The sequence below is a fragment of the Rattus norvegicus genome, chromosome 1, assembly GCF_021556685.1.
Source record: "Rattus norvegicus strain SHRSP/BbbUtx chromosome 1, alternate assembly SHRSP_T2T, whole genome shotgun sequence".
Classification (NCBI taxonomy): Eukaryota; Metazoa; Chordata; class Mammalia; order Rodentia; family Muridae; genus Rattus; species Rattus norvegicus.
The window spans coordinates 108,396,011-108,465,710 of record NC_141534.1 but is presented as its reverse complement, the minus strand read 5'-3'; the positions used below and the strand labels follow the sequence as shown (position 1 = coordinate 108,465,710).

The following is a 69,700-nucleotide window of genomic DNA, read 5'->3' as shown; positions in this document are numbered from 1 at the left end:
AAGATAATTTCATGGCTTCAATTCATGCACCACACAATATAGACAAACAGAACTACTTGTTTCATTTCGTTTTGTTTGAGACAGAGTGTTTCTGTGTAGCCATGGCTATTCTGGTACCTGCTCTATAGCTTAGGCTCAAACGCAGAGATCCTTCTGCCTCTGCCTCCTCAGCCTAAGTGTGGGGTTAGATTTGCACACCGCCTTACTTGGCTGCTCTTTGTCATTTTAAGCATTTGCTGTATGAGGAAATCTTGTAAACATTCAGTCATGCCGTCCTTCCAGATGTTGAACTGGCAAATGTTTAATACAGACTTACTGTGAACTGGTTGTGCTAGTTAGTTTTATTTTATTTTAATTTTTAAAAATTTTATTTTTCTTGGATATTTTATGTAATTTACATTTCAAATGTTATCCCCTTTCTCCCCTCTCTCATCCCCCCTCCCCCTCCCCCTGCCTCTATGAGGATGCTCCCACTCCCACCCACCCACTCCAACCTCAACGCCCTGGCAGTCCCCTACACTGGGGAAACAAGCCTTCACAGGACCAAGGGCTTTTCCTCCTATTGATGCCAGACAATGTCATCCTCTGCTACATATGCGGCTGGAGCCATGGGTCCCTCCATGTGTATTCTTTGGTTGGTGGTTTAGTCCCTGGGAGCTCTGGTGGGGTTTGATTGGTTGATATTGTTGTTCTTCTTATGGGGTTGCAAATCCCTTCAGCTCCTTCAGTCTTTTCTCTAACTCCTCATTGGGGTCCCCTTGTTCAGTCCAATGGTTAGCTGCAACCATCCTCATCTGTATTTGTAAGGCTCTGGCAGAGCCTCTCAGGAAATATCCATATCAGGCTCTTATCAGCAAACACTTCTTGACATGAGCAATGGTGACTGCATATGGGATGGATCCCCAGGTGCTGGTTAGTTTTAAGTGTCAATTTGTCATAAGCGAGATTTACCTGAGACAGGAATCACAATGGAAGAATTGACAAGATCAGAGTGGCTTGTGGGCTTGTCTGTGGGGGGTCGTCTGGATTGTTAGTTGAGGTGGGAAGACCCAGCCTGAGTATGAGTGGTACAATTTCATGGACTGGGCTGCTAACTGTGGGAGGTTAAAGGGAAGCCAGCCGAGAGCTGCAGCAGGCAGGCAGCCCTGGTGCACTCATTCCTCGGTGCTCTTGACCGGATGTGGTGTGATTGGCTGTCCACACTCCTGCTGTTGTGACTTCCCAGCAACCGTGAACTGCGACCTGGAATTGAGAGCCAAATAAACCTCTTTCTCCTTGGAGTCGCTCTTCATCAGGGCGTCTCATCATGGAGACAGAAACGAGACTAGAGCCCTGGGCGTTGTTTCGAGTATCCGTGATTCCATGTAAGCAAAAGAGCAAACGAGACCTTGGTCTTTAGGAGTGTGGACTTTCAGAACTGTGTCCGTGTCTTAGGGTTTCTACTGCTGTGATAAAACATCATGGCGGCGTGGTGGCACACGCCGTTAGTCCCAGCACTCTGGAGGCAGAGGCAGGAGAACCTCTGTGATTTCGAGGCCAGCCTGGTCTATGCAGTGAGTTCCAGGACAGCCAGAGCTACCTAGTAAGATCCTATCTCAAAAACAACAGCAAAAAAACATCACAACCAAAAACAAGTTGGCGAAGTTTGTAATGTGTGTTATTCAGGGAAGTTGGGGACCGGGGTAAGAATTAGAAAAACTTGCCAAAACACAAAAATTTTGGGTAATCTAGGGGAAAAAAACCTATTATGGATGAGGAAATGCTTTATTCAATCTGCTAGCTTTTTCTTTCTTTCTTCCTGGCACTGGCTCTTGGAGTTAGGGTCTCACACTAGGCAGGCGCTCTGCCACTGACCTACAGTCCTAACCTGTAACTGTTTATTTACCAGGAAGGATTGAGCAAGAGGGACTCCGACAAGGCTTGTTGGATTCAAAAGCGCTCTCCTCATTAATATTAAAGCCAGGAGAGAGAGAGAGAGAGAGAGAGAGAGAGAGAGAGAGAGAGAGAGAGAGAGAGAGAGAGAAGCAGCAGATGCTCCATGGAGAGAAGGTTCCAGAAGCCCAAATCCCTCTGAAACTTCAGGCAGAGAAAGGGTCATTGCTGTCGAATTTTTCCAGGGAGGTCTTGCTCATGGTTTACTTCTGAGATCCATTGTATATAAAGTTGGTAAGTAATAATCGGGAAAATTATGTTTCCTGATCGTTTTTTTTTTTTCCTCCCTAGAGATAGGGTCTCAGCTGACCTGGAAAAAGCTTTGTAGCCACGGAGGACCTTAAACTTCTGGTCCCTCTGCTTCTACCTCCTAGTGATAAGATTACAGGCATGTGCCACTAGGCTTGGTTTTGTGTGGTGGTGCTGGGGGAGTGAAACCCTGGGCCTCAAAATCATTAAAAAGGCATACCACCAATTGAATGACTTCTGGCCCCAGAATTTTCCAAATCTTTGGGGGTCTGAGCTCAGTGGGACAGAGCACTCAGGAAAGGCTTGTAGATCAGTTTTAGTCAGCTTCTCTAGGTGTGAATGGGCTGTGAGACAGTAACACCTTGGAAGTCTTCCTTATCTAGTGATCTGGCTAAGACTCCCAAAGACCATTTCAGTTGTCCTCACAGCAATAACTCAGGGATGAACAAATGGTTAGCGCAGGACTAAATTGTCTTTACAAGTCAAAGTGTGAGTCTGTCTTTGAGACAGGGCCTCTCTATGGAGCCTCAGCTAGTCTGGAACTTGCCACTTAGACCAGGCTGGCCTTAGAATGAGAGATCCACCTGTCTCTGCCTTGAGAGTTCTGGGAATGGAGGTGTGGGACACCACTTCCCAGCCTATTTTGACTGCCCTTTCTGTTCCAGCAGCGCCATGAGGTTTGTCACCGTCATTATCCTCTGCTCTTTGTTCCTGGGAGTCAGTGGTGATGGCTTGTTTTCATTCTTCAAGGAAGCCATACAAGGTAAGAAGTCAGGAGGCAGGCAGGCTGTTTAACTGACTCCCTCTGAGAAGGCACCACATGCCTGTCTGGCACAGAGACCCCTTTAAAAAGCAGTCAGGGCAGGAATTTGGCTTTCTGCAGTTTCCCCCCTTACCTGGCGCCCTCTGAGGGATCTTCAGACATGGTTCTCAAGGTCCAGCCTGTGTTTCTGATGCTGACACAGAGGGATCAGGATTTCCAGAGACAGCAAATTCCCCAGTCTTAGAGTGTAAGTGGGCTCTCAGTATGTCTCCATGTGTACGTGCCTACAGATTGTATCTTCTTGGAGGAATCCCTTCCTATTCCAGACAAAGAGCCAAGGGGAAGGACTCCTAGAAATTCAACGTAGCACCTTGTTATGTATTTTGATACCAGAGTTTACTTGTTCATGCTACCCTTGTCCAATATTTTCTTTTGGGGCCATCTCAGGGAACTCTAAAATGAACATCACAACATGTGTTTTAGTGATTATTCATGTCTGTTGGTTGGGAATAAACACTCATTTCTTCTGGGGACACGCATACAGGAGTAGAATCCCAGGGTTGGGAGACGTGTATCGTTTAAGGGCCAGTAGACTCCAGCAAGCAGTGTTCCCATGTCCTTCTGTGTTGCCACTCCATAATATGTAGTTATAAAGTTCCAGCTTCTTCATGCTTTGTCTGCACGGATGTCAGCTGTCGCCTGACTTGTTACAACACGTCTGTGTTGCCACCGCCCCTCAGTAGTGAGGGAGGGGTGCGACTTCTGCAGCTCTCTACTAGGCATTCCACGCACAGCACCTCATCCTGTCTTCTCTCTCATCCACTAGGAGGTGTGCACGGCTCCCCAGCTGAAGGGGCCGAGGCCCAGCAGCCCGTGTGGTTAATCATCTTTGCCAACTTGGTTGGATTTAGAGTCATTTAGGGGACAAGCCTCTGGATGTGTCTGTGAGGATGTAACTAAAGAAGGGAGAAAGACTCGTCCTATAAACACACTTGGCACCATTCCATGGGCCGCAGTGCCTAGGCTGGGGGGAAAGGATCACATTGTGACCAGACCCCTCATGCTGCCGCTGCCACCACCACCACCACGTGTTCCCCTCAAACTAAGCCAAAATACAGCCCTCCTCACTAAGTTGCTTGTCAGGGATTTTGTCCCAATGAAGTAGTTAATACACTCTCTGTGGTGCTTTCTCAGGGACCTGTGATCACTGCACAGCTGTCCCTGGATCTTACCCCTGGGATGTTATTGCCTGTGGTTATCTCTCTTACAGGACAGTCCCATCTCATCTTGGTGCATAGCACACACAGATCCATATAAGACACAGCCCAGGACACCGCATCTGTCAGTCAATCCAATCGAAGCCAATCCATGGAGCAGCGCCCTACTTATGGTCACTAGGGAACCTATCCCCAGCAGGGAACACTCACTTTCATGAACCATTCCCAAGGATTTTCCTGTCAAGGGCCGAAAGGTGGAAATCCACAGAAAGCTTTCGTCCCTCAGTCTCTCCAGTGAACCACCAGGTTCCCTTTTTTAACTTTCCTTCTTTTGCAGGGACTTGGGACTTGTGCAGAGCCTATCGGGACAACCTAAGAGCTAACCACCAAAACTCAGACCAATACTTCTATGCTCGTGGGAACTTCGAGGCCCAACAAAGGGGATCTGGGGGCGTCTGGGCTGCTAAAATAATCAGGTAATTGTCCTGATGCTTCATGCCTGTGACCTCTCCTATGCTTCCAGAGCAAGAGAGGGAGGGTAAGGATGGAGGGGGGAAGATGGAATCCCCCCCACAAAGAAAAAGTGAAAACCAAAACAGGGGTCTTAAAACCATCCTGTAACAGGGTATGGAAAGGACCGGCCTGTGGGAAGTCCTTGCCAAAGAAACTAATATTTTCTCTCTTCTGTGCCTTAGCGTTTGCTGATATTTTCTGGGTCATTCTTTGGTAGGAGAGGAGGAGGGACTTTGAGGTCAGCTGTCTCAGTGTGGGATTCATTTTCTGTCTCTCTTCCTTGGATTTCAGCACTGGCAGGAAGTACTTCCAGGGCCTCATGAACCGGTATTATTTTGGAATCAGGGACCATGGGTTGGAAAGCCTGCAGTCTACTCAGAAAGCCGAGGAATGGGGCCGCAGCGGCAAAGACCCCAACCACTTCAGACCCGAGGGCCTTCCTGAGAAGTACTGAGCCCGCCACTCAGGTTGCACTCAGAGGGCTGGGCTGTGAGCCACATACCTCTCTCCTTGATGTCACTCAGGTTGGTGTCCACAAGAACCACCGAGAAGCTAGAGATACCCCAAACAACGGCCCGGAAGCACGCAGGCCCCTCACACAACCCCACCAGATCTGCTTTAGCCTTTAGCCACACCAACTTCTGCTAAGCAGGCCCGAGCCAGCAAAGTATTGTCCACCATGCCAGGCTTCTCTGCAAAGTGGAGTTTGATTGGAGATGAGCCCTGGGCACCCGTCCATCAATTTCCTCCTACCTCATCATCTTCTGGTCACAACCCGGTCTCTGTTTATTGTACTGTCACTCCCATGCTTTTCTGAGTACTGACGCAACTCTGCCTTATCAGTCACGTCCTATCCACTGTCTGACTGCAGGCCTTGTCCCCTGTGACCTCTTTTCAGATAGGGAGCTCTATGTTGAGGATGCCTCATCCTAACCTTAGGAACCCTAACTTAGAAACTGCACTGGGGACCAGGGATATAGCTCAGCTGGCAGGGTGCTTGCTTAGCATGCACAGATCCCTAGGTGGATTCCCAGAGCTGCATCAGCCTGGTGATGGTAAATACTTAACTGCGGGGCACGTGTGTGAACGCGCACGCACACGCACGCACGCATACACACACACACACACACACACACACACACACACACACACACACACACACACCAGTGCCTATCTCAGCTCAAGTTCTAACTACTCTTGGCCCATGTTACCTAAGAAGTGGCTATCATATCACCATTTCTTGGCTTTATTCTAAAGGAAAGTCTTTTGATCTAAACGAAAGTCTACTTCGTGCTCCAGAAGGGGAGCAAGACACAACATCACTGAGCAGGAATAAATGTATTAATTTACTCACAAAGCAAACACATTCTTTTAGGGGAGGTCATCTGGTTTGTAGGACCAGAAGGTACTGATGAAGAGGGAGAGTCCAGTCCAGAGGGAATAACTGCCATGCCAAAGCCAGGTCCCTAGGTGGAAGACCAACCCCAAAGGAGTAGAAACATTGCTTCCTCAAAGAAACAGAAGTGGGGAGGAGGAAGGAGCCCATGGGATCGAGGATGAGGAACTTGGGGATTCAACCTGCTCTTGTCACGTGTTGCTACTTTTAGAGTTTGGCATACTTTGCTATCTTGGCCTACCTGCCTATCTGTCTATAGGGAAAATATACTAAAAAACAATGCCATAAACGCTTGTCTTGTCGTACATCATCTTTGTGCCCACAGTGCCTGTTATAACGTCTGCCCTGAGTAGGTGCTCTACAAACATGAGCTGAAAAGAGAATGAAGTTGCCTGTGTTCCCCAGAAGTCAGCATTCCTGGAGAGGTACCCAGACGCTGTACAGAGCATGAATGTTCTACTCAAGTGTCAGTTTGCAGAATGTGGTGGTGAGCCACTTTGAGTTGATTGTAAATCGATCCCCAAACCGATGCTCAAACATCAGCTGCACCATGAAGTCTTTCTGTGGCATAGGAAATATTTAATTTCCTCAGTAACGCTTGGCAACTCTCACAGAAATGGAAAAGTATGGAGTATAAATAGACTATAAAGCCTTGGGAGGAATGAATGCATATTTCCATTCCAAGTGTGTGGTGGCACACGCCTGCAACTTCAGCACTCAGGAGGTAGAGACAGGGGGATCTCTGCAAGTTTGAGGCCAGCCAGGGCTACCTAGTTGTATAGCAGACCTTGTATCTGTCTATTTATCTCTGTCTCTCTGTCTGTCTCTTTCTGCGTCTGTCTGTCTGTCTGTCTGTCTGTCTCTATCTGTGTCTGTTTCTCTGTCTCTGTCTGTCTGTCCCCTACCCATCCACCCCCATACTAAAGTGCTCCTTTCTCACAGGGCAGGAAACACACCATGTGATGACACACTGTACTTCTTCTTCTTTTTTTTTTTTTAAAGATTTATTTATTTATGTACAGCATTCTACCTGCATATGTGACTGCAGTCCAGAAGAGGGCACCAGATCTCATTACAGATGGTTGTGAGCTACCCTGTGGTTGCTGGGAATTGAACTCATGACCTCTGGAAGAGCAGTCAGTGCTCTTAACCACTGAGCCATCTCTCCAGCCCCACACTGTACTTCTTTAAAGTGTGAAACGTGGTAGCTTGAAAGATGCACAATTATGTACACACTTCCAAGAAAAGCGCGGTTCCGCTTAACCGGAAGTGGCAGCTTCTTATCACATAGATCCTGTATAATGGCCTCAGCGAGACATATAGATTTTTTAAGAGGCGAGATTTTGTCTCAATCATCTTTGTGTCTGTCCAGAAGGAAAGCAGATACATTCATATCTACGGGAGTGGCAAGTTTCAGCAACAGTGTCTGCTTATTAGTAAATTTAACGCATATTCTAATTTAGGAGTTTATGGTAAGTAAATGTGTGCTTGAGATGTGACAAAGCATGAAATTTAAACTTAGCTCTAAACTTTCAGTTATGGTGATGGTTAATTATGACTCCACTTGGCTCAGCACAGATATGCCCTAGGGGGCGGGGCGGGAAAGACCGCTCAGCCTGTAAAGTGCCTTCTGCACAAGTATACGGACCTGATGGTTGGACCCATAGCAACCACACAAACGCTGAGCATGTGGCAGCTTCTATAACCCAGAGGTGCTGAGGAGGGGAGATGGAGACGGGTAGGCAGACTATACACACACACACACACACACACACACACAGAGAGAGAGAGAGAGAGAGAGAGAGAGAGAGAGAGAGAGAGAGAGAGAGCACATACACGCTCCAGTAGTGCTAACTGGAAATGCTATAGGCTTTTGCAACCTCAAAGTCCATCCCCAGAGACACATCTTATCCAACAAGGCCACACCTACTAATTCTTCCCAAACAGTTCTACCAACTGTGGACCAAGTATTCAAGTATATGAGACTATGGGGCCATTTTCACTTAAGCCACCCCAGTCATTGTGATTATTACAGCAATAGCAACCAAGATAATGCCTTCTTCTCCGACTCTTTCCAGATCCACCCTGCCTTCTCTACCAACCCAACTTTGTGTGCTCTTGGATTTTTTTTTAAATGCACCAAGCCTTATTTGCTCTGCTTATATACCCTTGAATGTGTGGCCTTTTGCCACAGCATAGCTGACTGAGTAGGGCTGAATCATAAAGAAAACCCACCCTCCTTCTCCCAGCAGCTGTCAATTGAAGCTCCTGGGCTAGGGTTGAGACTTGGTGCCCACCTCCCCTCTCCATGTCGGGATTTTGTCTGGCTTAAGCCTGTACAGGTATTGTGCATGCTGCCACAATTGTTACACTCGAAATGAGTCTGTATGTGCAAGCAGGGGCTGCATGCATGCTGTCAAAGTTGCTATTCTTGCTGTATGTCTAAACATGCAAGCAATGTGTGTCTGGAAAATAGTTTCTGTGTGGTCTTCTACTGTGCCTGGCTCTTGCAGTCTTCCTCTCTCCTCTTTTACAATGATCTCTGAACCTTTCTGGGAGAGGGTGTGATACAGATATCTGAGGTACAAAGGAATTTTGTCCTAAAACATGACACACGCTAACTAAGCACAGCCAGTTTTGACTTAAGAGGCTTAACACACCAAGTGCCTTTGTTTTCCCCAACCCTGGCTTGACAATGAGGGTAAGGTCCCAACCTCTACGTTTCTCACTTTAGTCACTGTTGACTGGTGAAAGCCCCCTCCGTCCTGTTTCAACTCCAGTGACTGGTCTGCTTTAAGGCATCCTTCCCACATCACGGGCTAGCTGGCTGTTGGGACCCGTGGAGGAGTGAGGGATCTGGTCCTCTCATGCAAGTGACTTGGAGGAGTCTTTCCACCAGGCCTCCCAGCCTCAGGACTGGGGACATTGAGTGCTGTTGGAAGGGAGTATCACAGGGCCCCAGGGTGTCTGAGGTATTCCTAATCACACCAGCATTCTCCGTTGGTGGGGGTGGGGTGGGGTGGGGTGGGAGGGGTGGGGTGGGGTGGGAGGGGTGGGGTGGGGTGGGAGGGGTGGGGTGGGGTGGGAGGGGTGGGGCGGGTCTCTGCAGGGATGGTGTCTGTGGCTGCTCCTGAGAGGAACGTCACCTTCCTGTTAGCCTCTGCAGCAATGGAGGCTATCCCTGGAAAAAAGAACAGCCTCCCGGGTAGGGTATTAACCTTCCTTTGCCTAGCCAATGCCTTCACTTGAAACTCAAGTGGCCATGTGTCAGAGATAAGAAAGACATCATCCCATCTGTCTGGCACACTCTGCCAACGTCCTTCAAACTGATGGCACGGGCTATTCCGTCCTTCCAAAATACCAAGATGGGGAGCAAGCAGCAAGGCATCCAGGGGCTTCCCTAAGAACCCCCTTACCACATTCCTGTCTGCAGGCAGGATATGGGGTCACCTGTCAGGTCGTGCAACCTGCTATGAGACCTGCTGAGGGCTGAGGAGGCTGGCCCTTTTCCTCTGGGCCCTTGAAGAGGTTTAGCTCCACAACTACTCTTTTCTTCACAGAAGAACAGCTTTGTTCCTGTTGGCTACTGAAAGCCCCTGCAGTCCTGTTTCGACTTTAATGGCTCAGGCATGGTGGGCTAGCGGTCACACCTAGTTTCACATGTGGAAAGCAGGAGTGAGGTTAAGGAAGTGGTGGGAACTCCTGCCTCCCCTAGACCTCGGCGGGGGGGAGGGGGGGAGCTCTGAGGTCTGGCTTAACTCAATACATTAATTCTCTAGGATATGGGGCAATTAGGGGCTCGTCACCTTCTCAGCTGTAGGCAACAGGGAAAAGGAATTAGTCAGCAGAACCCCAAATCCCGGGTGCTAAAGAGGCGTTGCGCAATTCCCGAGTTTCCAGGTTCACATTTTGACATTTCTAGTTATGAGGAAGATAATTCAGGCTCACGCTCAGAGAACATGCTGTGCCGTGTTTAGACCTATGGGTTGGTTATTTGTGGAGTCCTTCCACACTTGCAGGCAATAGTCCAAGGCTGTGAAGTAATCTGTGGAAATAAAGGTTGGGCCCATTTACTGAAAGTCCAGGTCCGGTCTGCTTGCTGCTTGTTCCTGGATGCCCCGGAGCGCAGCAACGCCCTGTGGTCAGTCTGTGTTTACTCTACGTGACTACCATCCAAATGGGTAGGCTGTTCTCAGATATTCAGAGTCCTTTAGAATACTCCTCCAGCTCGGCCAGCCAGCAAGAGAGTTCCTTCTATTTGCTCACCACCTGCTTAAGGAGCCAAGAGAATAATCCGTGTGGCAGTGAGACAGACAGCACCTCCCCTCACGAGATCCCAACCCACAGAGGCACATTGCCAATGCACAAAGGGCGACCTTGTCCGATAATAAATATCAACCATGAGGAAAAATATCCTTGGTCACACCTATCACACCCCATCCCCAAGGTTCAAGGGTCCTTTTGGAATAGGGGACAGAAAGAACGTAAGTGGTAGGTGAAAGACCCCCAGAGAGGACCTTTCCCTCAGGAGGAGTCCCAAGCGCCCAATGACCGAGCCGAGTCCACTCGGATGCAATCAGCAAGAGGGTTTATTGGAAAACACAGGTACCTGCGGGCACACAATCTCTTCGGAGGACTTGCGCGCCCAGCAGCTCCAGCATGGGGCTTTTATAGGGATTGGGGAAGCAGAAGCGGGTGTACAGAAGCAGATGCATAGTTACAGGGATTGGTGGATTCAAATGAGGCACATAGACATGTTCACATATGATTGGCTATTTCACATGATGAGGTAATAAGGTATAGCTACACACATTGGCAGGTTTGGGGCGTCCTGGATGTCGGGGGCTGGGGGCTTATCTCTTCCTGCCAGGTGGCCTGTGAGTGGTACTCCTGGTCTGTTCTGCATTCCTTTCCTTTTATGGTCTGTTAGTTTTCACGGTGACTCGGCCCTAGGTATCTGGGCGTGCCTGGGCTCGTTCAAGCCTGTTGCAACTCTGAGTTAAGACTCATGGGGTGGGTCTTTCATTTTCCCCCATTTTCTTTTAGACTTGAGTAAAATCCTTTACTCAAATCGAATTCTAAGGAATCTCTTCCTGTTGTCTTACCCTCTGGTATTGTTGGGTGAGAACAAGCGTCTGAATGACTGAGAGTCTGTTCTTTATGAACTGCATCAATCTGTTTAGAATGCAGGGGCCAAAGAGGAAGATTAGGAGGAGGATGATTAAGGGTCCCATCAAGGTGGACACCAGGGTAGCAAACCAAGGGGATCGGTTAAACCACCCCTCGAACCAGCCTTGTTGGGAATCAAACAGCTTCTGTCTCTGGGCCAAGCGTTCTCGGAGCTTAGCCATGTTATCTCTCACTAATCCTGTATGGTCTGCATAGAAACAACATTCTTTCAGTGTAGCACACAGGTTCCTTCTTTAAGGAATATCAGGTCTAATCTTCTCCTATTCTGAAGGACTACCTCTGAGAGGGAGGTTAGGTATTCTTGGAGGTCAGCTAAAAAGTCTTTCACTCTTTTTATATCTGAGTCAATGGCAGTTCTGAATTCTCTATAAACCTTGCATTGCAGGGCAATGGCAGATGTCCTTGTGCTGCCCTTGCAGCACCTAGATAGCCTTAAGTAATTCTCAACTCTTTTTTTTTTTTTTTCTTACTAAGTCTCTAGCATCAGGATTCCAATCTGGACACTATCTGAATCTATACACCAAGGTCATGACTGTCTTTCAGAACTTCTAAACTCATACAGGTTGTGATCCCTGAGGCACAGTCCCAAGAAGTGTTAGGAGTACTAACATATGCAATGTTACATCATTAGCAATAGAAATCAAGCCTATTTCCACACCTATCCCGATGGAACGAGGGCAAACATGAAATTCTTGTTTCTAAAGCACACTCCTCAAGTGAGCATTATAGCAACCTCCCAGTCAGTTTCTGATGTATCCACTTATCTGATGTGTAAGTCTAGGGAGCTTTTTGAAGATCTGAGTGTCCCTCTAGGTCTCAGCTCTCAGCCCCAACAGCTAGTATGTGGCTGGTGAGGGCTGAGAATTGACGGCTGTCAGGGTGGTCAGTAGCACCAGGTACAGTCCTTTCCAGCGATGCTCGAGTGTCTGGGCTCAGTGTAGCTGCTTCCGACCTGGAACTGATGAGATGTCTCAGGGGTCCCCAGGGCATAGGTTGCTGCCAGCTCTGAGCAGATTTCTTTCTGTATCACCTGTAGGTCTTTTAGCCTAGCACACAAATCATTATTACTATGGCACTATGACATGTTGGTTCAGTAACATCATCTAATACAGTCAGGGGGACTGAGGCCCCATTTAAGATCTCAAAGTGGGTAAGGCTGAATCTGGGAGGGTATTTCTTGCTCTGAAGAGAGCAAGAGGGAAGGAGTGTCACCCAGTCTGTGCCAGTCTCCATGGTTAATTTGGTCAGGGTCTCTTTTAGAGTTCTATTTATTTACCCTACCTGTCCTGAACTTTGAGGTCTGTAAATACAATGTAATTTCCAATCGACCTCTAAATACTTGGCCACACCCTGGCTTACCTTGGCAACGAAAGTAGGGCCGTTGTCTGACCAGATTACCTTGGGCATTCCAAATCGGAGGAAGATTTCTTCCAGTATCTTCTTGATGATTGCAGAGGCCGTCTCTTGTTTGGTGAGGAAAGCTTCTATCTATTCCTGAAAAAGTATCTACAAGCACTAGGAGATACTTGTGATTATATTTTTCTGGTTTTATCTCAGTGAAGTTCACTTCGACTTTTCACCAAACTCTCTAGGTCTCTTTGCCCTGTTTGCTTGCTAAGCATTCACTTATTGACATACCTTATACTTTCTACTGCCTCTCTGGCTAAAATCTTAAAGTCTATTACATACACTTAACTACTTGGACAAACTTTTTATCTCCTAAATGAGTCCATTTCTGTATTTGGCAAAGTGAGTCTTTTCTTTGTTCTCTGGGGGAGTATAGCTTCCCCCACAAGTGTGCCATTGTCCTTTATCTTTTAAGCAATTTGGGCCTTTTCTAAGTGAGGCCATCCCTTAGTCCGATCCTAGTTCTCAGTGGCTGTCTCTTGCAGGCCTGCAACCAGGATAGGCTCCTGCATAGCCATTTCCCGAGCCACTTTATCTGCTTTGTTACTGCCCAATGCCACTGAATCTCTTCCCTCCTGATATCCTGAGCAATGAATAGTACTCACAGTTGTTGGCTTCACCAGGGCATCCAAGAGATGGCAAAGGCATCTGCGGCACTGATGTACTGGGGGGGTAGAGGTTCAGCCATCCCAGATGACATTGTGTTGTCCACCATGGCAGCACCCACCTATCTCTGACCTTCATGAAGAGAACTGTTCCCGTCTGTGGACAAGGTAGCCTCGGCTTTCAGCAGGGGTCAATCAGCCAGTCGCAGAGGTCTTTCCTCCACCCATGGGCTTCTGCCAGTGCTTGACACTCGTGCTGTGGTGGCTCCAGGTCAGGATTGGGCAGCAAGGTGACCAGATTGCCCCCAACAGGTGGAGAATCTAGTCCATGGCAGCTGACCAGTGGTCCCATCTTTTGGGACACTCTATTCAAAGGCAAACATCAGCCACTCTATCACAGTTTAAGTCCTGGATTGGGTGATAATTGTTAGTGCCCGGCTGGCAGGAGTGATATGTTCCAAGTAGAACAGCGCTAAGCCATTCATCTCCCAGCATCAGGTACTGGTGCACTGAGACAGGTCTTAAGCTCCGCATACACAGTCTGTAGATATGCATACACATGGCCTCACCCAGCCATTTCAGCCCACGCAAGCCATTTTGGGGAGCAATTTTCTCATGAGCAAGGGATGGGGGCAGTCAGGGATGACTATGAACTAGTGGGTTACCCAGCCCACACCAAGGTCCACTGTTCTTCAGGCAGTCCATAAGTATTGTTTGTTGCCAGTAGGCCCCTGTACCCAAGGTCTTTGGATACTGGCCCACTGGAGCATAGGAGCACAGAGCATTGGGTCCCTGTATCCATAAAACAACTGGGCAGGCTTCCCTCCTATCTCTGCACATAGGCAGCACTCCAGGACCGAGAGGCTCTCCAGTGTCCCCTCTTGTTCTTTCTGGGGCAGTCCCTAACCCAGTGTCTTTTTTTTCCTTTGCATTAGGCACACTGATCTTTAGCCAGGAATTCTCTTCTGTTGCCAGGTACTGTCTTCTTAGGTTCTCTAACTACTGTGGCCAGTATATGTTCCTCTCTTGTCTTTTATCTCTCTTTAGCTCTCTAGCTTCCTCTTCTTTTTGTCTCTTTTCTTCCCTAGCTTTCTGCTCTTTTTACCTTCTTTTCTCTTTCTCTTTGTTTAACGTTACTTTCTCTGTAACTTATACTAACTCTCAGCAACTTAGCTTAACCCTTCAAATTTCTGTAACTTTCTCTTCATACCCTTTCCTTATCTTAGCCAGATTGGTGGGGCATTTTCCAGCCCCTAGGAGACCCACCCTTGGAGCCTGGGGGCAGACCTGGCACTCCCTACCTTCAGGCGTCTGAAGAGAGCAGGCACAAGTGAGGGCCTTCTAGCCATGTCTGGAACATTCTTTCAGGCCTCTAGTAGGATTCTGTCTTTCCTCGGTGGTAAAGAAGACCTGTAACAGTTACTAACAAGCATCTCACGTGGGATGGTGAGAAAACAAGAAGGGAATCTAGAGGAGAGAGGTCCACTGAAGAGGACAAATAGCATTTAGTCACACAGCTAAACCAGGAGGCCTTTTTTTTGGACAAAAAGGCCACTGTAAATATAAGCACAAGCTTTGTCTATGAAACAGAAAGGCGAGCAGAGAGGCAGCCTAGCTGTTACCGGCTGTCTCTCTGGGCTTAGATTTTCCCTTAATGAGTACCTACCTCCCTTCAGTGTCAGCTTGGTGGCTTTGCCTCTCAAGAGAACCAGCCTCCAAATGACACTAGGCTTCTAGTAACAACTAATAACAAAAGGATGGAGAGATGGTTAGAACCTGGGTGCTAAATACTAAGCAGCTGACAAAAGAATTGTAACCAGGTTCACCTGGGGCTTTCAGGACTTTAGTAACAGCCCTTTACCAAACTGTCTCAGTGGGCTATAGGCCCATGGAAAAGAAAACATTAATCCTGACTGGCAAAACAAAGTTCTTCACAGTTGTAGATTCTTTGAAACTATTTTAGGGGCTCTTTTTGTCCCCCAACCTGGGGCATTTTAACCATAGGGGCAGGAACTGGCTGCTGTGGGGATAGGACCAAAGGCACTCTCCATGTTAATGATGATCAGCGAGAAAAGTAATTTAATGTTGGAGACTGACTCCTCCCTTGGAATAAGGACAGCAGATAAGGCAGGCTTCCTTAAAGAACTTCTCTAAATGAGCGCTCTCCTACTGTGAGCAAATGTCAGAAATTCCTTTCCTGTTCTTGTTTTCCTTATAGTCCTCTCCCACCTCGCTCTCAGCCTTTTTAGATAGTTCTCCCCGTAGCATTTCTAACACCGCCTGTCCCTTTTTTTATAGCCTGTTGACAGCATTTCTGATCTTTTAGGCAGCTACGCACTAAGAGCCATACCGGCTGAAACTCCGCCTTTAAGATTCCTTACTCCCAAGGAAAATTTAAATCTTTCCCAGTTCATCACAGCTGGCTGCGAGCATAAGCACAGATAAAACACTATATGTTTTTGTTTTGTTTTTCTTTCCTTTTTTCAGAGCTGGGGACCGAACCCAGGGCCTTGCGCTTGCTAGGCAAGAGCTCTACCACTGAGCTAAATCCCCAACCCCCAAAACACTATGTTTTAAAAATTAACTTTGGCTATCAACCAACACACTGCCACTAGAGCGGGGTCCACAAAATTAAGTTTCTTACTCACTAAGCGTTAAGGGGACCAAGTAAAACGAACAAAGCAAACAGTTTCATGATTTCAAACACAGTCGTCGGTCCAAGATTTTAAACACAGTCGTCAGTCCAAATTCAAACACGAAACAAAAGTCAAAAAGACACTAACAGACACAACACGTCCAGAAAACCACAGTCAGGTCACAAAGAAGACAAACAATTCCAACAGTCAAACAAGTAACAAGCAGACGCGCCGCGCGGCTTCGGTACCAAACTGAAACCAAAAATTCAGATGGAGTCAGCGAGGGTCTTGGATCCTCTACTCCAATAAAATTCAGACGGAGTCATCAAGGGTGCGGATCCCTCCGAAAACGGACGGAGGTGCCACGGATCCGGATCTCCCTCTCCTCCAACCACCCTTGGAACGTCTTCCAGGGCTGCGGGGGAGAAGTCCGAGCTCGTCAGCTCCTTCTCTGGCCCGCCCAGATAGTCCCCAGATCTGAGCCTATTGATCGATCGTTCACAGGACAAGACACAACAGAAAAGACAAACGCCGGCCGGCTTACCTCCCGGTGGGTGGTCGGTGGTCTCTGGGCAGAGGGTCTCCAAATCCCGGACGAGCCCCCATAATGAAAGACCCCCAGAGAGGACCTTTCCCTCAGGAGGAGTCCCAAGCGCCCAATGACCGAGCCGAGTCCACTCGGATGCAATCAGCAAGAGGGTTTATTGGAAAACACAGGTACCTGCGGGCACACAATCTCTTCGGAGGACTTGCGCGCCCAGCAGCTCCAGCATGGGGCTTTTATAGGGATTGGGGAAGCAGAAGCGGGTGTACAGAAGCAGATGCATAGTTACAGGGATTGGTGGATTCAAATGAGGCACATAGACATGTTCACATATGATTGGCTATTTCACATGATGAGGTAATAAGGTATAGCTACACACATTGGCAGGTTTGGGGCGTCCTGGATGTCGGGGGCTGGGGGCTTATCTCTTCCTGCCAGGTGGCCTGTGAGTGGTACTCCTGGTCTGTTCTGCATTCCTTTCCTTTTATGGTCTGTTAGTTTTCACGGTGACTCGGCCCTAGGTATCTGGGCGTGCCTGGGCTCGTTCAAGCCTGTTGCAACTCTGAGTTAAGACTCATGGGGTGGGTCTTTCAGTAGGGGTGCTGGGGGACATAAGGGAAATCCAAGACACCTCAGGGTGGTTTGCATAGGACTCACAAGGACTGTGATGGTGAGCATAAGACCCGTGTGAGCTCAAAGCAGACAAGATCTTAGCATGGAGGGTCTGGGGTGAGAAGCTATTAGCATTTGACAGTTGCCAGGAGAGGAAGAGTCAGTTTTCTTTAATGATTGTGAAAGATCCCACGCAGAGAGGCCCTTACACCAGTCTTGGGAAATCTCGGACCCCAGACACAGAGAGACCATTTTGGATGTAATAAGCAAAGGCGAGGTTTATTACAGAGATCTCCGGGCTGACACATATCCCACGCAGGAGACAGAGGTGTTGGCCCCAAGAGGCTGGGAGAAAGAGTATTTAAAGGCAGAGGCTGTGAGCACCAGGGGATGGGGGGGGGCGTGTCAAAGGGGGAATGTACCACAAGTTACAGGATTGTTTTATGGCTCCAGGAGATAAGGGGAGGCCAAAAGGTTTTATGGCCTCCTGGTTCCTGGAACAGAGCTACTAAATCAGGAGAACGGTTGGGTCTTTAGGTCATCATTATTTTTAAAAGTTTGTCAAAATTGATGAAGCATCTGTATTTGAAACACCTCTGGTTAGGCTTGGGCTGCCCGGTTTCCTGGAATGCTCTCTGTAGGACACAATGGCTGAAAAGCACAAGTAGGGGCTTATCAGGGTCTGGAGGACATCTGGTTAAAGTATGACTCTGAGTAAGCTGGGGGGATGTCTGTGGATGGTTTATGGGTCAGTCCTCGATAGCCTGAGCTGGTTTTTGCATTCCTTTTCTTTATCTTTATGGCCTGCTATTCCTGGCGGCAGGGCTTAGCCCTGAGTTTGTGGCTTTTGGGGCTTACTCTTTTAATTTTATATTTTTAAACCTTAAATTCGTATAATTTTCCTTTCACTTGACCCCTTGTTGACCACACTCCCGGGCAGGCTCCATTCCTAAGAGCAGTTGACTCATAAGTGTCGGTGCCAGCACCGACACGGTACCGAGAATCGGGCGAAAGCCTGCGGGATGAAAGAAGCACACACACACACACAGGTTATTCGTGTCAAGCCAGAAGAGGAAGAGAGCTTCTGGTTTCTTTATTGACCAAACTATATATCCAAAGAACACCACTTAGCAGGTATCTGCCAAGCACAGTGGGGAATCCTGGCTGAGACTTCGGTAACAAAGGACCGACTATGTGGCCTGAATAAATTAGGAAAATAGCCAGGAAGGCCAACCTAATTCTTTGACTCAGGTGAGAAGTACCTGGCCAGACTGCTCCCAGTTGGGGACAAAAGGCTTTCACATGCAAAGACAGGGCTCAGCAGGGGTCAAACCTTGCTGGAGACCCAGAAGGGTCTTGTTCCGGCTGAAAACATTCCGTGAATGCAAAGTTCTTGTGCCGTAAATAACAGGGAGAGGCTTTTGATCCTACAATCAAAGACTAAGGCCAGACAGTGACAAGGTAACCAGGCCCAAATCCAATATGGCTCCCACACATAAGAACTGTGCTCGATGGAGCGGAAGAGAGAAGAAAGCATCAGGTTGGATGGCTGGGAGGAGGGTGCCGTTGGTGATGCGAAGTGAATGGGTTCAAAGGATAAAGTTCTCCACGTCCCCCTGGCAATGGGCAGAAACCTTGTGGGTGATCCTGCTCTACCGTCAGCCAGGGCAGGGCGGATGGCAGTTCCTCTGTTCATCCTAGCTTGATGCCTGGCTTGGTGGCTGGAGATGTTTTATGCCCAGGACTCATAAAAAAAATCAAATTAAATCAAATCCATCCCTGGCTGCTCAGGGCTGGAGGAGGAAGATAGGGACCCGCAGGCCACCATGCTATAAAGCACAGATGGAGGACGTCACCCAGGGGTTCACCAGCCTCACGGTAGTGGCTCCGCCACAGGGTGCGAGTCTGTGGTGGTCAGATGGCAGAGAAAAAGTGGGGACGCGCGAGCACGGTGAAGAGGTGGGATTGGAGACTCAAGGGTGGAGAGGAGCAGCCCTTTGTGAGTGGCCAGTATGGCCACCTGGGACCATGGTGAAGTCCCAGACTGAGCTGCTGCTGAGGGTCATGTCTGGGTGCTCGGCGATGTTGCTGTAGTGGGTCGGCGTTGATGTCTGTGACTTATGTTACCGCTAGGGAGCATGGAGATGTCCCTGGTCAGGGCAGCCTCCGGGGACCATGTGGATGTGCAGGGGCTGTGCAGATCTGTCCCTGCCCCTCACCGGTTGCAGCACTCTGGAGAGCCCGTCCCATCTCTCACTAGCAGCAGCAGCAGCAGTAGGGGGAGCAGATCCTGTGCATAGGGGAGCTGGCTCTGGTGGCTGGGGTGTGGGAGCTGTCTGCTGTTGGGTGGTGCTGGCACAGAGGTGTTGTGTCCCCCCCTTCCCCTCCCACCTCTAGAAACCAGTAAAGCTGTCTATGAGGGGGGCAGTGTGAGCTCAGGAGAACTAATCCTGCACCCCACCTGGGCAGCACAGTCGAGCTGGTCCTAGTGGAGGGGGCATGTATGAGCCCGCAATTGAAGGTATGAACTTGGGAGAGCTGGTCCCTGCCAGTCCTCTGTTGTGAGGTGGTGCAGGCAGAGGGGTGATGCCCTTCTATTTCTCCCATCTCCACTTGAGGTAGTCAGGGAGTTGGCCCCTCAGTAGCTGTAGCACTCTGTAGAGCAGGTCCTTGGCGGGGCAACACAAGTGGAGCTGGCCCTGCTGGCGAAGGCTGAAGGCACAGATGAGCCAGCCCTAAGGGCATCAGGACAGGTGCGCTGGCCCAGGCCCTTGCAGGCTGCAGCCCTTGGGAGAGTGGGTCCCACGCCTTGACTGGGTAGCTCAGTGAAGCAGGCTCTGCAGGCATGGGTGCGGGTGAGCTGACTGCCTCCCGAGGATGGTGGCATTGGGTGGCCGAGGTGCAGCAGTCCTGGGGAGCTCGCTCTGGTGGTACAAATAAAAGAGAGCTGGGGGCTTGACCAGTTCAGCTATCACCCAGGCCCAGATCCGGGACTCTGAGTTGGCCAAGCCCACAATCTGTATCATGTGCGAGTGGCTGGGGTTTATGACAGGGATAGTTATGTTGATCACAGCTGTAGAATCTCCATGGCACAGGGCAACAGCAGGGGAAAGTCCCCAAAAGGATCCAGTGTCGGCCACATCTCAAAAGCCAGAGGTCTGGAAGCAAACCAATGGACTTGTTACAAGGAAATTTTCAAGGAAGGTGTGTGGACAGAGGAATATGTAGTAAGACCGCTCAGTGACACACTACAGCTTCTATGATGTGATTCTATGCTTTGGTGTGTGCGTGTGCGTGTGTGTGTCTGTGTGTGGTGTGTGTGAGTGTGTGGTGTGTGTGTGTGTGGGGTGTGTGTGTGTGTGGTGTGTGTGTGTCTGTGTGTGTGTGGTATGTGTGTGTGTGTCTGTGTGTGTGTCTGTGTGTGTGTCTGTGTGTGTGTGTGTGGTATGTGTGTGTGTGTCTGTGTGTGTGTCTGTGTGTGTGTGTGTGGTATGTGTGTGTGTCTGTGTGTGTGTCTGTGTGTGTGGTGTGTGTGTGTCTGTGTGTGTGTGGTATGTGTGTGTGTGTGTGTTTTTTTGAGGGAGGCTGCAAGGGTAAAGGGTGGATATGAGGGGTTGGGGAGATGAGCAGGACTGGGGTGCGTGATTGGACTTTCACAAAGAATCAATAAAAAGCTTAAAAGAATTCTCAACAGATTAGCTAAACCATTATTAGTAAAGAAAAAGTCCATATGAAGAGTTTTTCTTAGTGTCTAGGAAGAATACCCACTTGTCTTCTAATATTTCTACCAGAGAAGGGGCTTGGGGCTGGAGAGATGGGTCAGCAGTTAAAAAAGCACTGCCTGGTCTTCCAGAGGACCTGGGTTCAATTCCCAGCACTCGTATAGTGGCTCACAACCATTCCTAACTCCAGTTCCAGGGGAGCTGACACCATTTTCTGACCTTACAGGCACCAGGCAGTCATGTGGTTCACATCCATCCATCTAGGCAAGATACACAGAAAATAAAGGCAAGTTATAAAGGGGGGGAGAATGAGGAAGGAGGGGAAGGGGAGGGAGGGGGAGGGAGGGAGTAAGGGGAGAGAGAGGGAGGAAGTAGGGGGAGGAAGGAAAGGAGGGGAATGAGAAGGAGGAAGGAGAGGAAGGAGGGAAAGAGAGGGAGGAGAAAGAAGGAGGGGAGGGAGGGAGAGAGAGGAAGGAAGGGGGAGGGGAGGAGAAGGGGGAGAGGAGGAGAAGGGGAGGGGAGGAGAGGAGGGGAAGGGGAAGGTGTGGAGGGCCGTCCTCACATTCTCCATTGTAAGATGGCGCTGATATCCGGCAGGATGTACCTAATAAAAGGGCAATACGCAAGCGCCTGGTAAATTCCTCACTCAGGGGGACACGTATGTTGTGGTACGTCATCTGGCACATCTGGCAGCGACCAGCCAGAGAGTGACACGTCCGAGGCGAGGATAGTTTCCTATATAAGGGATGGTCTTTCCCTCACTCGGGGTCTCCGTATTGTAAGCTTGTGCTCTCGCTCTCAAGATGCATTAAAGCTATTTCTGCAGAAGGATCCTTTGTGTCCTGCGTCATTCTTGCTGGCGAGATGTAGCGTGGGACATTTGGTGCTGAAACCCGGGAAAAAGACCTCATCAGCACCTCCGGAGACCCCTTGGTGACAAGGAGGATTCAGAACTACAGGTTAAAAAAAAAATACGTTCAGAGAGACATGCCTTTCTTGGATTTTGGTCTGGGGTTGTCGCCGCCTTGGGAAGGATTTGTTGAGGCTATGGTATTTGTTCTCGGAGCCACTCTACTCTTTCTTATTATTATGTACTGTTTTCACCGTTTCTGCTGCTAAAAGGACAGCAGCTAGAGGCGCGTCTCAGTCTCTCGTAAATAAGTGAGCTTTGCACAGCTCCCCTTTACTGTTGGGGAGCAGGGACGTGATAGCACCACCCGGGAAGTGCGCGTAAGACTCCCGTATATAAGAGAGCGGCGTGTCTGTTTCTACTCATGCCTTGTCAGACGGACGTAGATAAGCCGCTGGGCGTTCTTGGTCCCTCATGGGATCCTCACAGTCTGTGATCACGGCTCTGGAAACGGTGCTAAAGCAGAGGGACATTAAAATTGGAGGAAGAAAAAAAAATTGGAGGAAGAACACTTAAAAACTTTGTGAAAGAAGTGGACAGGGTGGCTCCGTGGTTTGCCTGCTCAGGCTCGTTTACAATTGCCTCATGGGACAAACTTGGAAGGGACCTAGACAGAAAATTGGCGGAGAAAGATCTGCGTCTAGGAACTAAAGCCATATGGAAACTAGTCAAAAATTGCTTAACAGATGAAGTGTGCAAGGCAACAGTTGTAGGAGGGTAGACCACACTTGAAATATTTCGAGAAAGTATGTCAGAAACTGAACGTAGTGAGAGATTAGACGTGCGTAAGAAAAAGGACGTCCTGAGAAAGAAAAAGAGCCCTCCCATTAAGTCTGCGGATAAGAGAGTGTTAAAGCTTTCAGATTCCGGCACTTCCCTCTCTACACAGCAACCGGGAGGGGGAGCCAGCATATACCCTGTGAAAGAGCTAGAAGCGCTGAACCTCGACAGTTCTGATAGCTCTGAGAATGGAATCTTAGATTCAGAAGAGGAGGCCGAGTTAGATGAGGAAACAGCTAGATATGAGGAAGAGAAATATCACCCCGAGGAACAAAAGAAAGGTAATAAAAAGCTTCTGCCGCGGCAGTCGCCAACCGCACCCCCTCCGTATAAGGCGCGCTCTTGCGCATTCTCTTTAGTCCCCGATAGGGTGAGAAGGAAGCTACAGTTGACGTTCCCGGTCTTTGAAACGCAGGAGGGTGAGCGGGTTCATGCCCCAGTCGAATATAACCAAATAAAAGAGCTGGCGGAGTCTGTCAGAAAGTACGGAGTTACAGCCAATTTCACCCTAACCATTCTTGAAAGGCTGGCCCTAAATTATTTGACAGATGATTGCAAAAGCGACCCTTGTGAACATGGGCCAATATATGGAATGGAAAGCGCTTTGGTATGAGGCGGCTCAAACACAGGCCAGAGCTAATGCCCCGGCGTTAACGCCTGAACAGCGAGAATGGACGTTTGAACTCTTGACAGGACAGGGTCGCTTCGCAGCGGACCAAGCTAATTACCATTGGGGTGCTTATATTCAAGTCTCCAGCTTGGCCATTAAGGCCTAGAAGGCACTCACTAGGAAAGGCGGGGCCGATAATCAACTTACTCGTATCATCCAAGGACCTCAGGAACCGTTCTCAGACTTTGTAGCCAGAATGACAGAAACTGCTGGACGAATATTTGGTGATGCGGAGCAAGCAACACCGCTCATAGAACAGCTCGTTTACGAACAAGCCACCCAGGAATGCCGGGCGGCTATAGCACCCAGAAAAAACAAAGGATTACAGGACTGGCTCAGAGTCTACAGAGAACTCGGCGGGCCTCTTACTAACGCAGGCTTGGCGGCCGCCATTCTCCAGTCCCGACAACGCCCCCTTAAAGGGACAGATACAAGATCATGTTTTCGATGTGGAAAAATGGGCCATTTAAAAAGAGACTGTAGGATAACCAAGGGAGACAGGAGGCCTACAACTATCTGTGCCCGATGTGGCAAGGGCTACCATAGGCCTGACCAGTGCCGCTCAGTGAGGGATATTAAGGGAAAATTACTCCCTCCCTTAGAAGCTCAGCCTAATGAGATGTCAAAAAACGGATCGTTGGGCCCCCGGTCCCAGGGCCCTCAAAGATATGAGAACCGCTTTCAGAAAGCCATGACCCTGACAGAGGAGACTCCCCAAGAGGTGACACAAAATTGGACCTGTGTGCCGCCTCCGACTTCTTTCTAATGCCCCAGATGGGCATTCAGCCAATTCCTGCTCAGACTGTGGGGCATTTGCCCCCAGGAACCATAGGCCTTGTCCTTGGGAGAGGATCTCTCGCCCTACAAGGACTGATAGTCCATCCAGGCCTTGTTGAAGCTCAGCACTCTCTTGATATTCAGATTCTTTGTTCAAGTCCCGATGGGGTTTTTTCCATAAGTGAAGGAGATAAAATAGCACAGTTATTACTCCTTCCGTGCTCCCAAACCACAATACAGGATACCAAGGGGCCCATGGGGTCCACTGGTAATGATTTGGCATATTTGGTGGTTCATCTTAACAACCGCCCAAAATTGAGCTTAGAAATTAATGGAAAGAAATTTGAAGGCATTCTGGATACTGGGGCTGATAAAAGTATAATTTCCTCAAAATGGTGGCCTCAATCATGGCCTACCATAAGATCTTCGTCTACAAGGCTGGACTATAGCCTTTCCTGGGTGGCTTGTTCGTAAACGAGCTGTTCTATGAGCGGTGTTGCTTGCTCCGCATCACCAAATATTCGTCCAGCAGTCTTGTAGACGTTCCATCGTCTACAAGGCTTAGGCTACCAGTCGTGCCCTAAAATCAGCTCTGCCACTCTAACTTGGACGACTGTCGATGGCCGACAGGGACAATTTGTTCCTTATGTACTTCCCCTACCTGTTAATCTTTGGGGGAGAGATGTTATGCAGACCATGGGACTAACCTTATCTAACGAATACCCCCCACAAGTGGCCCACATGATGTCAAGGATGGGCTATAAGGAAGGGAAAGGCCTAGGGCAATTAGAACAGGGCTGTCTCACGCCCATTGAACCAGTCGCAAACCCCCATAAACAAGGCCTGGGTTTTTCCTAGGTGCCATTGAGGGTTCTATGCCCATACCCTGGCTTACAGAGGAAGCTATATGGGTTCCTCAATGGCATCTATCCTCTGAAAAATTAGAAGCTGCCACTAAATTGGTTAATGAACAATTGCAGCTTGGTCATTTAGAACCGTCCATTTCACCATGGAATACTCCTATTTTTGTGATAAAGAAAAAATCAGGAAAATGGAGACTTCTCCATGATTTGAGAGCCATTAATGCACAGATGCGTTTATTTGGCTCGATCCAACGAGGCCTACCCTTACTCTCTGCCTTACCTAAGCAATGGAAGATAATAATTATAAACATTAAGGATTGTTTCTTTTCCATCCCCTTGTGTCCACAGGACAGACAGAGGTTTACATTTACTATACCAGCTACTAATCATCTTGAACCTGATAAGAGATTTCAGTGGAAGGTCCTACCTCAAGGCATGGCCAATAGCCCCACTATTTGTCAGCTATATGTGCAACGAGCCCTTGAACCTATAAGGAAGCAATTTCCATCTTTGCTTCTGGCTCATTACATGGATGACATTTTAATATGTGATAAAGATTTAACAACCTTACAGACCTCATATCCCATCTTAATCAAAACATTGGGACGATGGGGACTACAAGTCGCTGTAGAAAAGGTTCAAATTGCAGAAATTAGCTCATTTCTGGGATCGGTCATTTATCCTGAAAAAATAGTTCCCCAGAAATTAGAGATTCACAGAGATCATTTGCATACCTTAAATGATTTCCAAAAGTTATTGGGAGATATAAATTGGCTGAGACCATTTTTAAAGATTTCCTCTGGGGCTGGGGATTTAGCTCAGTGGTAGAGCGCTTACCTAGGAAGCGCAAGGCCCTGGGTTCGGTCCCCAGCTCCGAAAAAAAGAACCAAAAAAAAAAAAAAAGATTTTCTCTGCTGAATTGAAGCCCTTATTTGATATTTTGGAAGGGGACTCTCATATCTCCTCTCCGAGAGCATTGACCCCAGCCGCAAACCGGGCCTTACAAGTTGTAGAAAAGGCCCTACAGGATGCTCAATTGCAGCGCATTGATGAAACCAAACCTTTTGATTTGTGCGTTTTCAAAACTATGCAATTACCAACAGCTGTCTTGTGGCAGAATGGGCCTTTATTATGGATCCATCCCAATGCATCTCCTGCTAAGATTATTGACTGGTATCCCGATGCGGTCGCTCAGCTTACACTCCGCGGGTTGAAGGCAGCTATTACTCATTTTGGGAAAGAACCCAAAACTTTGATAGTACCATATACAGCCATTCAGGTTCAAACATTAGCTGCTACCTCAAATGCTTGGGCAGTGTTAGTTACTTCCTTTGCTGGACAGATAGATAATCATTATCCTAAACACCCTCTATTATGTTTTGCTAGATCACAACCTGTTGTTTTCCCTCGCGTCACATCCCACAGACCGTTAAAAGAAGGGATAACAGTGTATACAGATGGGTCAAAAACAGGGGTGGGAGCATATGTGGTAAATTCCCAAGTGTTCTCACGACAATATTTTGAAACCTCACCCCAAGTGGTAGAATGCCTAGTGGTTATGGAGGTCCTTGAAAAATTCCAGATGCCTCTAAATATTGTTTCAGATTCCTCCTATGTGGTCAATGCTGTTAATATCCTTGAAACCGCCGGCGTAATTAAGACAACTAGCAAGGTAGCAGAGATTTTCCAAAAAATCCAAATTATTTTAATAAATAGGAGATTCCCTGTATATATTACTCATATACGGGCCCATTCTGGACTCCCTGGTCCAATGAGTTCAGGGAATGATTTGGCTGACAAAGCCACAAAAATGATAGCTGTGGCCCTGGCCTCTCCTCTAGAGGCCGCTAAAACTTTTCATGGAAATTTCCATGTTACCTTGGAAACTTTACACCGCCGCTTCTCTATAACTAGAAAAGAGGCACGTGATATAGTCACCCAATGCCAACAGTGCTGCCAGTTCCTCCCAGTTCCTCACATCGGGGTCAACCCGAGAGGAATACAGCCATTGCAAATCTGGCAAATGGATGTTACTCATAATTCTACTTTTGGAAAATTACAGTATGTGCATGTATCTATAGATACATGTTCTGGCATTCTACATGCCACCCCACTTACAGGAGAAAAAACAACACATGTCATTCAGCACTGCCTTGAAACATGGAGTGCTTGGGGAAAGCCAAGATGTGTAAAAACTGACAATGGCCCTGCCTATACATCTCAAAAATTCCGTCAGTTTTGTGCTCAGATACAAGTTACCCATCTGACGGGCCTGCCCTACAACCCTCAAGGACAGGGAATCATAGAGCGCGCTCATCGGACGCTCAAATCATATTTAATAAAACAAAGAGGGGGAATTATGATAGAACTCCCTCCAACACCCCGAGTGGCCACTGCTTTGGCCCTTTTTACCTTAAATTTTTTAAATCTTGATGAAGCTGGGCAAACAGCGGCTGAGCGACATTGCTCAGAGCCCAAAAGGACAAAAGAATTAGTTAAATGGAAGGATGTATTGACAAACAAATGGAAGGGCCGGGATCCTGTTTTGATAAGATCCAGGGGAGCTGTTTGTGTTTTTCCACAGGATAATGAAAATCCAGTTTGGGTTCCGGGACGACTTACTCAGAATATCAAGACAGAGGACCAAGAAGATGACAACTCTGGTGATCCTCATGCTGATCCAGGGAGTGCCAATAAAAGTGCAGAGCGAACTACGGTGGGGAATTATGTCAACCTTCCCCCTCCCGATGCCGGTGATGTATAATGCCCAAGTGTTTCCACGTTTCTTTACTACCAACAAAGAATTGGGACTAGCCTATTTACCACTAGATTCCCAAATAGAGCAAGTAAAAGAAAATAGGATTATTCCCCTTAAGGGCAGCCTTTGTTTTGGCATATTCAACAAAATATCTTCTGATCTTCCTTGCATTATGTTGAGTAATCAATCTTCTGCTTGGTTAAGGGAGGCCACATGGGGAACTGGTGAGGAAGACATTGTGGCTAACGCCACAGTTCTCTATGGTTGGTGGCCTTACATTAACTCCTCCACCTGCCCTCTCCGTCAACCAAAGTTGGCACTCTTTTGTAGAGGTACCCAGGATGAAAAACTTACTTTGCCGTGGACTGGTTGCCAGTCCCGGGACTCTGCCTGGGCAGTCCAGAATTTTTTCTCCTTCTCCCCTGATTTGGGAGGCGGAGTGAACTTCACCACCATTGATCCTAGATGGTCCAATAATAATCCCTTTGATCAATGGATGCTTTGTGGCGTTAATGGTAGCTACACTGATCTTACACCCATGGCGATGCTACTTGGAGGAAAGGGCGAAAAGGGACGGTTATCATTTTCCTGGACGGGGAATATCCCCCCTTCAGCCTCTGTCTGGACAGCTACTCGTATAAAATATAAACCTTACTGGAGCACGGGGTTTAACCCTGCTCCAGTTTGTGTCTGGCCGCCATTTGTGTGGATTATAAGTAATGCCACTAAAGTTTCTAAATTGAATTGTACAGACGGTTCATGTTTTTATGCCCTGTGTTGGGATGCTAGCCAATATCCCATAGCGGTAGTTACCCGTATGCCTCGCTTTATCCCGGTCCCTGTTGAGACTCCGGGGACCCTGACCTTATTTAGAGGAAAGAGAGATTTTGGCATTTCTGCGATTATTGTTGGCATTATTGCTACAACGGCAGTTGCTGCCTCAGTTACTGCTTCGGCATTGGCCTTGTCAAACACAGTACAGACAACCCAAACTATCAATGATTTATCGGCTACTGTCTCAGTGGCTCTGGACAGACAGGCCTCAGCTAATACTCAGATACAAGGAGGCCTCATGCTTGTTAACCAACGTATAGATCTGGTCCAAGAGCAACTAGACATCCTATGGCAACTGGCCCAGCTTGGCTGTGAACTAAAGCTCCCCGGCCTTTGTGTCACGTCTATACAGTATGAACAATTTACCAAAGCTGCCAATTTGTCTAAAACCCTTTCACAGCATTTGTTACAGAATTGGACCTCGGATTTTGAACAGACGCTCAGGGAATTGAGAGCGGCCATCATTCAAGTAAACTCTACCCGACTGGATATGTCTTTGACAGAAGGATTGTCATCCTGGATCACCTCAGCAGTCTCTTATTTTAAGGAATGGGTGGGGGTGGGACTTTTTGGAGCAGTCCTCTGCTGCGGATTAGTGTTACTCCTCTGGTTGCTTTGCAAATTAAGATTTCAAAAAAAGAGGGACAAAATTGTGATCGCCCAGGGGCTTATAGCCCTTGAACAAGGAACGTCAGCCGATATTTGGTTAACCATGCTTAAGCAATAGGTCGCCGGCTGGACAACTCTTGCACTCCTAGAACCTCGGTTCATTGCATAGGATTAGAGTGTCCGGCTTGAGCAGCCCATGAGGGATGACGAGCTTAGCATCGCACAGGGAAGCTCTACCAAACACGCTCCCTGGAAGGCATGTTATATTACATGAGGGTATCTGCCCCAGTTTTCCCTCCCTTGAAAAAAATGGCAGTGCGATGGGTCGGGAGTGCCCTGGGTCTCAACAACAGCTTAAGGGTATCTCTCTTGTACAGGTTCGCCAACTTTGTGCGAGGATATGACCTCTGCCTTCACCCTCCTATTTATGGGTGTCCTATTTGCTTAAAAACAGATAAGGGGGAGATGTGGAGGGCCATCCTCACATTCTCCATTGTAAGATGGCGCCAATATCCGGCAGGATGCACCTAATAAAAGGGCAATACGCAAGCGCCTGGTAAATTCCTCACTCAGGGGGACACGTATGCTGTGGTACATCATCTGGCACATCTGGCAGCGACCAGCCAGAGAGTGACACGTCCGAGGCGAGGATAGTTTCCTATATAAGGGATGGTCTTTCCCTCACTCGGGGTCTCCGTATTGTAAGCTTGTGCTCTCGCTCTCAAGATGCATTAAAGCTATTTCTGCAGAAGGATCCTTTGTGTCCTGCGTCATTCTTGCTGGCGAGACGTAGCGTGGGACAGGAAGGAAGGAGGGAGAGAGGGTGGGTTGAAAGAGTGGATACTTGGGAAGTGAGTTCTGAGTCTAGAGTGGCTGAGGAGGTCAATACATAATCACTACACCAGATGTTTATCCCAAGGAAGTCAGAACAGAGGTGGAGGCAGGTTTCACTTCTCTGTGAAGCACTTCGCCAAAGAGGTTTGCAACCAGGGCTTGTGGGAAGTTGTGAAAGGAAAATTATACAAATTTAAGGTTTAAAAATATAAAATTAAAAGAGTAAGCCCCAAAAGCCACAAACTCAGGGCTAAGCCCTGCCGCCAGGAGTAGCAGGCCATAAAGATAAAGAAAAGGAATGCAAAAACCAGCTCAGGCTATCGAGGACTGACCCATAAACCATCCACAGACATCCCCCCAGCTACTCAGAGTCATACTTTAACCAGATGTCCTCCAGACCCTGATAAGCCCCTACTTGTGCTTTTCAGCCATTGTGTCCTACAGAGAGCATTCCAGGAAACCGGGCAGCCCAAGCCTAACCAGAGGTGTTTCAAATACAGATGCTTCATCAATTTTGACAAACTTTTAAAAATAATGAGGACCTAAAGACCCAACCATTCTCCTGATTTAGTAGCTCTGTTCCAGGAACCAGGGGGCCATAAAACCTTTTGGCCTCCCCTTATCTCCTGGAGCCATAAAACAATCCTGTAACTTGTGGTACATTCCCCCTTTGACATCCCCCCCATCCCCTGGTGCTCACAGCCTCTGCCTTTAAATACTCTTTCTCCCAGCCTCTCGGGGCCCACACCTCTGTCTCCTGTGTAGGATATGTGTCGGCCTGGAGATCTCTGTAATAGGTCTCTGTAATAAACCTCGCCTTTGCTTATTACATCCAAAATGGTCTCTCTGTGTCTGGGGTCCGCGATTTCCCAAGACTTGAGTAAGGGTCTCTCTGCGTGGGATCTTTCAAATGGGGGCTCGTCCGGGATCTTCGCGACTACCCCAGACTCCGAAGACCCCTTGGAGGTGAGTTGGATGTTTGTCTGAGTGTTTCTGTGTGAGCGGCGCCGCATTTGTCAGACTGTGTCTGTCTCTGTTTTGGTTCTGCCGTGTGTATATATATGTGTGTCTCGGTACTGGTGAAGTCTCACTCTGGTCAGTACTTAGAGAGTGGACGTGGAGTCTCACTCTGGTCAGTACTTAGAGAGTGGAAGTGGAATCTCACTCTGGTCAGTGCTTAGAGAGTGGACGTGGAGTCTCACTCTGGTCAGTACTTAGAGAGTGAATGTGGAATCCCACTCCGTCAGAGGTCGCGTTCGGCTGCCTATTTAAGTATAGGCGCGGACAAGTGTGCTTGGTTGTTAGGACAAGAGGACACTCTGGAATCCTGTTGGGAGGTGGAATCAGATGGTCCATCTCATCCCAGAAGCAGCTAAGGTTAAGCTGCAGTTTGGGCCAGGTACTGAAGGTACCAGGCATCTGTGAAAATTGGTTATAGGATGCTTTGTCTTGGTCTTGTTTGTCTGGTTTGTTTTCTGTGGTATTGTCGAGTGTCTTTTTGGCTTTTGTTTCATTTTTGAATTTTGGACTGACGACTGTGTTTGAAATTGTGAAACTGTTTGCTTTGTTCGTCAAAGAGTTTTACTTGGTCCTCTTGGTGCTTAAGTTAAAAGTTAAAAATAATTTGCTTGAGAAAAATTGTTTTCTGCCAGGGAGTTTTGTCTTTCTCTCTTGAGCCTCCTCCCCAAGGAGAGAGGCCCCTCCCTTTACTCCCCTTGATCAGCCTAGCTGCTGTTAACAGTTGTGTAAACAGACATTAACAAAAACCTTGAGGAAGAAACCGCTTGTAAATAAAAAAGTTCCCCAGATTAGGCCTCCAGTATGAAACAAGTATAGTGAGTAAGAAACTTAATTTTATGGACCCCGCTCTAGTGGAGGTGTGTTGGTTGATAGCCAACGTTAATTTTTAAAACGTAGTGTTTTATCTGTGCTTGTGCTCCCAACACACAGTAGAGGGGAGCGAAACTAGCTGCGGAGCTGCTACAGCAAGCATGGGGACTTCTCAAGTCTCACCCAATTTTTCTGGCTCTTCAGGAGCTGTTTAAAAGGAAAAGGCTTAAGATAAAAATAAACAATACAGAGAGATTTCTTAGTGAATTGCTACACCTTGGTTTGCGATCTCTGGGAATCTCATGGTGGACAGCTGAGATAAGCTGAGAAAAGATTTAAATTTTGCTTGAGAGCAAGGAATCTTAAAGACACTTAAGAGCAAGGAATCATAAAATCTTATGACACTTAGTGCGTAGCTGCCTAAAAGATCAGAAATGCTGTCAACAGGCTATAAAAAAAAGGGGACAGGCTGTGTTAAAAATGCTACATAAAGAATGATCTAAAAAGGCTAAAAGTGAGGTGGGAGAGGACTCTAAGAAAAACAAGAACAAGAAAAAAATTTCTGCTTTTAGTGACCAGACCTTCAACTCTTGCTTACAGAAAGAGTGTGCTCATTAGGAGAAGTTCTTTAAGGAGCCTGCCTTATCTGCTGGCCCTATTCCAAGAGAGGAGTCAGTCTCCAGCATTAAATTACTTTTCTCACTGGTCAACATTAACATGGAGAATGCCTTTGATCCTATCCCCACAGCAGCCAGTTCCTGCCCCTGTGGTCGAAATGTCCCAGGTTGGGGGGCAGAGAAGCCCCTAAAATAGTTTAAAAAAAAAAACTACAACAAACTGTGAAGAACTTTGTTTTGTTTTGCCAGTCAAAATTTAAAATTCAGGCTTTGGCTGTGGCCAAGGTCAGGATTAATGTTTTCTTTTCCATGGGCCTTTAGCCCACTGAGAAAGTTTGGTAAAGGGCTGCTTCTAAAGTCCTGAAAGCCCCAGGTGAACTGGTTACAATTCTTTTGTCAACTGCTTAGTATCTAACACCCAGGTTCTAACTGTCTTTCCATGCTTTTGTTATTAGTTCTTACTAGAAGCCTAGTGCCATTTAGAGGATGGGTCTCTTGAGCGATAAAGCCACGGAGCTGGCACTAAAGGGAGGTACTCCTTAAGGGAAAATCTAAGTCCAGAGAGACAGCCGGTAACAGATAGGCTGCCCCTCTGCTCACTTTTCTGTTTCACAGACACAAGGTCTTTTTGTCCCAAGAAAGCCTCCTGGCTTAGCTGTGTGACTAAATGCTATTTGCCCTCTTCAGTGGACCTCTATTCTCAAGATTCTCTTGTTTTCTCACCATCCCATTTGAGATGCTTGTTAGTAACTGTTACAGGTCTTCTTTACCACCGAGGAAAGACGGAATCCTACTAGAGGCCAGAAAAAATGTTCCAGACATGGATAGAAGGCCCTCACTTCTGCCTGCTCTCTTCAGATGCCTGAAGGTAGGGAGTGCTCCAGGTCTGCTGCCAGACTCCAAGGGTGGGTCTCTGAGGGGCTGGAAAATGCCCCACCAATCTGGCTAAGATAAGGAAAAGATATGAAGAAAAAGTTACAGAAATTTAAAGGGTTAAGCTAAGTCACTGAGAGAGTTATTATATGTTGCTGAGAGTTAATATAAGTTACAGAGAAAATAAGGTTAAAAGAGAAAAAAGAAGGTAAAAAAGAACAGGAAGCTAAAAGAGACAAAAAGAAGAGGAAGCTAGAGAGCTAAAGAGAGATAAAGGACAAGAGAGGAACATATACTGGCCACTGTAGTTAAGGAACCTAGGAAGATAGTACCTGACAACAGAAGAGAATTCCTGGCTAAAGATCAGTGTGCCTAATACGAAGAAAAAGGACACTGGGTCAGGGACTGCCCAAGAAGAAAAAGAGGGGCCACTGGAGAGCTTCTTAGTCCTAAATTTGCTCTCCAAAATGGTTTGCGTGGGCTAAAATGGCTGGGTGAGGCCATGTGTATACATATCTGCAGACTGTGTATGTGGAGCTTAAGACCTGTCTCAGTACACCAGTACCTGATGCTGAGAGATGTATAGCTTAGTGCCATTCTGCCTGGAACACATCACTCCTGCCAGCCAGGCACTAACAATTATCACCCAATCCAGGACTTAAATTGTGATAGAGTGGCTGATGTTTTGCCGTTGAGTAAAATGTCCCAAAGGATGGGACCACTGGTCAACTGCCATAGACTAGATTCTCCACTGGTTGGGGACAATCTGGTCACCTTGCTGCCCAATCCTGACCTGGAGCCACCACAACACGAGTGTCAAGCACTGGCAGAAGACCATGGGTGGAGGAAAGACCTCTGCGACTGGCTGATTGACCCCTGCTGAAAGTGGAGGCTACCTTGCCCACAGATGAGAACAGTTCTCTTCATAAAGGTCAGAGATAAGTGGGTGCTGCCATGGTGGACAACACAATGTCATCTGGGATGGCTGAACCCCAACCCCCCGGCACATCAGCGCCACAGATGTCTTTGCCATCTCTTGGATGCCCTGGTAAAGCCAACAACTGTGAGTACTATTCATTGCCCAGGAAAACAGGAGGGAAGAGATTCAGTGACATGGGGCAGTGACAAAGCAGATAAAGTGGCTCGGGAAATGGCTATGCAGGAGCCTATCCTGGTTACAGGCCTGCAAGAGACAGCCACTGAGAACTAGGATTAGACTAAGGGATGGCCTCACTTAGAAAAGGCCCAAATTGCTTAAAAGAAAAAGGACAATGACACACTTGAGGGGAAAGCTATACTCCCCAGAGAACAAAGAAAAGACTCACTTTGCCAAATACAGAAATGGACTCATTTAAGAGATAAGAAGTTTGTCCAAGTAGTTAAGGTGTATATAATAGACTTTAAGATTTTAGCCAGAGAGACAATAAAAAGTATAAGGTATGTCAATAAGTGAATGCTTAACAAGCAAACAGGGCAAAGAGACCTAGAGAGTTTAGTGAAAAGTCGAAGTAAACTTCACTGAGATAAAACCAGAAAAATATGATCACAAGTATCTCCTAGTGTTTATAGATACCTTTCCAGGAATAGATAGAAGCTTTCCTCACCAAACAAGAGACGGCCTCCATAGTCATCAAGAAGATACTGGAAGAAATCTTCCCCCGGTCTAGAGTGCCCAAGGTAATCTGGTCAGACAACGGTCCTACTTTCGTTGCCAAGGTAAGCCAGGGTGTGGCAAGTATTTAGAGGTCGATTAAAAATTACATTATATTTACAGACTTCAAAGTTCAGGACAGGTAGAATAAATAAATAAAACTCTAAAAGAGACCCTAAACAAATTGACCATGGAGACTGGCACAGACTGGGTGACACTCCTTCCCTCTTGGTCTCTTCAGAGCAAGAAATACCCCTTCCAGATTCAGCCTTACCCCCTTTGAGATCTTATATGGGGCCTCAGCTCCCCTGACTGTATTAGATGATGTTACTGAACCAACATGTCATAGTAATAATGATTTATATGCCAGGCTAAAAGACCTACAGGTGATACAAAAAGAAGTCTGGTCACAGCTGACAGCAGCCTATACCCCAGAGACTCCTGAGACATCTGATCAGTTCCAGGTTGGAGACTACAGCTACATACAATGACACGGAGCCCAGACACTCAAGCATCGCTGGAAAGGACTGTATCTGGTGCTGCTGACCACCCTGACAGCCGTCAATTCTCAGCCCTCACCAGCCACATACTAACTGTTGGGGCTGAGAGCTGAGACCTAGAGGGACACTCAGCATGTTTGCCCTGGGTTCCATCGGGATAGGTGTGGGAATAGGCTTGATTTCTGTTACAAATGATATAACATTACATATGTTAGTACTCCTAACACTTCTTGGGACTGTGCCTCAGGGATCACAATCTATATAAGTTTAAAAGTTCTAAAAGCTAGTCATGACCTTGATATATAGGTTTAGATAGTGTCCAGACAGAATCCTGATGCTAAAGACTTAGTAAGACACAAAAAGATAGAGACGCTTAACAAGGTTGGTTTGAGTCTTGGTTCACTCAGTCTCCCTGGATGACTACCCTACTCTCTGCTACAGCTGGGCCATTATTAATTTTCTTGGTTTTAGTTTTTGGCCCCTGCGTGACAAACAGGTTAATTGCTTTTGTTAAAAAATCGAGTGGGTGCTGTGCGGTTGATGGTTCTGAGACAACAGTACCAGTCAGTTAGGACAACTGGTGAGACCAAATACGAGACTTGATATCGAAATTCTAAGATTAGAATTATTTAGTAGAAGAAGAAGGGAATGAAAGGAAAATTATACAAATTTAAGGTTTAAAAATATAAAATTAAAAGAGTAAGCCCCAAAAGCCACAAACTCAGGGCTAAGCCCTGCCGCCAGGAGTAGCAGGCCATAAAGATAAAGAAAAGGAATAAAAAAACCAGCTCAGGCTATCGAGGACTGACCCATAAACCATCCAAAGACATCCCCCCAGCTACTCAGAGTCATACTTTAACCAGATGTCCTCCAGACCCTGATAAGCCCCTACTTGTGCTTTTCAGCCATTGTGTCCTGCAGAGAGCACTCCAGGAAACCGGGCAGCCCAAGCCTAACCAGAGGTGTTTCAAATACAAATGCTCCATCAATTTTGACAAACTTTTAAAAATAATGAGGACCTGAAGACCCGACCCTTCTCCTGATTTAGTAGCTCTGTTCCAGGAACCAGGGGGCCATAAAACCTTTTGGCCTCCCCTTATCTCCTGGAGCCATAAAACAATCTTGTAACTTGTGGTGCCTTCCCCTTTGACATCCCCCATACCCTGGTGCTCACAGCCTCTGCCTTTAAATACTCTTTCTCCCAGCCTCTCGGGGCCCACACCTCTGTCTCCTGTGTGGGATATGTGTCGGCCCGGAGATCTCTGTAATAGGCCTCTGTAATAAACCTCGCCTTTGCTTATTACATCCAAAATGGTCTCTCTGTGTCTGGGGTCCGCGATTTCCCAAGACTTGAGTAAGGGTCTCTCTGCATGGGATCTTTTAGTTGTAGCTGCTGCTCACTGCTTACTTACTGCTAGGACAACATGAGCCAAGCCGGCCACGGAAGAATCCCTTCCCTAAGCCAAATTAACTGGGTAGTGCCTTGGCTAAGGACCAAGGGACGACGTCTTTGGACAGCTTTTTCCCTTATAGTCACAGAGCTCGAAGTAATTAAAATAAAAAGGTCAAAGCAAGAAGAGGCATTTCTCTTAAAAGCTCCAATGTACGACAACAGTTCTCCAGCACCGTGTCACGCTTGCCTGATCTGCTTCACCCTGCTTCACTTGTACTGAGCTCTTCCATAGCGCCACACCACCCTCTGGCTCGTAGTGCAACCGAGAGTTCTACGAGCCCATTCCTCTCGGCTAATTATTCACCATCTTCCAGCTTCCGTGGTTTATCTACATCAGCTTGTTTCTCCAATGAGATATTCACAGTTCTCTTCTTATAACAAACAATTTGGGACCCCCCCCCAAGCACTGTTCTCCCCCGGGCTTCCGGCCCAGGGCCCTTAGAACAGAAGGCAAACCTGATGCCTTCATCGTATCTGCCACGTCGTTCCTTCTCTAGGGAATTCAGTACATCTCACGGTTTTTCTTTTTGCGTAAAGGGGTCGGGATAGCAAAGGGGAGAAGACCATGGTCTGAATGGCTTCCTCATATGACAAACTGGGGAAAAAGCTAGTTCTGCCTTTCCGGCTCCAGTGGCTGTTTCCTGATGTAGTTTCCCAGCATTCCTGGGCTGCATCTCGCCACTTTCTGCCTGAACCCACGGTTAGTGTAATTTAGCATCCTGGGGGCCTTTCCCACACATATTTATGGTGTGTTATTTCTTTATGACTTTGAAGCAAATTGTTCTATTGTTTAATGTTCTTGGTTTATCAAGGTCTCTGAATTTAATCTGCTCTCTTATCTTCCATAGCAACATGGAGTATATTCAAATCTGGAGAAGAACTTTCCCAGCACTGGGCCCATTCGTGTGGGTGCTAACCGCCAGTTTCTGCCTTCCTTCCTCCTGTTCCCTAAGGCTCCAGCTTAATCTAAACTATGCTTTGAAAGGGCATTAGCTTAGCCTTTGGATTCGCTCCCACGATTTATTACACATTTATATTTCTCTTTCCAATATTGCTTTCCCGTCCTAGGAAATTGCCTGTAAAGGGTTTATCTTGATTATTTCCAATTAGGACAGGGGAGACTCAGAAAGACCTAACTTGCCACATTTCTGAAAATGGCTAGATTTCGCCATCTGGGAAAAGAAGGTATACATGAAGGAAAAGTTATGTTCTGAGAGAGAAACTGTGAGCAAGGGGGATTGCGTAAGACCAAAAGGGGATTGCTCCATACGGGCAGTGGCAGTACATATAGACGTCTCCAGCCAGATCTCCTCAGCAAGGGACAGAGGCCACTCACCTGGGGTCCCAGCAGGAGTTCACAGCACAAGGTGAGTCACCAGAACTTTCCAACACTTGCTCTTTACAGATTCTTTCCCCGCCAGCATTTGCTTGTTGTGTTTAATGTTCTTTCCCAAATCCACTGGTTAGAATTCACTGGACATTATGCTTCCCACGTGGAACCTGCAGTGTGTTTCTGTGTGAATTCAGGGACAGGTGCAATTAGCCTTCTACAGAGACACTGCAGGGAGCCGTGCTGGTGAAAAAGCCCCCACGTAGCTCTCTAGAAACCTTTACAGCTGGGTTTCAGCTGCCGCGATTGGAATGCAATATGCTTTTATGCTAACGGCCCTGTTTGCAAACCCTCAGACAGTGGTGTTCTAGTGAAGGGGAGAGCTAGAGAACGCTCTGGAGTCGCTTACTTAGCTCTGTTGCTGATCTTAGTGTGGGTCTGTTACTGGTGCGCAAGGGTAGAGAGCTCAGCATTGCAGAAGCATCCTCCACCCCACGAAACAGCTCATTTTCTATGTTTTCCTGGCTCCACAGCAGGATGAAGTCTTCCATTGCCATCGTTTTTTGCCTCTTGATCCTGGGAGTTGACAGCAAAAGACGGTTCCAGTTTATGAAGGAAGCTGGGCAAGGTAGGCTTAAAGGATGGGGGCAGGAGGTTGTATTTGTGAGTTTTAAGAATCTACTTGAAGGGTTGGGGATTTAGCTCAGTGGTAGAGCGCTTGCCTAGCAAGCGCAAGGCCCTGGGTTCGGTCCCCAGCTCCGAAAAAAAAAAAAAAAAAAAAAAAAAAAAAAAAAAAGAAAGAATCTACTTGAGCAGGAACCACGTAATCAAGGGGGCAAACATGCTCGTGAAATCCCCATAGACAGAGGGGCGGTGTGGCTCTTCCTCAGTAGTTCGGAGCTTTTCTGGTCAGTGTTGACCTTTCTCTGTGAGGATCCCAAGGAAACCACAATGTTTGCAGGGCAGCCTTTCCACAGGAATGTAGGAACAATCTGTAGGTGAAAGATGCAGACTCAATAGAAGTGGGGCTCTGCTGCCCCCTTGTGGAGAGTGACGAACACTTCACTTCTATGTCTGGTTCCAGGGGAGGCGCAAGAGAACCGGTGCTGCCCCAACCCACAGTGACAGCAACCAAGGCTAATTGAGTTTTCAACCGAGTAGGCATTGTTCAAGGAGCATTGCGTATGGAAACGAATTAGTTTTAAAATTAATCTTGTGGTGTGGGTGCCTTTAAGGAAACCGATGCACAAAGAGCACAAATAAGCTATCTTAGAAAACCCTACGAAGAGCAGAATTTACCCCAGGTTGGTCACTATACAGCTTTGAGCACACGCTTAGTTATTTACCTGAGAAGGAGCTGGCCATGGGATGGGTGGAAGACAGCTCCACCGTCAACAGGAGACAATGACTTACCTGAAACATAGGTCTATTGGATCTATTGAGACACAGAAAAGAAACTGTCACCAAGAGAAATACAGCCCACCAGCCATAATGCAAAAAAGTCATTTATTTATTTGCTATTTATTTATTTATTTATTTATTTATTTATTTATCTATTATTTGAGATAGGATTTCTCTGTGTAACCAAGTCCTGGCTGTCCTGGACTCAGCTTGTAGACCAGGCTGGCCTCACACTCACAGAGATCCATCTGCCTCGGCCTCCTGAGTGCTGGGATTAAAGGTGTGTGCCACCGTGCTCAGCCTCACAATGAAAGTTAAATGAGCCTAGATATTAGGTTTTCCCTTTCTCCCTACCTTTGAAGAGATTTCCTGTTTAACATTACTGGATCTGATTCCTTCAGTGCGAACGAAACTCACACTCCTCAGTTTAGATCCTTTTCTGTTTGCCGCACCTTCCTGAGGAGCAGGGAAGAGGGGCGGTCATAAACGATCATCCGAGAACACTCCAGGTGCATTTCCCTCAACCTTTCTGCATAAGAGCCATGGTGGACGACACTCTTCTCCGTTACTGGAGAGTGGGTAGGGGTTTTAAACCTAGTGTGTCACTTGCCATCCAGCGTCTCGATTGTCCAGAGACATCACCTTTGTCGCCTGCTGATGGATTGCTGGGGCGAGATAGATCCTGGGCATCCGGGTGGACTCAGCACAGAACTACACTCACTCTCTCTGCCTGGAGAGCGGTTTCTCCCATTGCTTGTGCTAGACAAGAGCTGCGGCTGCGGTGGTAATTGTACCGCTTGGGAGGCCCGGGCAGAAGGACTGTGAGTTTCAGGCCAATCCAGAGATATACAGAGATGTAGGCTGTCTCTAAAGGAAAAGAGAACACAAGAGAAAGGAAAGGAACGGAAGAAGATGAAACGGAGAGGAGGAAGGGAAGCGGTTCTTTTCTCACACCTAAGACCGGAAGTTCCCCTGGGCCATTTCGGAGAGAGCTTCATTCTATGACCATTGTCATTTGATGAAACACTCTCTAGGGATCATCTCTCCTCTTCTCTACCTGCTTTTTGAACAGCTAAAGATAAACAGCAGCAGAGCTAAGATGGGAATCCATCGGAATAAAGCTCGCTCCCATGTGCTTCTCACACAGACGTGGGTCAGTGAGAACTATTTATTTCAAGGCAGCGGCATCTCTGTGGGCTTTGGGAAAAGCTGGGATGAGTTGGATAGACGTTTCAGTCCTCTGTTTTACCCAAACACAACTGTCCTCATCACTCTCTTCCCTCTCCAGGGACCAAAGACATGTGGCGCGCCTACTCGGACATGAGAAAGGCCAACTGGAAAAACTCAGACAAATACTTCCATGCTCGGGGGAACTATGATGCCGCCCGAAGGGGTCCTGGGGGAGCCTGGGCTGCTAAAGTCATCAGGTAACTCAGGTCTGGGTGAGCAGAGCTTGCTTGCTTTGGGCAGCCGGGAAGGGGCGCTGTTCTGCATTCTGTGCGTGCCACCCACTATCTCTTGATTTCCTCCCTTTTCTGTGCCTCTTACCGGGAGTGGTTAGCTGTGATATGATTGGTTGGTGATAACTCCTCCCTCTCTTTCCTGGTGCTGCTCATCCAGCGCGAGGGGCAGGATAGGGGTTTACTCAGGCAGGATCAAACCAGCCTTTCCCTCCCCGGTGTTCCTGGGATCCTCTTACAGCGGTCTCTTGAAGAGGGGAGTTCTGAGGGTGGGGCTAGTGCCCATCAGCTCGGTTATTAATCTTGTGTATTCTAATTACAGTGATGCCAGAGAGGGTATTCAGAGATTAATAGGACACGGAGCAGAGGACTCAAGAGCTGACCAGTTTGCCAACAAGTGGGGCCGGAGTGGCAAAGACCCCAACCACTTTCGACCTGCTGGTCTGCCCAGGAAATACTGAGTTTTCTCTTCATGTTGTTCCCGGGCGCGCAGCCCCCCAAGGAAAGGGGCAATTACTAAGTTGAGTTATTTCCTAAAACCTGGATCCCTAAACATCCCAATGTGCTGAATAAATGCTTGTGAAATGCAATTTGTCACTGTCGTTTTGAAAGAGCCCAAATGGGCTAATGTCCAGCAAAAGACCTTGGGTGCAGAGGGGCTACCAGCAACAAACAATACTCATGGACTACCCAAAGAATGGTGGACCTTGGCGTGGGCCGGGTATCCTACTTGTTCCTTGTGATCCCAGACTGCCCCTATGAGTCTGAGCCCTACAACCCTGCTCCCGGACCCCGACCTACACACACCACCCCCTTCGTGACTGTCAGCAGGTGCTCGATGAAGCACATGGGTAGCATAAAGATCTGACTGACCAGCCACTAGAGGGGACAGATGCCACCTGGTTCACAGATGGGAGCAGCTTCTTAGAGGAAGGAAAAAGATGGGCTGGGGTGGCAGTGGTAGATGGAAACAGAGTCATCTGGACTCAGGCCTTACCAGGAGGCACCTCTCTGCTCAGAGGGCAGAGCTCGTTGATCTCACCAAAGCCCTTGAGCTGGGTAAGAGACTTAACATATATAAGGAGAGCAGGTATGCCTTTACCACAGCCCACCAGCAGAGGGCCTGCTGACATCCGAGGGCAAGGAGATTAAAAACAAAGAAGAGATTCTGGCTCTGGTAATGGCCCTCCACGACCCAGCCAGGCTGAGGAAGGGACTCTGGTACACCTCAAGGGGAAAGAAGATCCTGCCACAAAAGCAGGCAGAGGCCATAGTACAGCAAATGCATCGATGGACTCACTTAGGGGTAAGCCGACTCATCCAGACGTTTTCAAAAACTAAATATTATGGTCCAGGCTTCAAGTGTCTTGTGGAGCAGATAGTGCACTGATGTGTACCATGCCAAGAGGTAAATGTTTGCAGGAATAAAGAAGACTCTGACAGGAGGCTCCTTGGGAATCGGCCCAGGGCCTACTGGGAAGTGGACTTCACTGAGATAAAGTCAGGATCCTCCTCTTCCCTGGCTAAATATTTTTTCCCTTTCCCCTCTTCGTTCCAGACAAAGGGCAGGTAATACTGATGTGTGTGTGTTCTGTGCTCACTCGTGGTCCTGAGTGGACACTTTGAGAGAGAGACCCCACGGATCCTGCAGGTTCCCGATCACGCGGGAGTCTGACTGCAGGGGGCGCTGTGAGCGAGCAGCGCCGGGCGCGTTGGGCTCTCTGGCGCGTCCTCTCGCCTACTCCGGGGCTTCCGGTTCTGTTGGCGCGCGCTGGCATGGATCGCAACCCGTCTCCTCCGCCGCCTAGCTGTGATCAGGAAGATGAAGAGGACCTGGGTAGTGGAGACCGCATCGGCAACACGGTCTACAGCAAGCACTGGCTCTTCGGCGTCCTTAGCGGGCTCATCCAGGTGCGGAGACTGGCGCAGGCGCCCTCCGTGCCAGGGGAGTGGATGGGATGCTGGAAGTTCGCGGGTGCCGATTTACTAACTTGCCAGAACTACACCACGCACGTCTCTACTCCGCTTTTACTTCCTAACCCCATTGTCACTTATGAACTCGAGACCCTACCATTCGTGTTTTGTTGGCTCTTGTTTTAGTGTAATGCATAGTTTGGAGTCTGGACACCCCTGATCTCCAAGACGCCAGCTTATCCCATGTTGGAAGCATGACTCGTTAACCCAATTCCTCGATTTCTTTCGTAGTTTCTACAAAACAAGATAACCAGTATTATCGTACACAAGATTTTGTATAATTGAGATTATAATGAGGCTGCCAATAGGTGTGGGTTTTCTGCCTGTTGCTGTCTATGCCGCCAATTTCTGTTTCTGTTTGCTCCGAGCCATTTTCTACATTGCCAAAACAACCTTCCTTTTTTATTATTTCTAAAGATTGTTCTTGTGTCTCATAGGAGGAAACTTTCTGTTTCCTAACTGGGTCTCCAAGGCTGGCTGCACCCTCTTCAGCCATATTACCATACATTGTGTTCTAACACCAATAGACTGTTGGCCATCTCCAAACGTGTGTTATGCTTTCTGAGCTCTTGTAGTCACCTCCCAATACTCACCTCCTTTCCCCAGGACAGAGTCCTACCCTTCCCATAAGATTTAGTTTTCTCCTTTTAAGAGAAATGTCTGTCTTCTCCCAGGAATAGGTCCACCATAGTTTCACCAGTTCAACTCAGTCAGCCTTTTCCTATTGTGACTGTCTGATTGTATGTCTTTCCTACATCAACCCTACATCATTTAAAACCAAAAGGTTACGTTGTTGTTCTCATTTTTCTGCCGCAGCACCTACAGAGAGTACTTGAAGAGTATTTAATGTATAGATCTATTCAAGGTGCTAGATTTTAGAGATTTTTGTCAGAGGAGATACTTTTTAAGATACTGAGACTTCTAAGTGGTAATATTTTACCCGAAGAACTATGAGTATTTTAACTGATTTTTTCCCCCCCTTTATGTTTCTGAAGACTGTCACACCCGAAAGTGTCACATCTGGCCCAGAGGATGAGGAAGAACAGGTGGAGCTTGCTGAAGAAATGGAGAATGAAATTTGCAGAGTCTGGGATATGTCCACAGATGAGGTAATGTGGATGGGATCGAGATTCTGAACAGAGTGAGGAGGTAGTGAAAGGGCTGGAGAGATGGCTCAGTGGTTAGGAGGACTGTCTGTCCTTCCAGAGGTCCTGAGTTCAATTCCCAGCAAGGACATGGTGGCTCATAGCCATCTATACCGGGATTTGAGGTATACATGTAGATAGAGTACTGCGTACATTGTCTTAGTTAGGGTTTTACTGCTGTGAACAGACACCATGACCAAGGCAAGTCTTATAAAGGACAACATTTAACTGGGGCTGGCTTACAGGTTCAGAGGTTCAGTCCATTATCATCAAGGTGGGAGCATGGCAGCGTCTAAGCAGGCATGGTGCAGGAGGAGCTGAGAGTTCTACATCTTCATCTGAAGGCTGCTAACAGAATACTGACATCTAGGCAGCTAGGGTGAGAGTTTTAGCGCCCACACCCACAGTGACACACCTATTCCAACAAGGCCAACCTCCACATGTGTGGCCCTCCCTGGGCTAAGCATATTCAAACCATAACATACATAAAATAAATAGATAAGTAAAAAGGTTCATTCCCTCACTGTTTGAGGAAAGGACTGTTCAGTGATTTCAGTCCCTCCAGTTTGTGGTTCAGAGTATGAAGTCACAGGAGGTATTAATGTTAAAATCGTACCTTTAAACACATGTACAGTTCCATCCTGTGGACATCATAGTGTATTTAACATAGATGTGAACTAAGACAGCTGTGACATCACTAAGAGCTGCTGACACACGTATATTTAGTTTTTGTACCTTACATGACTAGGTGAGATTCATCTCTCTGGGGCACATGTCCACTCTTGGGTCACCTGTTTGGTGTGCCCCTTTTGATGATACGGGTGAGACAAAATCTGTAGGGGGAAGTACCAGGCTGTGGTAGTTACATTGCAGTCAGGATTTTTTGTTTCATTGCCAGGTGGTGTGATACACACCCTTAATCCTAACACCCTGGAGGCAGAGGCAACTGGATCTCTGAGTTTAAGGACAGCCAGGTCTATAGAGTGAGTTCCAGGACAGCCAGGGTTGCACAGAGAAACCCTTTCTCAAAAAACGAAACCCAACAACCCCTTTCCCTCTTTTCTATTAAGGATTTTGGAAATCTAACTCCTGATATTTCAGTTTTAAGTTCTAAGTTTAGGTTTTAAGTTCTTTTTTTAGAAAAAAATAGTTATTTTATGTATGAGTGCCCTATCTGCATGAACACCTGCATGCTTAAAGAGGGCATCTCATTATAGATGAGCCACCGTGTGGTTGCTGGGAATTGAACTCATGACCTCTGGAAGAACAGACAGTGCTCTTATCCATTGAGCCATCTCTCCAGCCCAAGTTTTAAGTTCTTACTGGGTGAAATTTAGAAGTTGGCTCTTTCCCCGTACCCCTCTTACACCTTTTTCACCCCCAGCTTCTAACAGTCAGCAAATGTGTTTGAATAAGTCAATGGAAGTTCTAGGTGGACAGAAAAAGAAACCTCCATACAGAAAAGAGGAGGGTCATTGTCTGGTGCATCACAGCCAGGTTTCGATTGGTTTATGGGTCCCACTGTCTTGGGACCAGGTACCACAAAGACTCCTATGTTTCTTTTGCCGTTTTTTGCACCGTTCCTGACCTTAGGTTTTCCCTTGTGGAGGAAAGGAAGTCAGTGTGAAATTAGACTTTTAGGGTTGAATTGTGAAGCTTGAAGCAGGATCCGGCATTAGATTTGATAATCACTTTTGTTCATAGGATGTGGCTTTATTTCTCCAAGAATTTAAGGCTCCGGACATATTCATGGGGGTGCTGACCAGATCCAGGTGTCCCCGATTAAGAGTAAGTACATAGAGTTCTTTCCCTTGCTTTGCTTATTAGCTCTAAGCCAGTAAATCAGTGGACCAATACTTGTTGAACATTCTTAGGTAACGCACTCCTTGAAAGGACTCGGTATGTAGAATTTTAGATTTGGACTAGATGGGGGAGGGAGATCGATGCTCTGATTTAACAGCTGTGGAAACCAGATGGGCACAGCCATGCACAACCACGCCAGGCTGCTAACATGCTACAGGACAAGGGACAGTGTAAGCGCTGACCGGCTATTTGTGTCTCAGTTGGCTGTTCCTTTCATTCACAAAGCCCTCCGCTGCCTAAAACCATCCTAAGGTGGTTGTCACTCAGGACTTCACTGTGATCGTGAGAACTTCGTGCATGCTCTTCCTGGTCCAGGGCTGCCTGCATCCCGTCTCACCAGCATGGCGCCGGTGCTGTCCTTCCCTTCCTTTTCTGGTCTGAGTCAGTAACTCAGCGTGGCACTTTTCTGCAAGGTCCCAAGAACAACGACGTGAGCAGTGAAGTGTCCCAAGCTTTACTGCCATTTACGTCTCTGTAGAGCACGTGACGGGTTCTCAGTACGGGTTGCTCCTATGAGACACACTTAATAGATGGAAGAGTCAAAAAAAAAAAAAATAGATGGAAGAGTCTCAGAGAACGTGTCCAATCTCACAGCTTGTTAAAGACAAGCTAGGGTTTGAGCCTAAGCCCGACTCTACTAAAACCCGATTGCTACTTCTTCTTTTTTAAAGATCTATTTATTTACTATATATGAGTACACTGTAGCTGTCTTCAGACACACCAGAAGAGGGCATCAGATCTCATTACAGATGGTTGTGAGCCACCATGTGGTTGCTGGGATTTGAACTGAGGACCTCTGGAAGAGCAGCCAGTGCTCTCAACCACTGAGCCATCTCTCCAGCACTCTGAATCAAGATTTTTATTTATTGGAATGCTCTGCCCATATTGAATCCTTACATTAACTTGAAGTGTCAGCAATTTTGAGGAGTTGTCTCCTGGATGTTACTATTTTAAATGTATTGAGTCAGTTCAGGAATTCGCCACACTGTTGTAATGTGTCCTAGTCACAGTCTGCTAACTTGGGTCCTCGGCCTGTCTGGATGGTGGAATCACTAGACCACCAGCATACATTGTCACATCCCACATCGTGGTACTGCGCCCCCCTCAGGAGTGTCTGATGCAGCAGGTTGGGGCAGGACCCACGATGTCCGCTGTGTTCCCTGTGACGTCAGTGCTTTAGACCAGGGTCATACCCTTTTCAAAAGCTTTGTCCTACAGGACCTTTAAGAATCAGGCCACATCTCCACGTGGGAGTCTAGGCAGAGTTTGATATCTGGGGGTGGGGTGGGGAGGGAATTCCCATGAGCAGCCCGGTCAGGAGGTGGTCCTTTGGCAGAAAGCTCACTCATTCTCTCTCTGTTGATAAGAGAACGTGTTTTCTGCCCCAACACTCTTGATCTTTTCCCAAAGTTTGATCCACCTGCATTTTAGTAGAACTCTCACACTTTCATTATACTTGTTCCCCTTCCTGTTTCTTCCTATGTCTCAGTCTAGACTCCTGCCCAGGTGCAGACCCTTGCCTTAGAGTCATTTGTATAGTGAGTCCCTGCACAGTTACGATGCAGGCAGGGTTGAGCTGGCGATCTCCATCTCAGCCTGCAAAGCTGGGGTTACAGGCACATGCTGCCACAGCCAGCTTAGCTCTGATTCTTACTCTCAAGTTACAGCTCTCTTCACGATACCATGAAACCCCGACTCCCCTTTTAGTAACTGGCGCAACGTCCGTCTTTGTCCAGGGACGTTCAACCTTGCATGCTATATTTTCTAATCCCTGTCCTTCATTCTAATTCAGTGATTATCACACGGAGCCGTGTGGCCTTGGTAAACACTGGCTCTGGAGGCTTTGCTCTGGGCATTCTGATTCTGTTAACAAATTCCCTAAGTATCACGTCCCAGCAAGTGTGGAAACCTGGACTGTGTGAACGCGCCGTGTCCTTTCGTTTTCGTCTTTCTTATAGATGTGACTGTTACTGTAGCTGGGAAATGGAGGTAATTTCAAAGTAGCCAAGCCTTATGTTCTCTCTTCGCCTTCCCACAGACTGTTGGCCAGACCTGTGGAGTCTTTGGCTCCATGCTTTTCCGTGCCTGCCATCCCCGCCTCACTGGTAGTGGCCCCGTCTTCATGGGCTGAGCATCCTGCTACCTGACATCCGGGCTCTGGGTTGCCGCAGCTTCCTAGTGGGAGATCTTGGGCAGATTGCTTGACTCTCCTGGCTCCAGTGTCCTCATTTGAAAAGGGACAGTACAGTCCCCATTGTGCACTTACTGCGTGAAATGATACAGGACAGCACAGTTCGGTGTCCTGTTGAGCCCCCTCCTTGAGAACTTTCATGACTCTGGACACCGTCCCATATCAACTCCAAACTCTTTTTTTTTTTTTTTTTTTTTCCTTTTCTTTTTTTCGGAGCTGGGGACCGAACCCAGGGCCTTGCACTTGCTAGGCAAGCGCTCTACCACTGAGCAAAATCCCCAACCCCAACTCCAAACTCCTGATCATGGCAGTCAGGTGCAGATAGTCCTAATCCTTTCCCTCTACTGTATTATGCTCATGTCTGCTTGGGTTTCCTGCTGCTCTCTCCATTAGTCCTCTGTGTAAGAATCCTTTGCGCCATAACCTTTCCTTAATAACTTGCACCTCCCGACTTCCTTTGTGTCTTTTGCTCCTTCTCAACCACCTGAGCTGTGTGTTAAATATGGATGCTGGCAGTGCACCTTCATACCCTGCCTCCCCGTCCTTTCCCCTCAAACTTGGTGCAGTACAAGGCTTTGTTCAAGTTGCTATTCTTTGTGATAACTTTATATCGATTGTGACCTGTGAAATTTGACTTGACAGGAAATCTGTGTGGGAATTTTAGGGAATATGGCTTGCTTCCGGGAGATATGCGAGTCCGTCAGCAAGTGCGAGGATCATGGGTAAGTCCTACCACCCAACAGCGGTGTTTCTTGGGATGGGTTCTAAGTTTCTATCCCAGGGGAATCCTGGTCCCTGGGAGAGGTGGGAGTGTGGAGTGCTCCATGTCTCAGGAGCACTTGTGTTGATGAGGCTGAGGCATCTGTATAGCTGTGGACATGACTCAGGGCGGGGCCTGTGCATCTGTGGGCAAAGGCGTGAGTCCTCATAGTAAGTGGGCTGGTTGAAGAGTATGTAGAGCCTAACCTGGAGCTGGGGGCAGCATAGAGAATCCGACGACTCAGAGCTAGTCTGACAAACTCAATTGCCGAACAGTGTTGCTCTGTGAACTTTGACCTGCCCATAGACGGGAAAATAAAGGGCCACCTCTGGAATTAAAAAGGCTCAAGCCTAGAGGCTACTTCTCCTCCACAAGCCAGGAAGCTTTGGGCAGAGTGCCTTTTAGTGGTGGAGTCTCACTTAGGAGGCTACCACAGATCTGAGAGCACTGTGCACCTCCATGATTCTCACTTTCTTATGGATGGTTCATGGCTGTTACTGAGGTTCTTAATGAAGTCTGTGTCCAGCATAAGTTAAAGCTATTGTCCCAGGCAGTTCTTATCAGAGGGTCATTCGGTTTATCCCCGTTCTCAAGTACCTGGGCCTCTTGGATTGTTTTTGTTACGTTCACACACAAGGTGAATTGAAGAACAAGTGAACGGTGATTTTGTGTCACTTGAAAACGAATAAAAAGATGCACGGATAACGGAAAGATCTTTTAAGGAAAAATCATGAAGTTCTTCCATATCAAATTAGATGTGAAATGTGTTTAACAGAACCGCAGAGTAGAGGTGACTGCCGGAGAAGGCATGGTCGCCTGGGAGAGGGGACTGCGGTCTGGGGTAGAGCGGAATGGGGGCTGCGGGCGGGCAGCTGTTATTCCTGAGAAACGTGAGTGCTGGCTCTACAGAGAGTTCCCAATCTGTGGGTCGTGACCCCTTGCGGGTCCCATATCAGACATTCATATTATGATTCAGGTCAGTAATAGAAGAACAATGATGAGGTAGTAAAAACATCTATGAAATAACAGCAAAATAATTGTAGGGCCGGGGTCCCTCATCATGAAGGGTTACTGTGTTAAAGGGTCGCAGCCTTAGGAAGCTTGAGAGGAAGCTCAGGATTCACCTGCGTCTTGATGGGGTTTTCTGCGTTTACACTCCGTCTTATGATTTTAAAAATGCGTAAGTGAAATGGAGAGTGGTGTTTGCAATGCGATGCGTGAAGCTGCCGCTCACTGTGGCTCTGCAGGCAGGTGCTGCTGCAGTGTTTGTGCGACTCAGACCCACCCACCCTGCTGGAAACCTGCAGGTACGTGGTTCTCACAGGGGGCCTGGGAAGGCAGAGGGAATTCCCTGCTGTTGTGGCCTTTACTGTTGTCCAGGTTGATTCTGAGCTCACGTTTTTCACGTAGGTTGTTGCTTACTTGCCTTTCCCAGACAGAAGTGGCCAGCGTCTGGGTTAGAAGGATCCGCGAGCATCCATCTGTTTACGCTAGCGTTTGCTTCATTATGTCGAGTTCAACGAATGGTAAGTCACCACAGAGTGTAGGGGGAAGAGTGGGTCAGTTCATGTTTTCACTTTTACAGTATGTGTATCTCTCACATGCTGGTGAGTGCCTGGTGCCCACAGAGGCCAGAAGAGGGTGTCAGATCCCCTAGGACTGGAGTTATAGACAGTCGAGAGCTGCTTGTTGTGTGGGTGCTCGGAATCAAACCTGGGTGCACTGGAGGAGCAGCTGGTGCTCTTACTGGCCGAGCCATCTCTCCAGCCCCAGGAAGCCACTCAGCTCTGCAGGAGGTTAAATGGGCTGCAGGAGGCACCCTGGGAGGGAGCGAGGCCTCAGCAGACTCGGCTCTGGGAGCAGCCGGAGATGCTGTACTTGGTTTCTCATTGAACACTGTCTTCCCTGCAGTTGACTTGCTGGTGAAGGTCGGGGAGGTCGTGGACAAACTCTTTGACTTAGATGAAAAACTCATGCAGGAATGGATTAGAAATGGGGCTGCCCGGCTTCCAGACCAATCCCAGGAGGACTCTGAAGAGCAGCCCGTGTTTTCCATTGTACCCTGTATACTGGAAGCTGCCAAACAAGTACGGTAGGTGAATTCTTGTACAGAACGTTGTAGGAAAATCCACTTGTTCAAGACATCCCTAGACGGAAGAGTCTTAGCTTCATTCAGTGTGCAGGATGCATGGGTTCATGATGGCAGAATATTTTCTCTGCAGGAAACTTAACCGTTGAAATCGTTTGATCTGGTGTGACTTGCTCATAGGTGTGTTGTCAGTGTTCTTAGTTACTTGGGTCGACCAGAGAGAGAGAGACACAGACACAGACAGACACAGAGACACAGACACAGACAGACACACAGACAGACACAGAGACAGAGACACAGACACACAGACACCACGGGATGAATTCAGGCTCTGAGAAGTCTTTGGAAGAGCAGCTCCATAAAGCTAAGCTAACAGTCTCTGACTAGTTGCAAAGGGCTGCTTCAAAGCCTAGGTGCCATCCTTTGGGGATTTGTGCCAGATTCGATGACTCTGTTAAAATTCTGCTACAGTGTTTAGCTTGCTGTGGCTACCAACAGCAGTTTTATGTACTTTAAATAAAGAGGAAGGGTTTGCTTGTTTTATTTTATGTTGACTGTGAAACAGCTCCATTGCACAGACTTGTTTTCTCCCTGCTTCCTCCTTGTGTCTGTACACCTGTCTGCATAGGTGGGTGACTTGGGGGCTTCAGTGTCTTGTCATGAGAGGCAGGAGTTTATAGGTTGTTAAAACAATTTATTACTAATTACTACAATACTAATATTTGAATTATCCACTTAGTTGTTAGCATAGTTTCAGAACTGATTAGAGTATGTTAAATGCTATTAGTTTTATATCTTTTATCAAAATGAAGTTTAAACCACACACACATATCACACACACACACACATACACACACCACACACACACCACACACACACACCCACTACAAACACAACACACACCACACACCATACACCACACACACACACACACTACACACACACACTACACACACACACTACACACACACACAGACCACACACACATACACACACATATACATACACACACCACACACACACACAGACCACACACATACATACACACACAAATACACACACCACACACACACACACACACACACACACACACACACACACACACCTGCTTCTTCAGGATTCCCAGTGTGTAAATTGTGCTGTTGTCATCTTGTTTGGAGAATGGGGGAGAACCGGAAGTCCTTACTCGCTCTTCCCCACCCAGCTCTCCTCATGGCCAGTCAGCTTCTGAACCGTGCTCCTGGCTCATCCTGGGATCCCATTCTGGCAACCAGGCCTGTTGTCTCTGGCTTGGGCAAGTGCCACACTCCCCTACCTTCTGAGCCGCCTGCCTTGCTTCTTTCAAGACTCAGCCTTACGGCTGCTTTTGCAGGGAGCGCACACCTGTCTGAGTTCCTGTGGCAGGCTTTTCAGTCGCCTTCTTAGGAAATGGGCCAGCTTTGCAAGGCTGGCACACAAGCCTCTCTACAAAGCCTTTGCGTAGAAGCCCCCACACAAAGCCTGTCCATCTGTGCCCTTGCTTCAGCTCACTGTCGTTCCATTCTTCAGATGAACCCAGCTCTTTTGCCTTCAAGCCTTTGCTCAGGGTGCCTCTTGCCCAGGCCGCAAACACCCACACTTGAGATTTCTGTGGAAGCACCGTTTCCCTTAAGATCTCTTCCCTGACTGAATTTCTGTGTGCTCTTCAGTGCCTGGGCCCTAAGTGTTAAAGTCATTTCATTTTTAGGTCATTACCCCTTTAATTACCTACTTTCCTCCCAGACCAGTATTCCTTGTGAAGGTGGGGGTAGCATCTTAATACCCTCTGCCTTCCTGGCCCCTGGCAGTAAGTGCCCCAAATGATAGATATTTGCACCAGCACAGCTAAACCAGTACTTGCCCCCCTCTTCACTTAATTGTCTGGTTGAAGAAGCAGCATTTTGGGCTGGAGAGATGGCTCAGCCGTTAAAGGCTAGGCTCACAACCAAAAATATAAGAAGCAGCATTTTGAGTTCTAAGAATACAAAGTGTTGAGCAGAAGAGAGCCTCAGTACCATGGTGCCTGGTGCCGTAGGCCTCATATCCCTCCCATGAAAAAATCTCAGTATCACACACGTGTGCATTCACACACACTCACACACTCAGACTCACTCTCACACACTCACCCTCATTTACACACGTCCCATATACATTCACACACTTATTCACAGACATACATGCACACACATACTTACATACATGTTTACACACATATACTCACACGCACGCACACTTGTTCACACATACACCTCACACACTTCCACACTCACAGACAGACACAGACACACCCCCTTTTTTTCTGTTTTCCCCATTCCAATGGAGGTGCTAGTGAGCGGAGTCCGTATGGTTGTCTGTTCCACACCTGCTGAGAGAGGGAATGACTGAGCCAGTGAAGTTACGAGTGTTTTTGCTGTTTCTGTCCGCTCAGTTCTGAAAACCTGGAAGGGCTGGATGTTTATATGCACGTCCTACAGCTGCTCACCACGGTGGATGATGGGGTTCAAGCAATCGGTAAGGCCGTTTCTTGGCGCTCACTGAAGTTGCTCATTTAAGTGTTCATTAGCTTTAAAATGACTACTTTTTAAAAACGTTTCTTAAGTGCAGTGTCCTGATACTGGGAAAGACACATGGAGTTTGCTTTTTGACCTGGTGTGCCACGAATTCTGCCAGCCCGATGACCCGCCCGTCATCCTGCAGGAGCAGAAGACAGTGCTAGCCTCTGTCTTCTCAGTGCTGTCTGCCATCAGTGCCTCACGGGCCGAACAGGAGCACCTGAAGATAGAGGAAGGCAAGTGAGGTGTCACCACGCTGGACTGGTGCCCACCAGATCGCCAGGGCCAGGCGGCATGCGCTGTCGCTGGGTTTCTCTCTCACCTTTTCTCCTCAGAAAGAAAGTATCATTATTCAGGACCCTAGTCACATAAAATATTAGATACAAAACATATGGGAATGTTTATAAAAGGCATTGAGGAGAGGTGTGGGGTGCAGCTCCAATGGGGTGCAGCTCTAATGGGGTGCTTGCTTAGCATGAGCGCAATCCTTGTTCAGTCCCCAGCACCGAAAAGAAAGCAGCACCAAATGGCGTGGTCAATCCACAGGTACCCCTTGCTTTACCATGAATACATCCTAATGTCCTCTGCATTTTATTAATTGCACTGCTGAGCTCACAGATCAGCCGCCACAGGGCTTTAGGGCATTTAGTAAGGACCGCTTTAGGGCATCTAGTAAGGACCATGTCTCTTCAGTCTGATGTCTCTGTTTTTGACGGCGTGGGCAGCTTTGACTTGTTTAGTGCAGAGCCCCAAGTGCTTGCTGATCTTTAAGTGGGGCTGCGTTGAGCATGGGCTGTGTCGAGGAGGGAGTGCACTGTGTAGGCCTGCCCGTCTCAGAAGCCGTTCTGTGCTCAGTCTACAGACCTCGTAATATTTGTGTTAGGTTTATTCCCAGACATTTTATCTTTGGATAGCTGTTCTCTGTCACATACTTTCTTCTCACTATTGTTGGGCTTTATGAAGCTGTTGATTTGTATATTAATTTTGATTCTAGCACCCTTACTGACTTGCCAGTAGTTTGACTTTGCTGTGCTTAGGGTTCGACCCATGGCCTTGCATACGTAGGTGGACATCCTGTCACTGAGCTGTATCCATTCCCTGTCTTGTTGCTCTTGAATTCTATCTGCCTGCCTGCCTGCCTGCCTGTCTGTATGTATGTCTAATGTGTATAGGTGTTTTGTCTGCATACATGTGTGTGTGTGTGTGTGTGTGTGTGTGTGTGTGTGTATGTATGTTTGTATGTATGTGTGTGTGTGTGCACCAGCTGCCTCGTGTCTATGGAAGCCAGAAGAAAGTGTTGGATCCCCTGGGAAAGGCTTATGAGCCATCATAGGGGAGCTGGGATTTGAACCAGGGTCCTATGGAAGAGCAGTCAATGCTCTTAACCACTGAGTCATCTCTCCAGCCTTTGTCTTACAGTTTTTAGTAATAGGTTCCACGATAATCCTCAACTTTATCTGAAGTTACACGTACTTTGTCATATTTTTTTGTCTGACTTCTTTTTCTTATCTAAGTGTGTTGCCTAGTGTCTCTGGTGTTTTAAATACCTGGTGGGAAACTCTCGTCTTCTTCTGACTCTGTAGGTAATGTCTCAAGAGCTTCACCCTTTAGTGTTACTGGGCATAAAGTGCTTGTTTTTTCCATTCGAGGATGTTTTGACATTTTCCTGTTTTAATATATATATTTTTCAACAAGTAAGCACTGTTTATATTTAAGGAGGGGTTATTAGTAAGTTATTTCTCTGCCAGTGAAATCCAGTGAAAAGCCAGGTTAGAGTATATTAAATGTTGGTGTATTGGGAAGATGCTCTCAGACGAGTTCACTGGCCCCAAAGACCAAGGCCAGGGAAGTCACCATGGGGGGAGAGGTAGGTGGTGGGAGGGGGAAGAGAAAGAGAGAAAGGGTGTGCATGCAGGGTGAGAACAGAGACAGAAAAGGGGACCAAAGTGTCTGGATTATACAGGGAGGAGCCTCTGGGGGAAGGGCAGCCCAGCTCCTGGACTAGAGAGTTCAAGGTTGGGGGCGGGGTGTGCCAGGGAGGGACTGAGAGATTCTGGGAGAACCCGGAGGCCCAGTCTGCTTTGGTAGGTAAGGTAGGCAGCTCAGTCCTGTTTGAGGGTCTGAAACTTGTTGACAAGTGACACTGAACAGCCTGGGGGAGCTGGTGGAGGTCGTCATGTGGAAGCTCAGGAGGAGTCTGCACATGGAGACTAAGGGCACTGTGTACTGTGTGTTGGAGTCTCCATACGGCTAGGGTGGCCTCTGAGTGAAGAGAAGTAGTGCAGCTGCTGGGGAGTAGAGTGCAGGGCAGGACCTCGGCCGTGGGTGAGGCAGGGAGCCATGGAAGGCTCAGGTTGACTAGATGTGGCTGATTGTGATGCCCATGGGCTGGTAAGCGTAGGGAGTCATGAGTAAAAAGGGAGAAGGGGGGCAGGCTGTGTGGCATCAGAACAAGCAAGGCTCTAGCTTTGATCAAGGCAGGAACAGTAGCAGTGAGGGAGGATACTACCAGATGGTCACTTTAGGGATAGGAAGAGTGGTGGTTTCTGTGCATGCGTGCGTGCGTGCGTGCGTGTGTGCATCTGTCTGTCTGCCTGTCTGCCTGTCTGTCTGTCTGTGTGTATGTGTGTGATGACTGGCTTTAAACATGCTGCCTGTTGGTGTCCTGGTGGAGGTGGTGAGGGGCAGTGTAAGTTAGGAGCTGGGGAGAGGCCTGAGCTAAAAATGCAGATGTCGGGGTGTCAGCTGTTGAGTTGCTCATCTCCTAAACCTCAGAGATTTCTTAGGCTTGCTTTGATGTGAAAAGCTGGGGAGTCCTTATCTCCTACTGCAGATGTGTTTATCTTACTCTCTCTTGTCGTGCAGTTTGGCCAATGAGTGCTCTGTGTGTGTGTGTGTGTGTGTGTGTGTGTGTGTGTGTGTGTGTGTGTGTGTGTGTGATCTTTCTGTGTGGCACAGAGTTTTTCTGTGTGAGACCAGCAACATCCCTTCTTGATGTCACAGTATTAGGCATTCTTGCTGCAGGGACCCCTGTCCCCAACGTTACATAGTTTTATATCTGCGCAGAACAGGGGCAGACTGTTAGCTCCCTGTTACAGTTAGCTCTCTCCTTACTGCTTCAAGCCCTGCAGAGGAGCTCTGTGGAGTTGGGGATTGTTCTAGTTTCCTGTGCTTCTGTGATACAGCACTGAGCAAAAGCAACTTGGAGGGCTGGAGAGGTGGCTCAGGGGTTAGAGCACTGGCTGCTCTTCCAGAGGTCCTGAGTTCAATTCCCTGCAACCACATGGTGGCTCACAATCATCTGTAATGGGATCTGGTGCCCTCTTCTGGTGTCTGAAGAGAGTAACAATGCACTCACATACATAAAATAAATAAATGTTTAAAAAAAAAAAAGCAACTTGGATGTGGGGACACAGTTCATTTGAGGTTATAGGTTACAGGTCGTCATTGGTGGAAGTCAGAGCAGGAACCAGAAGCAGAAACCGCTCTCTCTGCAGACCCTAAAGGATATGTAGCACTAGTTCAGGATGGATGGATGGATGGACGGATGGACGGATGGACAGACAGACAAAAAATGAGTACTTACTTAATTTTATTCTTTTAATTCCATGTAGGGGATCTTCCTCTAATTAACAGCCTAATTCGGGTGTTACAAAATGTGGAACATTGTCAGAAGAAACCAGAGAACCCCTCAGAGTCTGATACAGAAGAACCTACGATCTGTGGTTCCACCCAAGATGACTTCCATATGAAGATCTTGAAGGACATTTCATGTGAATTCCTTTCTAATATTTTTCAGGTGTTAACAAAGGTAGGAGGGAAGTATTGGTGGTTTCTTAAGCAAACTAAGATTGCTTGATATCCTGAACTTGAAACTTTTAGGAAAGGAGTGGGTGTCCTGGGATAGAACTGAGCCGGTACCCTGGGAGAGGTGACCGGACAAACGCTGGGCCACTTGTTGTGTCCTCAGCTCTACTCTTATTTTTTATGGAATTAAAAACTGTTTTTTGGGACTGGGGATTTAGCTCAGTGGTAGAGCGCTTACCTAGGAAGTGCAAGGCCCTGGGTTCGGTCCCCAGCTCCGAAAAAAAGAACCAAAAAAAACCCAAAAAAACCAAAAAACTGTTTTTTTTCTCCTCCCTTCTTTCCTGTCTTGTGTGATTCTGGGATTGAGACCTGGGGTTTTGGGCTTGATAGGCAAGCAGTCTCCCTCTGAGCTGCATCCTCAGCCCCGTCTGGGGTTTTGTTTTAAGTGGAAGTCAGAGGCCATCTTGCAAGAGTATATTCTTTCTTTCACTGTTATTGTTTTATATATAAAAGCAGTGTGACTATTTTACTCAATTTGGGAAGTTTTTTTTGTTTTTTTTTTTTTTTTTTCTTTTTTCTTTTTTTTTTCGGAGCTGGGGACCGAACCCAGGGCCTTGCGGTTGCTAGGCAAGCGCTCTACCACTGAGCCAAATCCCCAACCCCAATTTGGGAAGTTTTTATGTTATTATCTGTAGTTTTAAAATAACCGATGTGGTTTTTGTGTGTGCACATGCCCACAGGAGCGATAAAAGGCTTATTGACAGACTACATTACTAACATTTATATGGATAATTTCCGACATGTGAAAATGTTGATTTTGTTTGGCTCTTATGAGTATTTATGTTAAATTCAACAGGTGAAATTTTGTGCCCTATTTTGATTTATGTTTTTTCTTATTAGTGAGCTGGGATTATCTTTTAATATATTTGTGTATTATTTATGTTTCTTCTTTTTAAAGATCTCATTTTTTATATTTTGTATTGGTGAGGGGAAGGCTACTGAGGTGGCTCAGAGGTTAAGAGCACTGGCTGTTCTTCCAGAGGTCCTGAGTTCAATTCCAGCAACCACCTGGTGGCTCACCACCATCTCTAAAGGGACTTGATGCCCTCTCCTGGCATGCAGGTGTACATGCAGACAGAGCACTCTTACATTAAAACAAAATACATAAATTTTAAATTTTTGTATTTTTGTGGTGCTTAGAGTCAAACCCAAGACTTTTCAAATGCTTACCAAGGGCTTCACCACTGAGCTCCATCCCTAGCCTGATGTATTTATTTATTTTGACTGTTTATTCTTGGTAATACTTCTGTCTTAGTCACTCTTGTACTAATGTGAGGAGACACCATGACGGAATCAACTCTTACACGAAAGAAAGCACTTAGACACCCTTCTTCTAACAAGGCCACTCCTAGTCCAAGGCCACACCTCTTAGTCCTAATCCTTTCAAGTAGCGTCACTCCCTCTGACCAAGCATTCAAGCCTTCGAGCCTGTGGGGCCATTCTTATTCAAACCACCGTAGCATCTTTGTTATATTGCTTTCAGATGATTTTTAAGAAATTGTTTGTCATTGCTTTAAGTTTTGGAGGAAAACACAAACATGTTTCTTTGTCTTTTAAGTTACAGGGAGAGAGCAGGAAGGTGGGTTGATAAAAAACCCAGGACACGTTGTAAAACTTCTTAGATGCCACTTTTAGGGAGTTTGGATTTAATCTTGAGAAAACTGAGGTGCTACTGAAACCTTTTCCTTCTTTTAAGCAAGTGGAAGGATCGATTTGGAGAGATTTTTTTCAAAAGCAGCAGGCATAAAGGAATAGAGACGAGGGCTGGGGCCAGCCAGCCGGCGAATGGGCCGAAGGTTGGTAATCTCCAGGGGAGTGGAAGTCTGGAAACTGAATAAGGGAGACGAGGGAAAGCCTCACATAGACTCCCAACAGTGGGTGGGAGGAGTCAGCAAGCGAGCAGGACAGGTCTCAGCCGTGGCCCAGGCAGCAGTGTGTGTGAGCATGTGCCCTCCGCTGAGAGTAGCTGTGTTGGGGTCACACAGGCTCAGTGCAGGCGGTGCTGATGCACCAGCTGTGACCGTATATACTGACGTTTATGTTTGCAGATGCAGCATCAGACGGTCCCCTTCTCTGACATTACATTTTTCTTTTGCCTGTCATAGGAAACCGTGGCCCAGGGACTGAAGGAGGGCCAGTTAAGTAAACAGAAATGTAGCTGTGCATTTCAGAGCCTCCTGCCCCTCTACAGCCCTGCGGTGAGTATGGTGAATGTACAGGGGCTGATTCCATTGACAAAAATGATGGTATACCTTCCGGGACTTGTGCCTTGTGGGAGAGATGGCATGAGGGGACCTGACAGCAAGGGGGTTAGGATAAACTGTCAGTGAGCTACCCTACAAGGAAGCAGTGGGAGTCTGTGACAGCCAAGAGGGAAGGAGCTGGCTAGGGTCGTCCCTTCTAGGGTCAACACTGGAGTATTTCAAGTGGAAGTCTCTTGTTTTTATATTGGGTTATTTGGCAGCCCCAGGAGGATGTTCTCATAGGTAACCGCCAGTGTCTTTAAAACCACCTTTTCCTCTGCTGCAAACCTTGGTTCTTTGTGTGACTCCCAGGTGGAAGACTTCATTAAAGTCGTGCGTGAGGTTGACGTCGCTCTTGCTGAAGACCTGGAAGGCAGCTTCCCAAGTGTGAAGGCACAGACCTGAGACCCAGGTCGGAGCTTCTGCTGTCCGAGGAATAAACTTCGTGTTTTCTGTGGTTTGAAGTTGGCGTCCGGATGATGGTTTAAATGAACATTGTACAGACCGTGGTTTCGTAGTCTGCCCTGATGCCCGTCTCCTCCCACTTGTATTCGTGCTAGACACTGGTCTTACCACCGTCACCTCCCTCCCCTCTGTATTGAGTTTATGTTACTGATGCTCAGTGGAGGAAGAGGAAGTCCAAGCGTTGTTGCAGTTGCTCCTACCGTTGGGAGGGGACTCCATGGCAACTCTTACAAAGGACAGCATTTAGTCGGGGCTGTCTGACAGGTTCAGAGGTTTAGATTATTGTTATCATGGAGGGAAACATGGCAGTGTGCAGGCACCAAGGTACTGGAGAAGGGGCTGAGATTGTACATCTCGATTTGCAGGCAGCAGAAGGGGACTGCGTGCCACCCTGGGCACAGTTGAGCCTAGGACACCTCAAAGCCTCTCCCCCACAGTGACACTTCCTCCAGCAAGGCCACGCCCACCCCAGTAAGGCCACACAGCCTAATTGTGCCACTCCCGGTGGGCCATGCATTTCAAACACATGAGTCTATAGGAGCCATTCCTATTCAAATCACCATATTTGTCAAAGCAAATTTTCCAATGTTGAGTTGTAAGGATTCTCTTCCGAGCCATGAACTTGGCTTTTCTCTGAGAACTTTGTGTCCATTACAGTCTTTAGTTGCGGCACAGAAACTCCTCATATGGTAACTTCTTCCAGTATCTTTGTGTATCTCATGCAATTCGTACAGAAAACGGTGCAGACTGGAGAAGTGTCCATCTCCTTTCCCTGTCCCAGTGGCCCACCACGCAAGCCTTTGTACACTTACTTCCTTGTAACCGTGAGGCCTGGGCTATGTCTTCCACCCACTCAGGGGTGAAGAGGAAAGGAGCACTCTGGAGAGTTCTGCCTTCCTTCCCTGACCTCTGTGTGCCTTGTATCTAAAGTCCAGGCCCTGCCCAGGCTCCCTGAGGGGGAAGGCGTGACTGTAGCTGCTCTGAGCTCAGTTTGCAGACTTCTCCGCATTGTCAGTGACGACACGACCTGGAAGCGATGCTTACTTTGCTGGGGTTCTGCTCGCACCACCCTGCTTCACAGGCAGAAGCAGGGACCCTGGTGTTTGGTGTGAATGTGTTGGCAAGACTGTTTTCAGCATGAATCCGGTGATTTTAAGTAAGATCGAGGGACTGCCACAGCCTCTGTGGTCTGTGACTCTCTGGTGTGTCTTCGCTGTCCCCACTCCTTCAGGAAGATATCCCCGGAGCTATCCAGGCACTTGGCATCCGGTCTGCAGTACTTCTCGTACCAACCAGAATTCTTACTCGTTTTAAAGAGAATCTCACTTACCCACAATGAGGCCAGTTTTACAAACCCATTCCAATTTTCCCCAGAATCTTTTTTAACATAAGGGATTGGTCTTGCTTTATACTTTTCCTTAAAGGATTTTTGTTAATAAAACACGAAGATTCTGTATTGGGGGTATAAGAACTCACTCTTCAGTCTGGAGATGAGTTGGTTGCTGAAGGCATTGCTGCTGAGGAGAATTGGAGAACGCAAGTGCACGCTCACACTTGACCTGACTGGCAGATTCACCTTGCATTTTCCTGTCCTCGGGGCTAACCGTAACGCTGGACTGTAAGGTTATGTGTTCTTAGTTAGGGACCAGCTCATGTGTGCCACGCTGGATCCCGTCTCAGCAGCACATTGACGTCATTCACTAATGCTAAGACTCGGTATTACTCTCGTGTAGATGAAGCGCACGGAACAGCACTTGGACCTGTTGCTTTCGCTAACCCTTGTGCATGCATGTTTCCTGTTGCCTTTATGAGAACACACTTTCAGAACACAAGGGCTTCTGAAGGTGAGGGTGCCCCTCAGAGGACAAGTTAGAGAGAGAGAAGGAAAGGTATGATGTAAGAGGGCCAACCGACATGCTGTTTCCTGCTTCTCGATTCCGGCTGGCCCCTTACCGTCTACTCTTACTTTCTTCTGGTTTTCAGGCACTACAAACTTCACATTGGTTTGATGTGCATGACCACATCCTTAATCTGTCAATTAGAATAGTGTAAAAGAAAACCTGGCCAGTGCTAAAACTTGAGTCACATATGATTCGGGGAAGTAACACAGAAATGCAGCCCTTGGATCTGCTGCAGTCATCTTTAAGGATGGCACTCTGTAAGCATAACTGCGGACCTGGGGAGTACACGGGCCTGTGAATCTTCCTGTGCTGCAGGTGTGGGAGGGAGAAAAGTTACAAGAGGAACAAGAATTAGCAAACATGCTTGTGTAAATTGTGATACCTGAGTTTCAGTCCAGGTTCTGAGGTATCTGACCATCTCGGAAGAAACATGCTCTTGCTTTTTGTAAAGGATATTTAGTACCTGACCACCGAGGTCCAGCTCCACTCTGGTGGGTCTTTATTTTATCTCATTTCTTTGTCTGCTCCAGCTCCTTAGACTTAAATGGGTTTTTCCTCCATCCTTAATATTTCCTATTGCTTTGGCTTTGGGTTACTGACCTTGAAGACACTGGCATATAAATGGGAAAGTTCAGGAGCTACCCCTCAGCATATATGCTTGTGCTGAAGTAGATGCAGACATCGAGACATAACCTGTGTCTGGGGCTCGGCACATCTTTAGTGAGCACCGTTTTCTGCTTTACAGAGTTGAGCTGTGTGAATACCAGTGCAGAAGTCACTGAAGCACAGGATGTGCGTGCTGGCTAAGGCACGCTGCCTGCTCTACCAGCATTCTTCAGGCTCCTCGTTAGCCTAGTTCTTCAAAGGGCGATTTTACAATGACCTAGGGCTAAACCGGCAGACATATCAGAAAAAGGAAAATTGGATAGACATTTCTTTGAATAGCGTGTTTCTGTATTTTTCTTGGTGTTGTCCGAGATGGCGAATAAATGTTGCCTTGGGATTTACTCTAGGCCTGCCTGGCCCTAAAGCCCCTCATCACTATACATCACATCACTGGCAGCCTATACGTAGGCATGGATCAGCTCCGGAGGCATTTTAAAGGTATTTGCTTCTCCGTGTGCCTGTCTCTGTGGCTGAGCTGCCTACCTTCTCCCCTGTTAGCATGTCTGACTGAGAAAGGAAGTGATGTCTGAGCAAAACTGGCCAAAAATGGTTGGCTCAGGACTACTAGATTCTGTATCACGGAAGTCGTAAGGCTTGAGTTCTGGCCTGGGGCAGCCTGTCAGTCATTGATTGTCTCACAGGTACATTTTGGCACCAAGAAAACAGATGAATAAACACACAGGCAGCACTCTGCGGCTACCACAGTGGGTGGGGCAGACAGAAATCTTGCCCCAGTGGGGCTGGCACACTTAGGGTATGGCGTAAAGATTCAGGACGGTGCTGCGGACCTCACAGGGACAGAGGGGGTTAGGCAGCTGGAGGCAGATCATTCTGCTCTGTCCACCTGTATCCGTGTCCTTGCCGTGGCTCCTCGGTGAGTGGAGCGTGCTTTCCTGATCCTTTGAGCGGGGCCAAGTCATTACTGAACAGCATTAGGTAGAGCAGGATGCTTCTGTGCTTTTAGCCTCCTGCGTTCCTGCCATTCACTTCGAGGAGAGCATGTCCTGGGTAACTTGGTCCTGGCAGGGTGAGAAGTCAGTGGAGTAAATGTGCATTCAGTCTGTGGCCAGGAGTCTGCAGTTGACCCGGCCCATGTGTAAGTGAAGAGGAACCAATGCTGGTTTGGGACGGCCTCTACTCAGTGTTAATGTAAAGGGAGAAGAAGCTACCGTGGTGTTCAGCTACTTTACCTCCTATCTTTTTTTTTTAATTATTTGTTCTTATTTTTTATGCATATTGGTGTTTTGCTTACATGTGTGTTTGTGTGAGGATATTGGACCACCTGGAACAGGAGTTAACTAACAGTTGCGGGTGCCATGTGGGTGCTGGGAATTGAACCTGAGTCCTCTGGAACTCGGTACTCATAACCACTGGAACCCGGTACTCATAACCACAGAGCCATCTCTCCAGCCCCCTCGCATCCCATCTTATGTCATCAAAGTAGTTCCTGATTCAAGTGTGTGAGCCTCACGGGCCCCTGGTGGAATTTCACTCGGAGAGCGTTCTATTCCTGACAGTCATTAGCATTCCTATTCTTTTCTTCTAGCCAGACACAGAGCTAAAGTCCTATCCCTCTGGAGGCCAAAGCAGGAGAATCGTGAGTTCAAGTCCAGCTTGGGTTAAAGCAAGACCTTCTTTCAAATAAAGTGTAACTAGCACATTACTGTATGAATTTATAAGGTTCAGGGCAGTAGTGGTACATTTATATAAACCACACAGCAGAGTACTTATTTTGTGTGTCTCAAATCTTTATCATTGCTTTGTCTTGATAATATTAATAAAAAATACTTTTGATTAACTAATTTAAAATATGCAACTACGTTGTTACCCTGCTCTGTCATAGAACATTAGACCCGATAGCACCCATCCATGAACCCTCTCTGTTCCTCGCACCCAACTCCCACCACCTCTGGGCACCATTATTTCCTTTATTTTGAAATCTTTTTGTTTTCTCCCTGGTGTTCTTTGAGAGCTTTTCTGTGTGTCTTGCTTAACATAATGGCTTACATTCTATCCTTGATAGACATAGGAAATAGCCACAAGAAAGCACCTCAGGGAATGAGAAGGCCGATGGGGAAAGACCCCCAGTTCTGGATAAGACGCCACCTGACTGTGATTCAGGACCAGCAGTTGTAACAAATGAAGGATTGTTGAGAACAGTGGACTAAGTCAAGAGGAGTCTGAAGCTTCCAGTGACTAAGGAGGCCTCAATGAAGTGGTATTTGATGTGCGTTAAAATGAGATCCAAAAAAAAATCTCAAAAGCTTTAATGTTTATTTTTACCAGAGAGGAACTTAGAAATATTAGGCTCCATATTTCATTGTGAATCACATTTGTAGCAGAAAACCAAGAGCTTCTTGGCTATGGTCTCGATGTATTCCTCTGTGGCTCTTAACCGTCTTTTGTTGTGAAACGGCTTGAAGGCGACTTCATTTATTATATACATGTGTATATAATATAATATATGTTATACACACACACACACACACACACTTCTCTCATATATTACATCCTGGCTGAAGTTTCCCCTCTCGCTACTCCCACCAGTACCCCCTCCCCCCACCATATTTTTCTCTCTCCCTCAAATCCACTTCTCTATTTCCCTCTTGCCCAGAAGAGCAGGCCTCCCAGGGATATCAACTGCACAAACACGTTCTACCAAGCTACAAGAAGACCAGGCACAAACTCTCATGTGAAGGCTGGATGAGGGTCCCAAGCGCAGGCAAAAGAGTCAGAGACACCCCAACTCCACTGTTAGGAGTCCCACAAGAACACTAAGCTATACAACCATGACATATATGCAGAGGACCTATCTCAGATAGGGCCCATGACTGTTGCTTTAGTGTCTCTGTGAGCCCCTGTGAGCCCTACTGCATTGTTCTCATGGTGTTCTTCATCCATCTCCTACAATCTTAAAGGAACCTTTAGATGGCAGCTTCCTGTTCCACTGCTCGGCATACAGAATATGTTCATGAAAACTCTCCACTTGCCAGGCACCCATCAATTACTCACTAGTCTGTATCAATATTGGACTTGTTGACCTACGGGCTCTTTGGAAGTGAAAGACCATCTGCCCAACGTTGCCATCGGGGCGGCTCTCCCTCCAACCACAATGAAATCACGAGAATCATTTCCTGCTTCCAGCCCTTGTTCAGATCTTCTATCTACTGTCAATAAGAGGATATTAAAATGCTTAGTAAAGTCCACACGTCCTTTTCATCCTGTCCCGCAAGGCTTTGTGTTCTAGTGATGGAAACAATAAATAACAGGTGATGTCAAGCCCATTGTAATAAAAGGAGGGCTGCTTATTAAACTGTCTGCTCCAGCTGTTTTCCCTTTGACATCATGGAATCTGTTCATAATGACTTTTATGGTTTTCCCCTTAGCGCTCCACACTCATATGATTAGAGGAGAAATCGAGGTCTTGGAAACAGTCTGTTCAACAGACGTGACACCTTCCTGCTCAGGCCCAGCTGCACACAGACTATGGGGCAGAATACGGGAAGAAAGGGCAGAGAGGCTGTGTGTTTTGGAGGAGCTTGACTTCATCAGGCACAGACTTTCAGCCGGAAGGAGAGTGCAGGGGATGCTCAGAGCATAGATAGGGTGGGGAAGCATGCAAATGTAGTCACAGGGTTAATCCACATTCCCTGATTCTATGATGTCAGTCACCATCCCCATTGGAGCCAATCAGCACTAGATCATGAAGCTGCTTTTGGACCCCTCCACATTTGAAGAATTCAGCATCTCTCTTCCTTGAGGCTGTATTTGGAAAGAGGGTGTGCGAGTCACTCTTCCTTTGGGTCTGTGTTTGGAAATGATGGAGACAATTGATTAACTTCTCCTCACATAGATGGGAAGAAAACCCCACTGAAGCAGTGGACCCCAGAACCAACTCCCTAGATGATACTCATTTCTTTTCATGCATGTCTGTTTTAGTTTTGAACAAAATAGATGGCTTGGTTGTTTTAAATGACCTCTGGAAATTCTTTCCATTTTTTTTTTTATGATCATAGTATTCAGTTTGCCAAGACATATAGGCAGCTTGCTCCAGTGACACTCTGTGACACACGAATGGACTTGATAGGGGAAACTTCCCATTTTCATTCGAGTTCTGGGTGGCATGAATGTTGGTAGCAAGATTTCCTGTTTGGACCCGTTTCCATATGGGTTGGCTGTTTAGAGCAGCTAAGGGGAAACTCCCAGAGCAAATATCAATTTCCGAAGATGCGTTTATCTTTTAGGACACTGCCGACTTCTTGGAAGGGTGTTCTCTGAGCACCGTGGTCCCCAGAAGCCCTCTGGAGGAGCGTGCCAGCTACTCCGTGACCACGAGCCAGCTGCCCTTCCTTTGATGGGAGATTAATACTTTCCGTAGTCATATCAGCCTGCTTGCTCTGGGTCCAGCATTCACTCAGGCTGGGAAGAAATGGAAATTAATTGAAAGAGAGAGAAGAAAGGTCACTCATCCCTAAGTGAGTGCACGCAGGGAACTCTGTCCCACGGAGGGCAGACTTCTGGTTCTGGGGGCACATATGGAGGAGCAGAAGCTGTTCCAGCTGGCACCCATCCCCAGAAGACCTGGGGCAATCTAGAGATTATTTTCCATGTGCTAGAGTTTTGGGAAAACTTAACTTTGGTGGTTTTGTTTGTGTCTTTTTTTTTCTTTTTAAAGCTCCTGTCAACATTTTTTTTGGGGGGGGGCTGTTGAGACAAGGTCCTGCTACATAGTCCAGGGTGACTTGGCCCCCAAATCCTGCCTCCACTCTCTGAGTGCTGGGGTTCCAACAGTTGTCTGCTTCTCCCCAACTATACACCAGCACTGGTTTCCATGTGGCCTCCCCGGGAGTTTCTGTGGGCAGAAGGCTGGTTCACCCTGGGAAACCTGGTTTATTTACAGAACATAGGTCCTGTCAAGAGTGCCATCTCTTCAGAGACTCTTTCAGTATGCTGTCCCTAAGTGCTTTGTTGATGTTTACAGAACCAGTGAGATGGAAACTGAACCTTAAGGGACACTCATTCATGCATTCATGCATTCATGCATTCATTCATTCATTCATTCATTCATTCATTCATTCATTCATCCCTAAGTCTGCAGGGACTTGATTTGACCATGTGTGAAGCACTATGCTCAGTTCCTGGGACTAATTGGTGGGGATTCAAGTCAGGAGAGAAAAAAGGATGCTCGCTACCACTCCATCAGCCTTTGAAAGCCAAGGTCCATGCCACTGCCCCTGAGGCAGGGGGCTCTCACTCCTCCGGCTTACACATCAATTGGGTATCTAGGGCTCTAAGAGTCCTTTTGGAAGGCTGTCTTCCTAAAGCATATGTGAGCTCCAACACCCTCTTCCTACCACCTTCCGATGAGATCAGCAGCTGAATGTCCTCGCCCCACCTCACCCCGGCTCATCCAGCATTATAAATGACTCTCCCCTCTGGTTGCTCCCCAGGGCTCGGCTACACCTCATCTGCAAAGGGAAGCTCCATCTTAAGCTTCCCAGAAGTTCTCAAGCTGTATCACTGCTGAATTGAGACATGGTGGCCATGCCAACAAGCCTGCCACCACAGGGCATGGTGATGTCACAGCAGAGGTCTGAGGGGAGACCAATCCAGGTTGTGTGCAGGAGACTCGGGGCTAATAGGATAAAAAAAAACCCTCAAAGTCTGGAATTTATCTTAACTGCAGAGCACAGCCGTAAGGGAGCGGAACCCTAGAAGCTAGGAGAGGAGGAAGGTGAACGTAACGAGTCTCATGAGTTGGGCCTCATCACTGTCCTCCTCCTGCACCCGACGCCATCACCGAAGTCATTTGAGACGTGAAATCTTTCTTCTCGAATCAAATGCAAGACTGTTCTTTTTTTTTTTAAAGATTTATTCATTTATTATATATATGCACACTGTAGCTGACTTCAGATACACCAGAAGAGGGCATCAGATCTCTTTACAGATGGTTGTGAGCCACCATGTGGTTGCTGGGAATCGAACTCATGACCTCTGGAAGAGCAGTTGGGTGCTCTGAACCGCTGAGCCATCTCTCCAGCCCCGCAAGACTGTTCTTAAAGGGCATGTTTAAATCCTTGGATTGGAGCAAATTTAAACATAATCGAACCTCTTGCTTTATCGGTTTTTGCTCTTGCTCACAGAGAGAGGCTCGAAAGAAATTCTCTGGTGTCTTATGGACAGAATGTACCTGTTACCTTTAATCCCCACCCTTGAGACTAGCAGATGCAGCGTTCAGACCCCGCTGTGTGGGTAAGAAGGCAGAGATGCTGTTGTTAGAGCAGAGAGACGAGACTCCTTCAGGCGTCTCCTGGGGTCTCTACACCACCCCTCCACACACACAGATTCAGACTCGCGACAAAGAGACGGATCAAAAGGCAGGCTGGCATGTTGAGCGGCTTGCTGGCTTCCTTGTCCTCTCCTCCTCTCCTTTACTCTCTTCTAACTCCCAGAACCTGTGACAGACTATCTTCCTGTGTAGCTCTAACAAGCATGTACGGCTAGCTGGCTGCCTGTCAGGTAGGGTACTCCGTGATGGGTGCACAGTGTTTGGCTTACAGCGTGCCCTGGAGTTAGCTGAACAGGTGGGTGAATACTGTGCCTCCTCCTCAGAGCTAATGACGCTGAGCTTATGTTAGATTCCCAAACTCCTTGAGTTCCTATAGGGCTGGAACCAACTCCTCCTGGGAAGCTAAGAGCAGATGTCAGCTCTACCCCAGACCTACCAATTTAGTTGCCTCGGGACACAAACTACGGTCTCTAAACCTGCTGAAGAGCAGAGGTTGGCCTTGAGCTACCAGACCTCAGCCTCCAGCTGTGATTGCAAGTGTGGGTCACTCTCCCCAGTTACACATTTTTTTTTTTACAAAGCTCCCTAGGTTTAGCAAAGTTTGGGGAACACTGGCTTAATGGCCTCTTATTTGCTGGTCCTTAAGACCTGGGAAATGGCTTGTCACTTTGAACTTGCAAGTCTCTGTTTTCTTAAACAAGACCCCTAGTCTGAGTAAGGTTCAGGTGGCACCGGTGGCTC

The 69,700-nt window shown here is 47.5% G+C and overlaps 3 protein-coding genes, 2 long non-coding RNA genes and 1 other non-coding gene across 17 annotated transcripts; 4 read left to right on the top strand and 2 right to left on the bottom strand.

Moving 5' to 3' along the window:
* The first annotated feature begins 2,040 nt into the window (after positions 1-2,040).
* On the top strand, positions 2,041-6,359 carry Saa4 (serum amyloid A4). The gene is given in 4 exon segments (NM_001009478.2): positions 2,041-2,166; positions 2,847-2,944; positions 4,499-4,637; positions 4,966-6,359. Coding segments are annotated over 3 exon segments (393 nt in total). The 5' UTR covers positions 2,041-2,166; positions 2,847-2,853; the 3' UTR covers positions 5,129-6,359.
* A 4,764-nt stretch (positions 6,360-11,123) lies between these two features.
* On the bottom strand, positions 11,124-16,663 carry LOC148007349 (uncharacterized). Its single transcript, XR_015646389.1, has 2 exons — positions 16,453-16,663; positions 11,124-12,306 (listed from the first exon to the last, which is right to left on the bottom strand). It is a non-coding gene; the product is annotated as an uncharacterized LOC148007349 (long non-coding RNA).
* A 1,454-nt stretch (positions 16,664-18,117) lies between these two features.
* LOC147996804 (uncharacterized) lies at positions 18,118-23,556 on the bottom strand. Its single transcript, XR_015651512.1, has 2 exons — positions 23,294-23,556; positions 18,118-19,988 (listed from the first exon to the last, which is right to left on the bottom strand). It is a non-coding gene; the product is annotated as an uncharacterized LOC147996804 (long non-coding RNA).
* Positions 21,013-29,741, top strand: LOC147996803 (uncharacterized). 3 transcript variants are annotated; one of them, XR_015651547.1, is made up of 3 exons: positions 21,013-21,072; positions 27,371-27,539; positions 28,779-29,741. It is a non-coding gene; the product is annotated as an uncharacterized LOC147996803 (transcript). The 3 variants fall into 3 exon arrangements; XR_015651541.1 differs by lacking the exon at positions 21,013-21,072 and adding an exon at positions 22,627-22,757 and having other exon boundaries at positions 27,371-27,502; XR_015651536.1 differs by lacking the exon at positions 21,013-21,072 and adding an exon at positions 22,627-22,757.
* A 3,089-nt stretch (positions 29,742-32,830) lies between these two features.
* Saa3 (serum amyloid A 3) lies at positions 32,831-41,526 on the top strand. 4 transcript variants are annotated; one of them, XM_087591413.1, is made up of 5 exons: positions 32,831-33,136; positions 34,073-38,112; positions 38,609-38,703; positions 40,765-40,903; positions 41,259-41,526. In XM_087591413.1, the coding sequence occupies exons 2-5, from the start codon at positions 37,937-37,939 to the stop codon at positions 41,395-41,397; spliced, it is 549 nt and encodes a 182-aa protein (XP_087447539.1). In that variant the 5' UTR covers positions 32,831-33,136; positions 34,073-37,936; the 3' UTR covers positions 41,398-41,526.
* Positions 41,527-42,092: 566 nt separating this feature from the next.
* On the top strand, positions 42,093-60,102 carry Saal1 (serum amyloid A-like 1). 7 transcript variants are annotated; one of them, XM_087592676.1, is made up of 12 exons: positions 42,093-42,242; positions 43,906-44,019; positions 45,760-45,843; positions 48,752-48,831; positions 50,117-50,176; positions 50,305-50,395; positions 50,781-50,961; positions 53,405-53,487; positions 53,576-53,764; positions 57,143-57,339; positions 59,501-59,593; positions 59,951-60,102. In XM_087592676.1, exons 4-12 carry the CDS (start codon positions 48,799-48,801, stop codon positions 60,041-60,043), a joined length of 1,020 nt encoding a protein of 339 aa, XP_087448802.1. In that variant the 5' UTR covers positions 42,093-42,242; positions 43,906-44,019; positions 45,760-45,843; positions 48,752-48,798; the 3' UTR covers positions 60,044-60,102.
* Positions 60,103-69,700: the final 9,598 nt, after the last annotated feature.

Coding starts and splice junctions, on each gene's coding strand:
- Saal1 (XM_087592660.1), top strand. CDS start 42,117: ATGGCCCTCCACGACCCAGCCAGGCTGAGGAAGGGACTCTGGTACACC. Junction 50,962..53,404: donor GAAGCTGCCAAACAAGTACG/GTAGGTGAATTC, acceptor CTGTCCGCTCAG/TTCTGAAAACCTGGAAGGGC. Junction 53,488..53,575: donor TGATGGGGTTCAAGCAATCG/GTAAGGCCGTTT, acceptor ACGTTTCTTAAG/TGCAGTGTCCTGATACTGGG.
- Saa3 (XM_087591413.1), top strand. CDS start 37,937: ATGAAGGAAAAGTTATGTTCTGAGAGAGAAACTGTGAGCAAGGGGGAT. Junction 38,113..38,608: donor GCAGGAGTTCACAGCACAAG/GTGAGTCACCAG, acceptor CTGGCTCCACAG/CAGGATGAAGTCTTCCATTG. Junction 38,704..40,764: donor TATGAAGGAAGCTGGGCAAG/GTAGGCTTAAAG, acceptor TTCCCTCTCCAG/GGACCAAAGACATGTGGCGC.